The sequence below is a fragment of the Vigna umbellata genome, chromosome 4, assembly GCF_029865625.1.
Source record: "Vigna umbellata cultivar VRB3 chromosome 4, Vumbellata_1.0, whole genome shotgun sequence".
NCBI classification, from domain to species: Eukaryota; Viridiplantae; Streptophyta; class Magnoliopsida; order Fabales; family Fabaceae; genus Vigna; species Vigna umbellata.
Window position 1 is genome coordinate 49,087,871 of NC_142168.1, and position 72,089 is coordinate 49,159,959.

The 72,089-nt window shown below is 37.0% G+C and overlaps 2 protein-coding genes and 2 pseudogenes across 2 annotated transcripts; 2 read left to right on the forward strand and 2 right to left on the reverse strand.

Annotated features, from left to right (window-relative positions):
- Nucleotides 1-17,706: 17,706 nt before the first annotated feature.
- Nucleotides 17,707-29,934, reverse strand: LOC124835407 (glucan endo-1,3-beta-glucosidase 3-like). Its single transcript, XM_047310326.2, has 4 exons — nt 29,618-29,934; nt 23,811-25,064; nt 18,205-18,232; nt 17,707-18,039 (listed from the first exon to the last, which is right to left on the reverse strand). Exons 1-4 carry the CDS (start codon nt 29,670-29,672, stop codon nt 17,889-17,891), a joined length of 1,488 nt encoding a protein of 495 aa, XP_047166282.1. The 5' UTR covers nt 29,673-29,934; the 3' UTR covers nt 17,707-17,888.
- Nucleotides 29,935-36,054: 6,120 nt separating this feature from the next.
- On the forward strand, nt 36,055-37,388 carry LOC148200465 (uncharacterized; annotated as a pseudogene).
- On the forward strand, nt 37,388-38,575 carry LOC148200466 (uncharacterized). Its single transcript, XM_088112278.1, has 3 exons — nt 37,388-37,605; nt 37,705-37,962; nt 38,047-38,575. The coding sequence occupies exons 1-3, from the start codon at nt 37,388-37,390 to the stop codon at nt 38,573-38,575; spliced, it is 1,005 nt and encodes a 334-aa protein (XP_087968404.1).
- A 5,279-nt stretch (nt 38,576-43,854) lies between these two features.
- LOC148200467 (uncharacterized) lies at nt 43,855-44,726 on the reverse strand (annotated as a pseudogene).
- Between the last annotated feature and the right edge of the window lie 27,363 nt (nt 44,727-72,089).

Here is a 72,089-nt window from a genome sequence, read left to right on the forward strand (position 1 = left end):
CAAAATGACTTACAATGAGTCCAAAAAAAACAAAAAAAAAAAACAAAAACAAAAACTTTGAAAAAAAAAAAAAAAAAAAAAAAAAAAAAAAAAAAAGAAAAAAGTAATGTCTCAGGAAGAAGGGATCTCTTTGCCAACTAAGCAAAAGCATGCAAAAGAAAATCAGACCAATTGGGGTCATCCTTTTAGCTTATCCTTTTCATGCCCACTACCTCTTCCAGGTAAGAACCCATACCCGAAAAACTGAGGCAGATTTGTGAATGTCACACGAATTCTTCGCCTTGCAACTCATTGACACATAATCCCAGACTGGGGCAGCTTTGCGGATCTTACTTGAATTTTTGACCCGAATTTTCAAAGATCCATACCCCATGCTCATTTCCCCAAACACCAAACTGGGGCAGCTTTTGGGTGTCTCGTTTCCTTTAAGCAATGTATAAGGAATGATGTGCTTATGTGGCTGTCCCAGACTTCTCCAAACCATTCTAAATAGCTCTCATTCTTCACTTGCCAGTAAATTCAAGCAGGTGTGCGTCGATGTCTCGAAAGGAAAAGTCAACATGAAATCATATCAAACATTAGACCTCGAATGTATGACATTCCTCAAATTCACAAAACATTGAAAATAAAGATCAGTTTGATGATGATTGCAAGTAAGATGAAGGTTTAATCCTTTACTACATCCCTATTTATGTACGAATTTCTCAATTGGGTCCTCGTTTTTTAAAGTGTATCAAAATGGTCCTTAATTTTGAAAATTCATATCAATTGAGTCCTTTCCGTTAAGTTCGCTGGACGGCGTTAAAAAAATTGATGAGTGAGATGCTAAGATGACGAACGAACGCTCGTCCAGCAGCGAACGAACGCTCGTCCACCAGAGAACGAACGCTCGTCCACCAGAGAACGAACGCTCGTCCACCAGAGAACGAACGCTCGTCGACCTCTTACTGTTGGACAACCGTTCGTTCCACACTGGACGACCGTTCGTTCTCTGGTGGACGAGCGTTCGTTCGCTGCTGGACGAGCGTTCGTTCGCTGGTGGACGAGCGCTCGTTCGTCATCTCAGCATCCACTCATCAATTTTTTTAACGCCGTCCAGCCAACTTAACGGAAAGGACTCAATTGATATCAATTTTCAAAATTAGGGACCATTATGCTCCGCTTTAAAAAACGAGGACCCAATTGAGACATTCGTACATAAATAGGGATGTAGTAAAGGATTAAACCTAAGATGAATGACTCAAGCAAAAAAGAGAGACAAAACACAAAATAAAGCAAATGTTTTCCTTATGTGTGCATTCATCCATCAAAAGAAAATCTTTCAAATCGAAACCCTCTTCATTCATATGAATGGTTGTCGAATCCTTCTTCGAAAATACAAAAAGAATAACGTTATGGTTTTTTCGTCAGGTCATGTTGTTTCATGGTGATCATGTTTTTTTCTCTCATTTTGGGGTTTTGACATTCACATTCTTATACCCTATTCACCGCCTTTAAGTTAGTGTTTCAACATTCTACCATGGTCTTTATACTTTGTTTCTCCTATCCTCATATTAGGACCTTCTCTTTGGAAATGGTCACTGATACCTTTTCAAAAATCAAAATTTTGTCAAAAATTATAAAAAAAAAAAAAAAAAAACATTTCACAAAACTACAAGTTTCAAGAATTTCCAAATCCTAAAGCCCAGTTTTCACACTGGCCCCCAAGCCTAGTTTCCACACTAGCCCAAAAGCCCAATTTTCACATTGGCCCCCAAGCCCAGTTTCCACACTGGCCCAAAAGCCCAATTTTCATATTGGCTCCCAAGCCTAGTTTCCACACTAGCCCAAAAGCCCAATTTTCATATTGGCCCCCAAGCCTAGTTTCCACACTAGCCCAAAAGCCCAATTTTCATATTGGCCCCAAGCCTAGTTTCCACACTAGCCCAAAAGCCCAATTTTCACATTGGCCCCCAAGCCCAGTTTCCACACTGGCCCAAAAGCCCAATTTTCATATTGGCCCCCAAGTCCAGTTTCCACACTGGCCCCAAAAGCCCAGTTTCCACACTGGCCCCAAAAGCCCAGTTTCCACACTGGCCCCAAAAGCCCAGTTTCCACACTGGTCCCAAAGCCCAGTTTTCACACTGGCCCTCAAAGCCCAGTTTCTACACTGGCCCTCAAAAGCCCAGTTTCCACACTGGCCCAAAAGCCCAATTTTCACATTGGCCCACACAGCCCGGTCCCCATACTGGCCCATAAGCCCAGTTTCGCCTGGCACCCTAAACTCATGTTTTTTCTTTTTGTAACGGCCCTCTGCTTGGCAATGGTCGGATTTAAATTTCTGTTTTGTGAGTTTGGCCCTCTGCGAGGCAATGGTCAAATCCAGGTTTTAGTTTTCTGTTATCGGCCCTCTGCATGGCAATGGTCGGATTTAAATTTCTGTTCTGTGAGTTTGGCCCTCTGCGAGGCAATGGTCAAATCCAGGTTTTAGTTTTCTGTTATCGGCCCTCTGCATGGCAATGGTCGGATTTAAATTTCTGTTCTGTGAGTTTGGCCCTCTGCGAGGCAATGGTCAAATCCAGGTTTTAGTTTTCTGTTATCGGCCCTCTGCATGGCAATGGTCGGATTTAAATTTCTGTTCTGTGAGTTTGGCCCTCTGCGAGGCAATGGTCAAATCCAGGTTTTAGTTTTCTGTTATCGGCCCTCTGCATGGCAATGGTCGGATTTAAATTTCTGTTCTCTGAGTTTGGCCCTCTGCGAGGCAATGGTCAAATCCAGGTTTTAGTTTTCTGTTATCGGCCCTCTGCATGGCAATGGTCGGATTTAAATTTCTGTTCTGTGAGTTTGGCCCTCTGCGAGGCAATGGTCAAATCCAGGTTTTAGTTTTCTGTTATCGGCCCTCTGCATGGCAACGGTCGGTTTTAAATTTCTGTTCTGTGAGTTTGGCCCTCTGCGAGGCAATGGTCAAATCCAGGTTTTAGTTTTCTGTTATCGGCCCTCCGCTTGGCAATGGTCGGTTTTTTTTAAATTTCTATTTTGTGAAGTTTGGCCCTCTGCGAGGCAATGGTCGAACTCTCTGCGTTGCATCAAGACATTTTTCTTTGAATTCCATTATCGTATTTGCTTGGATAAGTTGTTTATTCTTCCATCTTTCTCTTTTGGAAATCCGGACGAAATTAGTGTTTCTTTCTTTACTTAGCTTTTACTCCGATAATACGAAAATATCAACTTTTCATATTATCCAGTAATATCTAAGTAAAGAGGGGCAGCTGTCAACACCCAATTTCGTCCGGGTTGACTAAATAATGAGTCTCTTTTGATTTTGCCTTATTTTATTTTATGTTTTTATGATTTTAATTCTATTTTTATTATTATTTTATTTCGTTTTTTTATTTCATTTGATTTTTCATATAAGTATTTTAAAAAAAAGCAAAAAAAAAGAAAAAAAAAAAGAAAAAAGGAAAAAAACGGTTACTCCCTCACGCATACACACTGGCACTGCCCTTTCGCTCTGGACCACCCCTATGTTCCTCACACACCCAGAACCACCCCAACCACTTTTCCCTTTCCATTCCAAAATCCATTACCTCCAATGGCATCCATGATTCACCTGGGGACCATCCTCCATTGACTGATATACACCCATTATCATTCATCCATATGCCCTCACAGCGAAGATCACCATCTTCATCCCCTTCATCTTTCATTTTCATCTCCAACACTTAATACCCGTAATCATCTCCTATACCTGTCATCATCTCCATCCCCTGCTACAACTCCCATTGACCATCACAGGCACACACAAAAAATTTCTATTCCTCCATTCACTTAACAGAAACCATTTTTCTCCCTGATCACATAACAGACATTTTGCTCGCCACGCCTCATTGCTCCAGTCCATCACGCACTCACCTCCAGCACCATCCAGCACTCACCTACAACAAAACACAACAGAAAAGGGGGGCAAACACCATATGACCACGGCCATCATCTTCATCCATTTTCCTTTTCCGTTTCATCATCATTCATTCATCAGATACCCACTTCACCATCCAGATTCACCCATGGCCATATCATGACACTCACGGTTACTACCAGCCACCCTTCAACTACCGTTTGCTTCCACTCTTTCCGCCAAAAGGCGCCATCAAAATCACAATCCAGAACAACCAAAACTCAAGTCCATAACCCAAACCGGAAACGTTTCCATAGACTACATCATGGCCGAGAAGGGAAGGAGATAATCATCTCCCTCGCGTGCAAAAGGGAGAAGCAGGGAAGAAGAGTTGGAACGGCGGTCGGCGATAATCTCGACGGAGAGCGGCGACCCTGGTTTGGTGGCACTGGCCACGGCTCGCGATGGTTGTGCTCCCTCAGGCGGCGAAGATGCGGCGCGAAGAGAGGAGAGAATCTCTCGCGAAGGCTCCGATGGCTTGCGGCGGCTCACGGCTGCCAGTCGAATGGAGGTTTGGGCGTGCGGCGGTGGCTGGAAGCAGTGACGTCGTGGCCGCTGTTGGTTTCCGGCGATTTCGAGGCTGATGGAAGGCGGTGGCGTGGTGGCCGGTTCTGGCTGGGGCGGCGACGAACCTCCGCGAAGGGAAAGAGACCTCGGGTCTCTGAGGGGCTGAGTATGAGTATTGGGAATGAAGAAGGTGTGAGCAGACCCCTAATGGGATTCTGAATAAAAGACCTTGGGCCTAGGTATTGGGCCACATTCTCTCTGTCTGCCACCACGCGTAACTCCATTCACACCCTCATTCCATTTGGGCTTAAGCCCATTCTGTTTTTGCAAACAAAACAAAGAGAATTGGGCTTGAACATATATTTCGGGATGCACCTCCCATTTCTCATTCTTACACTCCTGACAGCATTGGCCCAAGCAAAGGAGCCTCATTTCTTCGCACCCCTGGTTTTTAATCTCTACACCCCTATTCATGTTGCGCTTTTCTCTTGCTTTATTTTTATGCTTTTGTTTTCTTTTTATTAGTTAGTTTTTTATTGCATGTAACCCCTTTTTGATAGTCCACACGCTTTTGTTTTATTTATATCGGTTAGACTTGTTTGTTTCATTTTCCTTTTCTTTTATAAAAATCAAATAAAAATATTTTGAAAAGGTTTTAAGCACACGTGCGACCGCTCGCGTAGGCCTTGTGCTGAAAATCTTTTCCTTTTCTTCTACAAAAGTTAAAAATCAAATAAAAATATTTTGAAAAGGTTTAAGCACACGTGCGACCGCTCGCGTAGGCCTTGTGCTGAAAATCTTTTCCCTTTCTTTTACAAAAGTTAAAAATCAAATAAAAATATTTTGAAAAGGTTTAAGCACACGTGCGACCGCTCGCGTAGGCCTTGTGCTGAAAATCTTTTCCCTTTCTTTTACAAAAGTTAAAAATCAAACAAAAATATTTTGAAAAGGTTTAAGCACACGTGCGACCGCTCGCGTAGGCCTTGTGCTGAAAATCTTTTCCTTTTCTTTTACAAAAGTTAAAAATCAAATAAAAATATTTTGAAAAGGTTTTAAGCACACGTGCGACCGCTCGCGTAGGCCTTGTGCTAAAAAACCTTTTCCTTTTCTTTTACAAAAGTTAAAAATCAAATAAAAATATTTGAAAAGGTTTAAGCACACGTGCGACCGCTCGCGTAGGCCTTGTGCTAGAAAACCTTTTCCTTCTTTATTAAAAATACTAAAATATTCCCAGCTACAAGTAATCTTTCAGCTAGAACTACGTGATCCTTGATTCTCCATCAAAAATGGAGATACGTAGGAGCAAGGCTAGTCCTTGTCAGGTTCACTTCCCAAAAATCCAAAATCAATTCCAAACAAAATTCTCAAACAATTTCTTAGTCAAAATTTTCAACACAGTTTCTGAAAGAACTACGTAACCCTGATTTCTCATTTTGAATGAGAATACGTAGGAGCAAGGTCAATCCTTGTCGGGCCCAAAAAACTAAAAAAAATGTATTTTGTTTATTTAGAATTTTATTTTATGGGATAGTTAAACATTTTCGAAAACCACATCATATTCGTGTATTTAGTTAAAGGTACTGCCTTAGGGCAGGCGTTGTAGGGTGCTAACACCTTTCCTACGCGTAACCGACTCCCGAACCCAGAATCTGGTTTTCGCGGACCGTGTCTTATCATTTTATGGTTTTTCCGTAGTTTTCCAGAATAAACTATGGTGGCGACTCCAATCTCTTTTTAAAACCCGTTTCTTTTTTGGATCGTCGTCCCGTCGCGATTCCAGTTGCGACAATATCATATACTGTTGATTGTTTCATTTTCAATATATCTTTGTTCTTATAATTGTTTGAAATTACTTGAGATAATATTGAGATTGTGGATTGATATTGTATCTGTGCTACATTGTTGTGTTTACACAATTTCTGTTTTGAGACAACATTGTCACATGCTTATATATGCTATGAAATGTTGTGTGAAAACTACATTGTGCATTTGGATTTTGATTATAAAACATGCATAATGGCAGGGGGAGCATTGCATAGGATCTTAGATAATTTCACATGTCTACACTTTAGGGGGAGATTATATCTTTATCATGTGATTATTTATGACAGGGAGAGCATAATTGTTTGATTAATATGATTTACTGATTCACCTCTAAATAACTATTTGTCAGCATATCATTATCATAAGGCATACCTTTTTTTGCTAATGCACAAAGGGGGAGAATGTTGGGAGAATACTCTGATAATGCTGGGAGAATACTCTGATATTCATTTTAAGCTCTGATATATTTTGTTTGCTCTGATACGCTCTGATTTGTTCTTATATGAATTGAAATATTTGTTTTGAGCTTAATCAAATGAGAATATCTCAAAATGTTTGCTTTGATACATTTTGATCATTTGATAATCATTTGCACTGATACATATTGACATGATATGATTTGACTTGTACAACATGGTTGTTTATTAATCATGGTTGTGCATCATCAAAAAAGGGGCAGATTGTTGAGATTGTTGATAGGGGAGCACTGCTTTAGCTGAACCTACAATCTCAGAGCTTTTGGTTTTTTATGATGACAACATAATTAATAACACATGTGTTTTTTGTGTTACATGCTCTATTGCTTACATCCTATATGTTTTAAACAATGTGTACATTTGTTTAAAGCATTGAGAACATGATTGTGTGGCAAAACGACAATTTTAAGTCGACTTCATTATGGGGTGAGTTGATTAAAACTCGTGGCTTTGCACAAACAATTTTCAAAGTATGCTGTGAGAATTTTCAAAGTGAAAGTTTTTCAAAACTTTGTTTAACTGTGTTATATAGTCGTTTATATGCAACCTGCATTCGACTAAGTCGGTTACAGTTTTGAAATTCTTTTAATGCTTGAGTTAAATGTTACAATGACTATATTTTTAAATATGTTGACCAAGCACTAAATGAGATTCAACTGCATTAATTGTACATTCAATTAACTGCATTGATTATTGCTAACTGCTATAACAGAATTGCTATATTCGACTGCATTAGTACCTAAGTCGATTAAAATGCGTCTGAATTGTGAAAATCTATAAATTGACACAAATTTGATTTATGTAAGAACTTTTGTGAATCTAATAGTTTGTGATATCTTTTGCAGAAAGTGCATTCTTACAGAAAGAGAGAAAGAGCTCCAAGAAACAAGAAGTGACTGTGGTAATCATCTACTTGTATATTCTTGAAGAGCAAGTTAACTGCACGTACAAAGGCTGATCATATCTGCACATTTGGTGTAACTAAGAGATCAGAGGCTACAATCTTGTAAAGATTGGATTGAGGTTCCCTGTTGTGATTACAGGAAGAAGAGTGTGTTGCGTTCTTGACTTTGAGGGTGACTCAAAGGGTTTGGACTGCAGGAGAAGGGATTCTTGCTACTAGTCTGTTTGTATTGCCTATATTTTGATTAGAGGGTTAGAGAGGTGTTTTATATTTTTGACGTAAGGTTGCTGTAAAAGCCTTGTTGTAAAACCTTGATCATTATAGTGAATTGGCTTCCTGTGGTTGGAAGGACACTGGATGTAGGTTTGGCCGAACCAGTATAAAAACTCAGTGTTTGATCTTTCTATCCCTACACTCTTTTATTAAGTCGACTTCTTAGTGTATTCAATCGATTTAATTTCCGCTGCATAAACAAATCTTTTTCCTTGCGTATCAAGAAAGCTTTTAAAGGCATCCACTTTGTGAAAAAGATTTAAAGAAAACATTGGTTTTACATTTCACTAATTCACCCCCCTCTTGGTGTGAGAAATTAAGCCATTCTATTTTCAACAAGAAGGCATAACACATTGATCGTTAATATGATTTCCACCACATAACTCACAAAGTTGATATTGAGTTTGAGAAACATTATGCAATTCTTGAGGCAGTTGAGAGATTTTCTTCATAAGAGTCTCCAATTGTTGAGTCATTATTTTGTTTTGAGCCAACAGAGCATCTTAAGATTATAATTGTAGAACTCCTTTCGGTTGAAATTGAGCCCTTTCACTATGCATCTCATTATCAATTGTAGCCATATTTTCAATCAATTCATAAGCTTCCTCTGGAGTTTTGCACTTGATATTCCCTTTAGTTGAGGCATCCAACATCAATTTAGTCTGTGAACTATGTCCTCCAAGGAAAAGAATGACCACTGTGGGTTCATCAAAGCCATGTGTGGGCGTCTTCCACAATAAACCTTTGAATTTATCCCACGTTTGACCTAGACTTTCATCCATGCCCTTTCTAAAAGAAGAAATTTCCTATTTACCTTTGTTTACTTTTGACTGTGGGAAATATTTATTCAGAAATTTTGCAACCACTGCTTCCCACTCAGTAAAGTTGTTTTTTGGAAAAAGTTCAACCACATCTTAGCATTGCCTCCCAAAGAGAAAGGGGACAAACTAAGCCTAAATGTGGTCAGATGCTTATATGGATTTTCATGTGATAATCCATTGAATTGGTTGCTCTTCACCAATTGAATCAAAGCAGACTTCATCTCCATGTTTGCAGCATTAACCCTCGGCCTTGCAATGCTATTAAAATAATGAGGGCCAATAACTATTGCATAATCTACCAGGATACGTCTATCATTCTGCTCTTCAGCCATATTTTCTATTTCCTCGTCGAATCTTTGAGGTGAAGGCTGTTGATGAGTCTCAGGAGAAGGGAAAAATTCTCTGGACGTCCTGTTCCTCGTTTTTCTTCTACTTTTGTCCAGACCTGTAAGAAGAGGTTCAAAAAATTTTGTGCTTCTAGTCTGAATTGTGCCTTGCATACACTAGAGAACAAAACACTAGATCACCCAATTAGCCTAAAAATATAAACAAAAACAAAAATTAAACACAATAAAAATAAAGTCTAATCGGTTAAGAATCACATAAAAGTATAGTTTAAACCACGAGTCCCCGGCAGGCGCCAAAAACTTGTTAACACATTGGCAAGTGTACAAAATCGTATCAAGTAATATAAATTGGTAAGACCAAGTATCATTTCCCAAGAGACTCACGGCACTAGACAATCATGTAATACCTTAACTAATTAAGACTTAAGAGCAATTTATTGGTTTAGAATGCAAAATGCAGAAAAAGTAAATATGAATGCAATTTGATCAATTAGGGCAAAACACAATAGTGAATGGATGATTTTGATAATATGAGATGAGTATTTTGTTGGGGTTTAGATTTCACCTTCCATACTTTCATGCATATAAGAATTCGTCTTCTTCATTCAATTGTTAACGTCACTATCTGAATTACTTAAAGCACGATGTATCGGCGTAAAAAGCCTATCCTTAATTATTAGACCACAATCCCTTGCATCCCTAATAATTAATTTTTCATTACGAACAGAAGCTTAAGACAATCAAACCTCCTATCCCCATCCCTGGACAATATTACTTTTGGGAGAAATTCTCCAGGTTGTGGTTTCTAGGTATTTTCCAATAACAAAGAAGACCATAAAATCATGCCATGAATGATCAAAACATACAAGCATAGAGCAAAGGAGAAAATCCCTAACAATTAATGAAAGAAGCATATAATAATTCAGAACAAATTCAAATACATGAGAGTTTAGAGGTTACATCTTTCACAACAAAAAATGAGTTTAGTTCTCCATAATCATGGAGAAACTAGGTGTACAATAGAATGAAAGTGATAGAAAAACCCTAGAAACTGAAGAGGAGAGCTCTCGTGTCCAATTCTGCCTCTAAATAGTGGAAAAGTGTGTTTCTGTGTCTCTACTGCCCAAAGATACCAACCCTAGGGCGTGCAAGTTCTTAAATAGAGCAAAAATAAAGTCCAAGCCCAATAACACAGGCATTCAGCGCCCCTACTTAGGGCAACTGGACAAGCTTGCGAGAGAACTGGCGCTCAGGGCCCCTCAGAGGGCGCTCAGGCGGTGTGCGACACAAAGAAGCTGGTGCTCAGCGTCCTTAATGGGGTGCCTAGGCGGTGATGCGTGACATCTTGCGCGAAGGGCCCTTAAAGGGGCAACCAGGCGCCCTGCAACCTTCTTCAGCCTTATTCTCTGGTACTTTATTTGTCCCTCTTGAGTTCTAACTCCTTAATACTTTTGCTCTTCTTCCAAATCATACCAATAACCTACAAAATTAAGGGAATTTAGTGATAAAATCATTAATTATACCCTCTACTCACTTAATCACAAAACTAAACTGAAAACATGAGTTCAAGCAAGCTTCTAAGTCAAAAAGGGTTGATTTAATATCAAAATTGCATCACAGATAATGGTATTTTCAACCGTTATCAAATAGCAAGCTTCTTGTAGCTAAATTGGCTACAAGAGGGCTGATCTCCAAGATGATTTTTCTCATAGGTCTAGCAACATTCAAGCATCACCAACAATTAGTTCCAAACTGTTTTGGACCTACCAACATTCCACATCTATAGTATCACCATTGTTCTTGTTTTAAGCATTGTATCAAGTGTTTTTCAGTCATAATATCACGAAACCTTTGAGTTTTAATCTGTTTTTTTTTGTTTAATCCTTTACTACATCCCTATTTATGTACGAATTTCTCAATTGGGTCCTCGTTTTTTAAAGTGTATCAAAATGGTCCCTAATTTTGAAAATTGATATCAATTGAGTCCTTTCCGTTAAGTTGGCTGGACGGCGTTAAAAAAATTGATGAGTGGGATGTTGAGATGACGAACGAGCGCTCGTCCACCAGCGAACGAACGCTCGTCCATCAGCGAACGAACGCTCGTCGACCACCGAACGAACGGTCGTCCAGTGTGGAACGAACGGTTGTCCAGCAGTAAGAGGTCGACGAGCGTTCGTTCTCTGGTGGACGAGCGTTCGTTCGCTGCTGGACGAGCGTTCGTTCGCTGGTGGACGAGCGCTCGTTTGTCATCTCAGCATCTACTCATCAATTTTTTTAACGCCGTCCAGCCAACTTAACGGAAAGGACTCAATTGATATCAATTTTCAAAATTAGGGACCATTTTGATACACTTTAAAAAACGAGGACCCAATTGAGAAATTCGTACATAAATAGGGATGTAGTAAAGGATTAAACCTTTTTTTTTTCATTTGCTACTTAAGTGACTTGGGAAAAGGCTCTTTAAGCAATTCCAAGTGCACAATTAAACATTGTAATAGCATAGTTTCCGCTTCTTAGTGTGAAAGTGTGTCAAGGGGCTCCAAGTGTCACTTGCATTTTCAGTTAGGATCATTTAACATTTTCATTGTCCATATTTCTTGCTTTCTTTCAATTGCTTGAATGCCTTTTATGTTTTAAGTCTCTGTGGTGTGCATTGCACTTAGATAAACCTTCATTTGGTTTATAGGATCATTTCATTTTTCATTTCAAAATCTTTTGAAAGATTTCTACCTAGAAACTAAGGTAAGAGCACCCAAAGAAACTCTAGCTAGGAAGGACTTGGTTCTTAAGCTTGTCCGTTTGTGACTCACCTTTCCTTCCTAAGAGCTATTTGGATCCATTTTACCTTTAGAATCTTCTTAGAAATCCTTCCACAAAATTAAAATGTTTGTGAAAATTGTTTGGTCTCTTTACTTGTGCAAGTTTTTTTTCAAAATCTTATGTAAACGCTTTCCTTTTCACTTCACAAGTATGAGTCATTCAAGTGTTTAAGGGAGTATCAAATATGATTTTGATACTATGCACTCAAGTGAAGAACATTACAGAACCCAAGCCGAGCTTCAACAGGCATGATAAGAAATTAATGAGCCTAGGAAAATGTTTGCTAACATCAACGTTAACCAGAAAGGTAAAGCTCATGCTGAATCTTCACATAGGTACAATAATGATCGTGATTATATTCCTTCACATCATACTGACCAAAATGTTTATGGTGGTCATCATAATAATGACTACTATCAATCCCTTCCTAAGAGACACCACAATCATAGAGAATATCACATAGAACCCAAGCTTGACCTTCCTCCTTTTTATGGAAGAGATCATGTAGAACAATATTTTGAATTGGATATGAAGGTTGAACAAATCTTTGAGTGTTACCATATAGATGGTGAAAGAAGGGTAACCTTGGCAACTTTGACCTTTCAAGGCGCTGCTCTATATTGGTGGACATCTTTGAATAGAGACCAAAGGATGCAACAAGAACATATCATTCGGTATTGGAATGAACTTCGAGCAACCTTGCATAGAAGACATGTTCCAGCCTATTATGAGAGGGAGATCATGGACAAGCTCCATAGACTCCAACAAAGAAACATGAGTGTTGAAGAGTATCGACAAAAAATGGAATGACTCATGTTAAGAGCTGGAATTAAAGAAGAAGAAAGAGTCACAATTGCTAGATTTCAAAGTGGACTCAACTATGATATAAGAGATAAGGTAGAACTTTTACCTTATCTAGATCTTAATGACTTTATCCAACTGTGTGAGAGTGAAAGAACAACTTAGAAGGAAATCTTCCACTAAAAAGACTTACCTTACCACCTTCATGTATAAGAAAAGATTATAAGAGGGAGGGTAGTCAATCGAGGTGTAAGGAACCTCAAGAAAGACAAAAAGAAAAAGAGAAAGAGAGAGTAAGATGAAAAGAAAGAGAAATAAGAAGAGAGAAAGAGAGAGGGAATAAGGAAAAGAAAAAGAAAAGACCCACAAAGAGTCTTCACAGGACAATAAGAGTAGAAGACTAGATGTTTCAAATGTGGGGAAAAGGGACACTATTCTTCTGAGTGTTGTACTAAAAGGTCAACCTACATGCTGGAGCATGAGAGAGATAGTGAGGATTCTTCCTCTAATGAGTATGAGTCCTCTACTTCTGATGAAGAACATGAGACTCCACTTGTGATGGGGACTTACTTATGGTCAAAAGAATCCTTGAAACAAAGCATGTTGAGCTTGAACAACCACAAAGAGAGAATCTATTCCACACACGATGTAAAGTTTTAGAAAAAACTTGTTCAATGATTGTGGATAATGGCTTTTCTTGTAATTGTTATAGCTCAAGGATTGTCGATAAGCTAGGCTTAACTACTACTACTCATCCAAACCCTTATAAACTTTAGTGGATCAAAGAGGATGGCGGGATAGTACTCAATGAACAAGTTAGTGTACCCATTTCCATTCGCAAATATGAAGATCAAATTGTTTGTAATACAGTCCCAATGGAAGTTGGGCACATCCTACTTGGACGACCCTTGCACGATGGAGTCACCAATAGGAAAATCATCCAACACAAAGGAAAGAAAATTGTCTTATGTTCTCTTACACCTTTACAAGTGAGAAAGGACCAAATAATTCTTAAAAAAGAAGTTGGATGCGGAAAAAAGAAAAGAAACTAAAAAAGTGACAAAAGAGAAGACTATCAGTTTGTTAGATCGTGCCTCGACCAAATATGTTGTCCACACAAAAATTTCTAAAAATCTTTTTCTTGGACAACCTCATTTTATTCTCTACTATAAAGAGGCACTTGTTTCAGTAAATTATCAACTTGATTCTCTACCAAAGGGGTTACAAAAAATTTTGAAAGAATTTGCTGATTTATTTCCTACAAAGGTACCATGTGGTTTACCACCTCTAAAGATAATAGAACATCAAATTGATTTAATCCCCAGGGCAAGCCTTCTAAATAGGACATCCTATAGGTCCAACTCCAATGAAACAAAAGAGATAGAGAACCAAGTTAATGACTTATTGAATAAAGGATGGATCCAAAACAACCTTAGTCCTTGTGTTGTGCCAGTGTTATTGGTCCCTAAGAAAGATGGATCTTGGAGAATGTGTACTGATTGCAGGGTCATCAATAACTGTTAAATATAGGCACCCAATTCCTAGGTTGGATGACATGTTAGATGAATTACATGGAGGAAACATGTTTACCAAGATTGATCTTAAGAGCGGATATCACCAAATCAGAATTAAAGCAGGTGATGAATGGAAAACCGCTTTCAAGACCAAATTTGGCCTATATGAATGATTAGTCATGCCTTTTGGCTTGACCAATGCTCCTAGTACATTCATGCGCTTTATGAATCATGTACTTTAGGAATACATAGGACGGTTCGTAGTGATCTACTTTAATGATATTTTAATCTATAGCAAAGGTCTTCAAGTGCACCTTTACCATGTCAAGAAAATCTTGATTCTACTTAGACAACATCATCTCTTTGCCAACTTTGACAAATATACTTTTTGTGAAGAAAGTATAATTTTCCTTGGATTCAAAGTTGGGAAAGAAGGTGTTCATGTTGATCTTAAGAAGATCAAGGCTATCCAGGAATGGCCAACTCTAAAGACAGTAAGGGAAGTAAGAAGTTTCCTTGGTTTAGCAGATTTCTATAGGCGATTTATGGAAAACTTGTCTACTATAGCTACTCCCCTCAATGAACTTGTTAAGAAAAATGTGTCATTCATATGGGGTGAAAAAAAAGTCTTAGCTTTTGAAACCTTAAAACATAAGTTAACACATGCACCCATTCTACGTTTGCCTGATTTTGCCAAAACTTTTGAGCTAGAATGTGATGCATCTAGGGTAGGGATAGGAGTTGTTCTAATTCAAGAAGGTCATCCCATTGCTTATTTTAGTGAGAAACTTTGAGGACCAACTTTACACTATCCTACCTATGAGAAAAAAACTATATGCCCTTATTAGAGCATTAAAGACTTGGGCGCATTATTTGGTATCTTACGAGTTTATTATCAATACTAACCAAGAATCTCTCAGGAAATAGTACAATTGCATGGCTTACCCAAAATTATAATTTCTGATAGAGATGTTAAGTTCGTTAGCCATTTTGGAAAACCTTATGGGCCAAGCTAGGAACTAAACTTTTATTCTCTACCACGTGTCACCCACAAACTGATGGGCAGACCGAAGTAGTAAATAGATCTCTATCTACTTTATTAAAGGTAATGATAAGAGGGAATCATAAAAATTGGGATGATCATCTACCTTACATAGAATTTGCTTACAATAGAGTAATCCACAAGACTACTAATTTTTCTCCTTTTGAGGTTGTTTATGGTTTTAACCCTATCACACCACTTGATCTACTACCTCTTCCAAAATCATCTTTTTTTCTTCATAAAGAAGGTGTCTCTAAAGCGGAGTTTATCAAGAAATTACATGAAAAGGTTAAAACCCATATTGAAAAACAAACTAAAAAATATACTGAATACAGCAACAAAGGGAGAAGAAAATTAATTTTTAAAAAAGGTGACTTAGTTTGGCTTCATCTGAGAAAGGATAGATTTCCCTCTCAACGAAAGTCCAAAATTAGTCCAAGAGGTGATGGTCCTTTCAAGGTGATCCAGAAAATAAATGATAATGCATACATATTAGACCTTCCTGAAAGTTATGGTGTCAGTCCTACTTTTAACATCTGTGACTTAATTCCTTTCACAGGAGATGATCAATAGGACAAAGCAGATTTGAGGACAGATCCTTTTCAAGAGCAAGGGACTGATGGCAGACCATCTAAGATTCGCATAGGCTCTCTTACAAGAGCCATGTCAAGAAAGATACAAGAAGAAGAAGGATCACTCAACACTTTACTCCTATAGAGAATCACTTATTAAAATCCTTCTTCTCTTTGCTAAATACATTTGTACTATTTTGTAGGACCTAAATAAAGGTTGGAGACCATGCATAATCAATATAGGAAGCTTGGCAATCTAAAGGAAGCAAAAGAATCAAAAGAAGGAGGAAAATGAGTGCTTTCCGGAATTGGCAACATAACTTCAAGATTCAAAGTGCAAAGGAAGTTGCCTTCAGAATCAAATGTCATGCCCAGCCAAGACCTCTAGATGCCCAGCCTTTGCGAACCAGAATTTTAAATTGGCACGTTTTGAACATGGCATTGGGTGAAACGTGCGCTCCAAGCTCCATAGCTTCTCCAGCACACTTCATTTTTTATTTTTAGATGCAATGCAAGTCAGAAATGGAGGTCCTTCTTCACCTATAAATAAAAGAACCTCCCCTTTGTAAAATCCAACTTTGAAGTATAAATGAATTGCTGTTGAGATTTCTCTAGACTTTTATACTCTTGGATCACCTATTTGTAACAATTCATCAAACTCTCCTCTAGCTTCCTTCCCTGTTGAAAGGCCTTCTGAGCTTAGAGACCTCAAACACTCACCATACACTCACTGAACCATCCATCAAACACCTGGCGTGCACCAATTCCTCTTGCATCATTAGATTTCGCTACCTCATTCTATGACTTGGAACTGATCTAGCATGAAGTTGGAACTTGCTTCGATCAAGAAGGTTGAACAAAGATTGGTGCAATGGAAATCATTAAGTACAACTAACAACTCATGGAAAGATGTGGGAAGATTTGGAAGAAATACAACAATCCTACCCAAATTTCAACTTTGAGGACAAAGTTGTTGTTAAAGAGTGGAGTATTGTCACACTCATGGGAGAATTGGGTAAAGGTAATAGCCACATGGCAAGTAGTACAAAGAATAATGAATTGTGCAAAAGTTCATGTATGGGGAGAGAGAGCACAAAATTGAGGAGATTCATTTAGTGAAGACGTGTGTGGTATGATTTTTCTCTCTGCAATCTTTTTCTCTTACCATTCTCTCTATCCCCTTTTCTTAACATAACCCTTCTTTTTAAAAATTCTTTTCAAGAATGACTTTCTCCCTAAATTAGCATTTCATAGATTATGATGACCTTTGCTATCACTATTTCATTGCTTTGTCTCCACTATTTCATTCCTCTATTTCTTTTGTTGTTGTCAAATAAATTTTTATTATTGTTTGAGATCTTATTCTCTTCTTATTAATACAAAAGCACCTTACAATTCTTTTGTACTATAGCACTGTTACAATTATACTAACAACAAAAACCAAAAAGGAGTTTGCATTTGAGGATGGGTTGTTCTTAAAGATTCAACAATGCAGACAACATTTAATTAATAATGTTACATTAACCATCCAACCGTACAAACAAATTGGCTAATAGATATTATGGGTCATTTCAAATTTTGGACAAATTAGAGATGTTGCTTATAGGTTAGAATTAACCAAAACACCAAGATTCATAATGCTTTTCATATTTTCTTAGCGAAGAAACACCATGGAAGTAGAGGCAACAAAGTGAGTGAAGAATGATATATAAATAATAAATTTAATATATATAATGTGTATAACTATCTATTTTACCATTATACCAATCCTTATACTTCAACTATTAACTTATTGACCCAGTGTCTTTGTTGAGTTAATAATCGATCCAAGTTTTAAAATATTCATTATAAAAAGATTAGTGCTAACCAGGTCATTACATCAACGGTTTAAATAAATTCTTCTGGTTTGTTTGTACAAAAATTGAATAATAAACTCACGTTACAATTGGAAATGTACATTTTGACCAACCTCGCCACCCTTTAAATACTCTACATGAGGAAAACAAAATTGGGTATGCAAGACTCAAATGCTGAACAGGTAATGTGCCTAGTTTTATAAGACAGCTACACTCAAAATTAAAGTAAGAATCAGAGAGCTTGTTAAAGATCCACCATTGTAATTCTGTGACAAGCACCCTGAATTTGTGGAATTGGTAGATGGAGCCAATGATGTCCCATTTATGCTGCTACCATTTTTTCCATGACTATTAAAATATAGAGACACAAAAAAGTCATAAAATATGAAACATTAAACTTTCAGCTTTTTTTGTGAAGAAATGAGAACTGAAAACTAAAGGAAAAGAGACTATTAATGTGTCAGGCAAAAGAGAAGGCAAGAAATAGAACTATATCTAAGCTTGAATTTATACCTTCCAGGAAATATGCAGGAACCGTGACCTGTAACAATGAAAATAAAATAGATCAGGTATGTTCAAATGATGAACAACATTTATGCATGCAGGGTTTTTTTCTTTTGTTTAGCAGAACAGATGAGTCAAACGGAAATGGTCAACAAAGGGAAAAGCTGCAAAAATAGCAACAATAATTAAAATGGTAAAAATTAATTGACAATTTTAAGAGACTTAATCTTGAGCCAAATGAGGTAAAAGAATGCAATCACGTGTGTTTAAGTAACTAGAATTAAGGAAACAACTATTAGAATTCTTAAAGCTAATCACTATTGGTAGCCAAGCACACCTAATATGTTCTCAAGAGAATAAAAAGGCAGAGAAAACGGCCATATTTTGTCATCTATAATTTCAAAGATGGTTTTGAGACAATCTTATGATATTTGAATTTCACAATTTTATACATTTTCTTAAAATACTCTCCCCCAAATAACTCTACAGAAACTTGGATATTATGTGGTGTGTAGGTCTCAAATCAAGTAGAATGAGATGTTTGGTAGAGTATTTAAGTGTTTGGTTCTCCCCTCTTAATATTAGATTTTGAGGGTGGGTTTCCCAAATACTTGGTACTAATCATAACATAAGTTTTTCATAAAAATCCAAACTGCTTGTATCTCCATCATGACATCTAGTTATGTTGTGTTATATGCGGAAGGGTACCAACTGTAAACATGTATTTCCATCACAAGCCTGTTTTGGATATAATCTATAAGTTCTTTTATTAAGTTAGTTTAGGTTGTTTAGTATATGATAGTTTTTTTAGTTCTTTTTGGGGTTTAGATATCCACGTATTCCCTCTTTTTCCTTTAATGAAAATTTTCCTTTTTTGTATCTTTCTCTATTTTTCTGATCTTTGTTTTCCTTCTCTCTCACTCTTGAAGAAACTCTGATAGCTTTCGGGAGTTTTTCTACTGGAAACTATTGAAGTTTGTTGTAATTCAAACTTACTATTTTGTTCGGTTTCCATACTGTTACTGTTTTATCAGTCACAGTATCTCATGTATATAAACACTGTTTTCTTCTGTTATAAAATAATACAGTCACTTCATTCATTCTGTTTAGTGCATACCTTCCTCTCTACCTTCTATTCTCTGTTCTATTAGTGGTATCCAGGGCCAGGTTGCAGAAACCTGGGGGTGTGCATTTTCAATCTTTCTTCACGGTGTCACTGCGGTGGCTGAAGGGTGTGGTTAAGACGGTTGAAGGTGGTCAAGAAGACAGTTCTTGGACAAGAAAAGAGAAGGCGTCATGGCTGATATTCCTGCCGCAAGCTTCCCAGTTCTCACAGATAAAAATTGGAACAGGTGGAGTGCACAGATGAAGGTATTGTTTCGCTATCAAGGTGTCAGTGCGATTGTGGAAGGATGTGAACCTGATCTTGGTGGCACAAAGGAACAGAAGGAGGAGCTTAGGATGAAAGATGATAAAAGCTCTGTTTATCATCCATCAATGCGTGGACGACGTGCATTTTGAAAAGATTCAGAATGCAGCCACAGCAAGAGAGGCTTGGGGTATACTGGTGAGATGCTATACCGGAGGAGAAAAGGTTAAAAAGGTGAAGCTTCAATCGTTAAGAAGGCAGTACGAGCACTTGTTGATGGATGATGGAGATAAAGTGAGTGCGTTTTTCAATAGAATATTGTCAATCGTTAATCAAATGAAAGGTTGTGGAGAAACGATTACAGACCTTATGTTGATTGAGAAAATCATGAGATCACTACCACAGAAGTTTGATCACATTGTGGTAGCAATCGAAGAGTCAAGAGACCTGGAAAAACTCAAGGTAGAAGAACTCCAAAGCTCATTAGAGGCGCATGAGATGAGAATGAGTGAAAGAAATCCTATTAAACTCAACGAGCAGGCGCTGAAAGTTCAACATTCTAAGAGTAATGAGAAAAATAATTTCAAGAAATGGAAAGGGAAATCAGGAAAAGGATAATGGAAGAAAGAAAGTAGCAGTGCAGAAGAAAGCAGCAGTGCAGAAGAACCAGATGAAAGATCTGATTCTGCAGAAAAGAAGAATCCTGAGAAGAGCTCGAAGAAGAAGGATAGAAGAAACATTGAGTGTTTTAACTGCCATAAATTCGGGCACTTTGCATATGAATGCTTCTCAGGCAAAGGGAAGAAAAAGAATAAGTTTCAAAGCAAAGAGGCTCATCTTGCACAGGAAGAATCAGATTCAGAGCCACTAATCCTGATGGTAATGACAACTACTGAAGGTATGAAGTCATTGGATAAAGGTTGGTATCTTGACTCAGGTTGCTCGAATCACATGACGTGCAATAGAGAGTGGCTAGTTAATTTTGATAATACAAAGAAGAGCAAAGTCAGATTTGCAGACGACAACACACTAATGGTTGAAGGAATGAGTGATGTGATAATCAACAGGAAGAACGGTTTGCAAGCTTTAATCTCCAGCGTGTTGTTCGTGCCTGGTATGAAATGCAATCTTCTCAGCATTGGACAACTGGTTGAAAAGGGATACACGGTGATCATGGGAAATCATGATCAAGTTGAGTTGTTTGACAGTAATAGAAGGCTGATCTTGACGAGCAAAATTTCGAAGAATAGGACGTTTCAAGTAAGGTTAGATGCAGTAGAAAACTTGCAATGTTTGTCTACTGTGAAGATTGAAGAGAGTTGGCTGTGGCATCAGCGTCTCGGTCATTTAAATTTTAGAGACATGCAGAAACTTGAAGAAAAGGATATGGTTTCAAGTATACCCCGCATTTCTTTACCAGTTGATGCATGCAAGTCTTGTTTGGCAGGCAAGCAATCAAGGAAATCTTTCAAGTCAAGATAAAGATGCGTTCAAGAGAGTGTCTAGAAGTAGTACACTCAGATATCTGTGGCCCACTTGAAGTTCCATCATTGGCAAGAAGCAAATATTTCATTGTTTTCGTGGATGAGTTTAGCAGAATGAGTTGGGTGTATACTATCAAGACAAAAGGTGAAGCGCTGGAGGTTTTCAAGAGATATGTGACTTGTGTAGAAAGAGAGAGTGGCAAAAGGTCTTAAGAACTGATGGTGGAGGGGAGTTTACCTCACATGCGTTTGAAGAGATCTGTAAGAGCAAAGGCGTAACACATGAGGTTACTGCACCGTATACGCCCCAGCATAATGCTTTGGTTGAAAGGAGAAACCAAACCATTATGAACATGGCCAGATGTCTCCTCAAAGAGAAGAACTTGCCACGGAACCTGTGGGCTGAGGCTGTGTCGACAGCTGTTTATCTACTTAACAGGTGTCCTACTAAGCGCGTTGAAGGAAGAGTGCCACTTGAAGTTTGGACAGGAACAAAGACATCCGTGAAGCATTTGAAAGTTTTTGGTTCACTGGCGTTTGTTAATATCCCAGATCAGAAGCTGACCAAGTTGGAAGACAAGGGCGAGCCCATGGTGTTCGTAGGGTATCATGCTACTGAGGCATACAAGTTATATGATCCGATGAAACAGAAGATGATCATCAGCTGAGATGCGATTGTTTTGGAGAAGGAATCCTGGGATTGGAATCATATGCATGCAAGCCCGGAGAAGACGCTAGTGCATGGAGTCACTGATGATCAGAAGCAAGAAAGGGCTGAGGTTGTTTCTGACAATAATATTGATTTGAGGGATGCATCTCAAAGACCAAGAAGACAAATAATAAAGCCATCCAGATTCTCTGATTTTGAAACTTATTCTGATGCAGCGATTGATGAAGAAGGGAGTTTGATTCACATAGCGCTCATGGCTGGAGCAGAACCAATAGATGTGGATGATGCATTGAAACAATCGGTGTGGAAAAATGCCATGATAGAGGAACTCCACTCAAGTGAAAAACAACACGTGGAGGCTGGTAGATCTTCCACCTGGGAAACGAAGCATTAGTGTTAAGTGGGTGTTCAAGAAGAAGTTAAACCCAGATGGCACCGTTTCCAAATACAAAGCGCGACTTGTGGCCAGGGGATTCCTGCAGAGGAAAGGAGTCGATTTTGATAAGGTGTTTGCACCTGTAGGGAGACTAGAAACCATACGCCTGGTTGAGGCGATTGCATGTGCAAACAGATGGCTGATTTTCCAGTTGGATGTTAAATCCACGTTTCTGCACGGGACGTTAGAAGAAGAGGTTTATGTTCAACAACCTTCTTGGTTCAGAGAGAAGGATAAGGAGGAGAAGGTATACAAATTACAAAAGGCATTATTCATCTTTGACTCTTCACGGGTTTGAGAAATGCATAGTGGAACATGGAGTCTACGTGAAAAGGAATTCAGAAGGTAACCTGTTGATTGTTTGTCTGTATGTCGACGATCTTTTGGTGACAGGATCGAAGATGGAGGATATAGACAAATTCAAGGAGATAATGAAGAACGACTTTGAGATGACGGACTTAGGAGAACTTAACTATTTCCTGGGAATGGAGTTTACTCGTTCAGCAAGAGGGCTTGTTATGCATCAGCAGAAATATGTAAAGGAGCTGCTGGAAAGGTTTAAGATGCATCAATCCAACGCTGCCCGAAGCCCTTTAGAAGTGAATGAACAGTTGAGAAAGGATGAAGCTGAAGAGGAGGTAAATGAAACGAGATTCAAGCAGATAGTAGGATCCTTGCGATATCTGTGTAACAGCAGACCGGACTTGACATTTTGTGTAGGTCTGATCAGTAGATTTATGTGCAAACCCAAGAAGAGTCATATGAACGCTGCTAAACGCATCCTGAGATACATCAAAGCCACGTCAACTGATGCCATATTGTTTCCTTATGGGAGTCAGGAGAATGAGTTAAAACTCACAGGGTTTTGTGATTCAGACTAAGGAGGTGATACTGTGGAGAGGAAAAGCACCTCCGGTTTTATCTATTTCATTAATGGAGCACCAATCTCGTGGTCATCTAAGAAACAATCAGTTGCACTGTCGAGTTGCGAAGCAGAGTATATCACTGGGTGTTATGCTGCTTGCCAAGGAGTTTGGCTCAAGGAGTTGCTTGATGAGATGAAAATTGAAATGGAGAGTCCAGTAAAGCTGGAAATGGACAATACTTCTGCTATCAATCTAGCCAGAAATCTGGTGAATCATGGGAGGAGTAAACATATAGAAGTGAAATTTCACTTCCTCATAGACATGGTAAGTAAGGGGAAAATTGAAATTTCACATTAAACAATGGGCTGATCTGTTAACCAAAGCACTGGCTGGTGACAGGTTCGAATTTCTGAAAAGAGGAGTTGGTGTGATTTCTCTTAGTTTGAATTAAGGAAGAATATTGAAGTTTGTTGTAATTCAAACTTACTGTTTTGTTCGGTTTCCTGTTATACTGTTACTGTTTTATCAGTCACAGTATCTCATGTATATAAACACTGTTTTCTTCTGTTATAAAATAATACAGTCACTTCATTCATTCTGTTTAGTGCATACCTTCCTCTCTACCTCAAGGAGCTTTTCCACTAGAGAAGCGAGAACAAGTACTTCTAACTTTGTATTCAAATAGATTCTATGTCCACACTTTTGATGTATTTTCAATAGCTGCATTGATACTTTTCTATCCCACAATGTAGATGTGACTCATAAAAAGTTATATGTAAAGACTCCTTACTTGGATTTGTAGTGGTTACAGAGGCAACTCCTTTGAAATCACAGGTCCCAGCAGATTTAGCCATCTGCTGATAATAAGCATTGATAGCATATGTAGCATGTGCAGCCACACTATTTGGATCATAACAGGGTTGACCGTGAAGCAATGGAGAACAATCCACCTTCCCTGGTCCACAAGCCCAATCAAGTGCAGCCTGAAGCATCTTAGTATCTGCATTACTCTTGGCAACACAGAAGGTTTGGTTTGTTGTATCATTTGCAAATACAGTACCAGCATTAGTCAAGTGCAAGGTATACACTGGAGCTCCATTGGCATAAAACAGACCCCAATTATTCTCAGACACTGGACCTGTTCTCAAGTCTTCATTATAAAGCTCATAAATATAAGTGCTAACTGAAATTCCAGGTTTCTTAGGAGTCCCACTATTGTTAAGGACGTGCCTGATCAAGTTACTATTGTAAGTGTTAGCATTATCAATAGTTGCATCTGGCTCGGATGAATCTCCTTTGGAGGGCCAACCTGACTCGGTGACTAAAATAGGAATGTTGGTAAAGTTCAAATATGACATTGCAAAATAAGCAGCATCAACAACAGCATCAAAGACATTAGTATAATGCAGCATGGTGTTGGAATCTATAGCTTCTTTATTAGGAGGCAAGGGCCGGAACAAAGCATAGTCTAGAGGGATTACAGCATTGGGTTGCATGAAATCATAATAAGGGTACACATTGAGCATAAGATAGGAACCTGTTGATTGCAAAAAGTTGAGCAAGGGAACCATGACAGGATCCCAAGTTTTATTAAAAAATGCCTGAGAGGGTGGGAAAGAATCAAGGATGATAAAAGAAGAGTGTGGAGTAGAGACTTTGATTTGTTGATCAAGATTGGCTGCAACTAGAGCAGCTTGAAGGAATTTTAATGCTGAAACTAGAACAGGAGCTGCATTTGGGAGGGATGTCAGCACTTCAGAACCAACTGCTATGGCAGTAATGTTGGTAGAAGGAACATGATCTATGACATTGCGTTCAACCCATTTGGCAGCAGTGGCATTGGACTGACCAATGCCGAGAAGCTGGTCATTGGGAACAGAAACAATTACACGGATTCCTGTGTTGGCTAGTGCACGAAGCATGGCTCTGTCAGCATCATATAGTCTAACATGTTGGATACCTTGAGTCTTGAGAAGGGCCACAACTTCTGTTGGACTTGGCATGTTAGTCACAGCTGTACCAATGTTCACACCGATAAAAGCATCTGCAGAGAACAACAACACATGAAGCCCTTTTGACAAACAGATAATAGGTCTTTCATTTTCAGAAGAGTTAGCCAAAGTTACCACATAATAATGATGAAATAAAACACTGAATTGGATTTATTATAAGTAATGCAATGCAAATGCAGCACCACCCTAAAGAAACACAAAAAGAAAATTGCACTTGTCCATGTTACAGCAAATCTAAATGTGTAAAAGGATTTCTTTTCCCAATCTTCCATGATTTAAAGCAGGTAGCTCTTACATTACCAGTTGGTCATATAATACAGGAGAAAGTGAAAATTATTTAAAATGAAAAATTCAAGTAATAGCCTTGTTAGCAAAGACTAACCGTGAAAGAAATTTACTTTAAAGAACACATTTACATTGAAACAAATTCAAAGAAATGTCAAAAACAAAACAGATCTACTACCTATTGATATGACCAATTTTGGTAATTACTAGTACTATTATACTACTAGCCCCTAATTCTATCCCCTTGGATTGCTAAGGTATTAATTATCTCATATCGGAAGCCTTTTTTTGAGTACATCATTTGGTTCCAAAAGTATCACTCTCTCTCATATTTTACTATCATTGAAGGACTAATTTGGAGAACTTTTCACTACTGAAGGGACTGTGTAGCCTGACTTTAGAGACTGCTATTCCATAATTTCATTTCATGGACCTTTTAGGAGAGAATTGATGGTTTAATCTTATTTTTGCTCCCCCTCATTGGCCTGAACGTCGCTTGGTGCAACAAGAAAAGTTGCTTTCGGGGGGTTTCAAAACACTAAGTCCATCCATTTAAGATTAGTTTTGGCAACAGTTAGATATATCATCATTATCTTATCTTTATCTTTTATTTTAAGTTAGTTTTTTTATTATTTCTTATTTGTATTTTGAGCTTAGTCTATATTTCTTCTATTAAAAATACAATACCCTATGTAAATATCCAAGATAAGGGAGATTAATTCTGCATATAGTTTTTCACTATATTCATATAGAACCAGGTTCTTTTGAGAAAAAAATTTTGTTGCCTCTACCATTACACTCGCCGCTGTCGGCGACAACGCTGTTTACTGCCATCGACGACGTCGTCGCTTACTTCTGCCACTTGTTGGGTTATTGGGCTTCCTTCCTACGTGGAAATAGGCCCAAATAATGTGGATCATTATGTCTCACTTTGCTTTAGTGAAGAGGGGTCAGATTAGTAGGGCACACAAGAGTCATTTGGAGAGAGAGAAAAGTCAAGTGAGAGAGAAAGGAAGAGAGAAAGTTTCTCCCATAACACAAAGTTTGCACTGGTGTTTTTATTGTTGTGCAGTTGTTCAACGTTGGATCGGGTTGATTTTTGGACAGTCGGTTTCAGATATATGGTTCTTCATTTTGACCGTTGGAACGTCAATCGGAGGTCTAGTTTGGAAGAAAACAACCTCGCATCAGCAGCTCTATTTTGGAGAATTTTCATCTTTTGTTCTCATTTGTAAACATTCATGCTTAGTTAGTTTGGCTGATTGAAAACATCATTTGGTGTTTTTTTTAAACCCTTTTGTACCATATTATTGATCATAGTGAATTTTTCTTTAGTCTGAACAACTCGTGGTTTTTACCTTGCATTGAGGAGTTTTCCACGTTAAAATAGTTGTTTCATTGTGTTTTGGATTCTGTTTTTGCTCTATTTGTTTTTTTTGTGTTCCTCGCAGATTCTTACAAGAAAGGAGATTTGTTTTTTCCGGTGCGTTATTACTCTTTATTGAGTTGTTATTGTCTTTGGCCCTTTTTCCCATCATCATTACTGGAGTTCTAGTTTCGATCGACGATCACACAATTTTGATCGTCTCGGCCAGACAACCATTGTGTCGTCCACGACACCTTCATCAAAGTTCTTACGCACTCTCAGCACCTTTTGAAATTATGGATCTACTCCCTTTTCCGCCATGTGTGGTGGCATGTCTCGTCCCTTTTAGGCAAACGTCGAGGTCGCTCTACTTCATCTTTCATATTCGTCGTGCGTGGTTGTATGTCTCGTCTCCTCTCAAGAAGCTATTCAGAGCATGGAGGTTACTCGTTTTCCTCTTTCAGGTGCCTTGATTGGAGAATCTTAGATTTTTAAAGTTTCTCTCTCCTATTCATCAATGGCTTCTTCCGCTGATGTCTCTTTTAAGACCATTGTGTTTAACTCGTCCATATATACTTTTTCTCCCGTGGCAAAAATGGCTTTTATTAATTTATATATAGTCGTAGTAGCTCTTCAACAATGAACTCTTTATCCACTAAATGTCAACTCAACGACAATTTGCAAGAGATTTATATAAAGCAACCTCCCAGATTTGTCGTTCAGGAAAGGTCTTCTGGGTTTGTATTTCATCTTCTATATTGTCTTAGCAAATCATTAACAATTTGGTGTCACTCGAGTGTAGAAGAAGATATTTTCACTGAGTCATTTTTATTATATTATTAACAACCTTGGTACATACAATTTGTATATGCACCATGTTGAGGGATAGTGTTATGTATATTATTTTTATCTTATATTTATCTTTTATCTTTAGTTAGTTTGTTATTATTTCTTATTTGTATTTTGGGTTTAGTCCATATTTCTTTTATTATAAATAAAATTAATTTCATACATAGTTTTCATTATATTCAACAACAACGGATCCATAACTCTTGGTTTTCAATGTGAATTGGCAGTAGATTTCATTTGTTTACTAAATATTCCAACCACAGAGCATAACTTTTCTGGGAAATGGCTTTATACCAAAAAGTAATACAAAGGAAATCCCACACAACCACTTTTAGGCTAGTTTTTGTTCTAGTAATCTGTGACACAATCAGCTGGCCAGAGGTATAATGTGTGTCACAAATATAAAAGGAAAATGTTTTTTTAACAACTTTTCTTGACAACATTTATACAATAGTCTATGTGGTAACTTGTGATTGATCTGTTTCAAATATACAGATCAATAAAATAGTGACACAAAATCTATTGTCAAAAAGTTGTTAAAAATAATTATTCACATATCATAGTCCAATATAAAAATATTACAATCCATGAACGTGAACATCTTCTAAGAATATTATGGTTCATGAAAAGAAGGAGAATTATTCAATAATTTTAGAATCCAGGTCAATTTACCTGTCTACTTGTGAAGACAGCCAGCTATTACATTTAGCTATAATTTTCAGCTCCACAAGTGAGACAGCTAGAAAAAAACAGTGAAGAATTAAATCCTTCCACAGTTTATCTTACAGCCAAAATACTACGAGACCATGAGGCAGAAACTTTAAGAACAAAACAATAATGTAGGGATAGATTGTCTAATTATTCATCTTGTTAATGTGTAAACAGATCACTTTACTTATCAAATTTAAAGTTAAAGATGAGTTAATTTAGATTTTACAGATTAAATGCAGAGGCTAGGATAATCCATGATCTACTTTGATTATCAAGTCTTATGGAAACCAGGCCTAAATGTTATTTCTAGCATGTTTTATTTAGCTTAAGTGTAGAGAAATTTTTACGCATTTTTCAAAAGTAAAAAGTTAAAGCAAATAAGAGGGTCTGTTTGAATAACCCTTTTGTTCTAAAAAATTAAAAAGAAACAGAAGGGGTCTGAAAATCAAACATGCTGAAAATAATTACTGTTTCAAATAAGTTGAAACAAATACTGAGTTCTATTCACGTAATACCACCACCATTCCTCACTAAGGGTATATAAGTCTATGCCACTACTATTTTAACAAGAATGTTGTTAAGTGCAACTACAAAAGAACTGTGTGATGAGTTGGGACGCAATGACATTATTCCCAAAATCCCACTAAAAGACAGGAAGGACAGAGCGTAGATTCTGCACAAAGAAAAAATATATTTCCCAAACTTTCTATTTCAGCTTTGTCATTTTCATGTAATTACAGGTAACAAGGCTAAGCCTTAATAAACAGTTGAGCTAAAAATGATGATTAGAGTAGCCACAAGAGAAGCAAAACTGCTGAAAAACAACACTTTCTTTTTTTAAGACAATCTCTGTCTAATGGTTCTTCCATACATTGAAATCTATGTGATTTCACTAATCTGTAAATTACACCCATCTAAATATAAAGGGACCCACTCATTTAATGTGACTCATGTGAATTTCACAATTAATAGTGTTCATAATGGGCTATGTTACAATGAGTTGCTAATATTTTTCAAAAAGTTGTACATTCACCACATAAAACAGAGGGAAAGAGTTGTAAACCCACATGGAGAATCTTAAGCATGACAATAAAAAACACAACTTTTATAATTAAAATGAGTACACTGCATAATGCTCATATAATGAATAAAAAACAATGTAAATATATATAGAGATATATATATATATATATATATATATATAGAGAGAGAGAGAGAGAAGCTATTGTTTAATAAAAGTCATTAGACATGAAAAACCCATTAGAGAATATTCATGTAGGTTGACTAAGGTCAAGGAATACCCAAAGGAACACAGAAATAGAAAGTGAAAATAGCTTAAAGGAAACAAAGAAGGAAGAAAAGAGAAAAATTTACCTCCCAAAGCAGGGACAAACATTGCAAGCAGGTGAAAAATGATGAGCACAGCCATCAAAGCTTGTTTAGAAAAAGCCACTGTGCTGTAAACAGAAAAAGAATGGTTTTTGTTGCAGTGTGGTGTGATTTCAGAATGGAAAACAATGGAGAAGGGCTAGAGAAGTTGGAAGATGAAGTAGAAGAGGAAAAAACAAATAAATATTGCAGCTTTTGAGGGTTGGAAGAGATGGGAGAGAGAAAGTGGTGAGACAGAAGAAGAAGTGAGGTGGAGGAAGAGGCTTGTCGTGGTCAAAGCTCTGATGAAAATTTTGTATGGATCTTAGCAACCAATGTGCTCTTTAAAAGAGTTGATGAACAAAAAAATATATTAAAAGTTGGCAAACTCTAACAAGTACAGTATAATGTATATAATGTGCCATGATAAAAATTATTTTTCTATTATTATGATAATCTTAATAGCATTTTATGGAATAACTAAATTAAAAATAGAAATACCCTACCCAATCCTCCCCACTCTGTTTATAGGAATGATTCATTCCTTAAAAACATGTGTTTGGGAATCAATTTCTGTACTTGAGGTTTATTTGTTCTTTATTTTATAATTCACTATAGTTTATATAAATTATTATTAATATTTATATTTTTTATATTTTTTATATTTTAATTTAAATTTTTTTTAAAATCAAGATTTGTTTTAAATTACTAGATTACTTTTTAATATTATAACAGTCATTTATTAAATTTAATATTTTTATTAAAATAAATTAAATTTAAAAGAAAAAATGAAGATTAGTTTTAAATTATTACAATACTTTTTAATATTATAATGTTCAGTTTTTAAATTTAATATTTTTATTCAAATAAATTTACCTTAAATATTTTGACAATGGTAAATTTTTATTGCATTGCGAAAAAGGTCAAAAATTAAAAATTAACTTTTAATATTTCAAATATTTTTCTATGTTTTATGATAAAAAAAAATTATTTAAATGAATTATATTGTATAATAATTTTACTAAGATGGATAGGATTTGCATGTCAGTTTACAAATTATCTCTAAGATTAATGAGAATTATATAACATTATTATTAGGGTTAAATATGTTTTTAAGTCCACTAACTATTAAGTAATTTTATTTTTCGTCCCTATTTCAAACTTTGTACGCTTTGATCCCTCTCCTTAATGAAATCAAAATTTTTGGTCCTCCAAAACTAACACCGTTAAATTTAATCTGACGTGGCTAACGGTCTGCCACGTTTCTGTCATGGTAAATATTGAAAATTTGTAAAAATAGTCTGAGCTGGCTAACGACCCTCCTCCCTCTCTCGACCTCCACCCTCGACACCACCACCTCTGCCTCGGCCTTTCACCTCAGCCTTGCCGCCCTCCACCGCCCTTCGACGACCTCCGCTGCCCTCCGCCACCTCTCCGGAAAGCTTCTCATCCTCGTTCTCTCCGTCTACAACAGTCTAGTGGGTCGTTCTTCAACTATTACAGAAGATTGCAGTGAGTCTAGATTGTCAACCAGTGACAACAATTTACACAACCATAACAACAAACGCTTGAAAAAAATTACAGGTTTCATGCTACCATACAATCAGGTTTCAAATCTTCTTTCAGACTTTCAGTTCCTCAGCAACCAATAAATAACAAGAGTATTAAAGTGGACAATAACATGCAATAACAGAAGATCTAACAAACATAGGATTTTTGTGGTATATTAGTTGAACAATTAGTCAAATTAAAAAACCAAAAATTTGACAATAAAGGTTAAGTAGAAAAATGTTGGACCGCAAGAAATATCCTTTCCCCCAAAACACACACAAAAACAAGGGAATCCATAAAGTGTTAAACACACCCATGGCAAAACCACAACTTCCACTTGCAGAAACTCCATTAGCAAAATGCACAGCCAGATAAAGTTACAAACTTTAAGATCCTCACCTTAATGGGTTTCCTCGGTTGAAAGCAAAGCTGGAGTTGGCAATCATGGCAATCCAGAGAGCTATAAATCATGGATTGATATGAACTATGATTATTTTGAGTTCCTTACGCCAAAAATGAGAAACTCTTCACTTTAACTTCAGGGCCCTTGTTATCCTGTCATATTTCCTAGTGTAAACGGTGAGAAAACTTTTTGCATTCCTAATGCATTCATAAATGTCACTCAAACACTCGAGACTCACTGCAACCTTTAAGCGAGAGTCAAATCTTCTGTAAATGGGATTGGTATCACCCAAACACTCACTGCAATCTTCGCTTGATAGATCTGGCGTGCACTGAACCAGAGTATGAATTTCCTAGGACCCAAACACGGTAGCGTTTTTTGTTGTAAATTTCATGGTGCCGGCGGGACAGCGTTCGCTGCCTCATGGTTGGTGACGGCGGCTTGCGCAAGAGGTTGGTGGTGGCGGGCTTGCGTGAGGATGAAGTTGAAGGGGAAGGTGGTGGTGGAGGAGGAGAGAAGGAGAAAAGGGTGGTGAACAGTGGCACACCGTGAACGTGACACAAGATTACTGTGAAAGCTGGTATCATGTGTGGCACACCGTTAGCCACGTCAGATTAAATTTAACAGTGTTAGTTTTGGAGGACCAAAAATTATTATTTCTTTAAGGAGAGGGATCAAAACGTACAAAGTTTGAAATAGGGACGAAAAACAAAATCGCTTGATAGTTGAGGGACTAAAAACATATTTAACCCTTATTATTATACTCTTATTATTATGTATTTAGAATAATATATCAATTATTATTTAACTTGTGTATTAAGTATTGACATTTCTGATATAATAAATATATCATTATTTGATTGGTTATCTAAGTGATGTAAACTAAAATATAATGTTGTTATCAAAAGTAGATGAAGGAGTTATTACACAAAATGATGTAATATATATAAATGTAATAAGTTTACTAAAATTCGTTATACTTTGTATTTTACATGACATACTTAATATAAATATTCGAAAGATATTAATTATTATTTTATTTATTGAATTTATAGGTTAGTTGTAGTTATATAATTGTATGTTTGTTATTAATTGAAATTAAATTATTTATAAATTTGTAATGAAATTGTTCCTTTTATATATTAGAAATTTATTTTTAATAGCTTTTCTAAAGATTAGTTGTTTGATTGATGAACTTTTATGACTATAAGTCAAAATATATGATAATAGAGACTTTTCCTTTAAACTCAATTTTGTAAATGTGTTTTATTTTTATTTTTTTTATAAATGTATGTGTTTGTGTGTGTTTTAATAGTTGTATTTTGAAATATATTATATACTCTACGAAACATTTGTTAGATTTATAGTATGGTGGATAATTAGTTTTTAGAGTGTAATAAAATATAAATTTTTTTTAGAATATTGATTTAGAATTATAGATTTTTTAAAATATAAAATTAAATAAATTAAAGTCATAAATAAAAATTAATCAGAAAACAAATACAATTTAAGCCAAAAGAAAAATATATTTAATATCATATAAAATTTTATATTTTTAAATTGTTGATTAATATATATTAACTATTTAAATAGTGGATTTAGCTTAAATAACCTGAACATTAAAACCAAAACTAGATAAATATAGGTAATTAATTAGTGTTTCATGAATGGTAGGAAAAATTTTCCAAACCATCGAATTTCTCGAAGAAGATTAAAGTATTGAGTCATTGAAGGAAACAGTTTGTCTTGGAATTTAAGACAAAATATATAGCTTCTTAACAAAGTGAAGTTACATCTTTTATTTTTCATCTATCTAAAATTTGTCATATTTTTCAAATGGATAAAATGTTTATATAAATAAGACTTAATTACACTAAATTTTAAATATTTTTAAGGATATTCATATTAATTTTTATTAATAATTAAAATTTAATATTTTTCAATTAAACTTTTATTATTTATTTTTTAATTAAATAACATAATTATTGTTTTATTTAGTATTTTGAGTACTTTTTTAATGTATAAAAAATAACAGGTGTTAAAGATAATATAAAATATTATTATTGTTATTGGTAATGGAAGACCATTAATAATTTTATTAAAAAATGTAATAAAAAAAAGTTTTAATGAAATATTAATAATACATTTTACATTATTTTTAATTGGAGGATTAAATAATATTTGAATGGGTTGTTATTTTATTTTTATCACATTTGTTTTTACATAATTCTATCCTATAAAAATTTGGGTTAAATATGTTTTTAGTCCCTAAACTATTGGTCGTTTCTGGTTTTCGTCCCTCTTCCAAAGTAAGGTACAATTTGGTCCTCATTCTTTAGAAAAAACGTTCGTTTTAGTCCTCAAAATTTTGTTTTTAGTCCTCGTTTTAGTCCTCAAAACATTCGTTTTTTCGACTAAAACGAACGTTTTTTAAAGATTGAGGACTAAATTGTACCTTACTTTGGAAGATGGACGAAAACCAGAAACGGTCAATAATTTAGGAACTAAAAACATATTTAACCCTAAAAATTTCAATTGCAACCAACATTTTCAACCTTTACTTTTTAAGTTATTTCTTATTCTCAAAAACACTTGATACTTAAGACCTTAAATATCAACCAAAAGTTAAATTGCAATTACTGAAGGAGCTTCAACACAATAAGATTTTACATTAATAAGATATTAATAAGATATTATTTATTTTAAGTCAAACTCTTGCTTTTATATCATTTCAAAAGGTCTTTTCTAATAGATATAAATTTATGTTTCTTTTATTTTATTCTATATGCGACTTTATCTGTATTTTAAGAATAGGAGACTTTATCTGTATAAGCAGCATTTCATAGCACCCGGTGGATGATACACCTAAATGTGATTCGCTATCACTAAATATGATAATTAGCACCTGTTCCGACAACTGCCACTTAGGATGTGTTATATCCTAATGTCCTTCTCGAAGGTAATCGTTTTTGCAAAAATATTTTAAATTCGTTACAACATTAATGAGTATATAAACAATATTTTAAGTTTGAAAATATAAAAAAATATAAAATTATTTTGGAGAAAAATAATGATACCTTCGTAATATCATTTTAACAATATTTTAATATCATTCACCTTATTTACGATTAATATTTATAATTGTTATCATAAATTGTAAGATAATTTTGAATTAATATGTAATGACATATAAAATGTTATAAAATATTATTATCCTTGGAAAAATATTTAAAATTGTGTGCGAGGGATGAGGGATCTTGGTTAGTACTGGAGAGAGGACAAGAAAATGGGGCTTTAATTATGGAGAAATGTTTGATTCGGTGTTGGTATGTGGTAAAGTGATGAAGAAAGAGGTAGTCTGTGTGAAATGTGAATTCTGCTGTCTGCTATTGCTGCAGAGTGTGCAGTTGGGAAGAAACGGTAATTGGTGGGCACGATCTACGAGAAAATCTATTAAAGGAAGTTACATAAAAATCCTGACCAATATCCTTATAATTAATCATAACGATGATATATTAATATTAAATTTTTTATAATATTTTGAAATAACACATTTGTTATATTTTTATTATTGGAATTAAAATACGTTAACATAATAATAAATAAGGTTTAATAGGTTCGTAGGTCCCTATATTTGTGGGTTCGTTTCAGTTGGGTCCTCCAATTTTTAAAGTGATCAATTGGGTCCCTAATTTGGGAAATTTGATTCAATAATAGGATTTCCGTTAAATGTAGGTAACGTACGTTAACTTTGTTTTGAAGTGGAAGCTGAGCATCCAGGTGGCATCCTTCGTGGATTTATATCATTTTCAGAAATTATTAACTAATGTTAAATATATTAATAAAAAAAAATATAATTAGAATAATCATTAAACATATCAAGTAATGTTTCGTATTTTGGGTAGCTTCTGTCTGAGAAATTGGGGAAATCTGCGAAGTTAGGGTTCGTTGGAGGTGTGCTGGCATTTGGGGAGCACCGCTTTTGCGTGAGAAATTACTCAGCCATACCCTTTCGTTTTATGAAATTGTAGTGATCTATCGGTGGTTTCGAGTAAAAGGTTGTAATTTTTGGTGGTGAATCACGTGGAGGAGTTTCGCGAAGGTCGTTGGAGGTGTAGCACGTGTCCAGGTTAGTAAATGTTTACTTCTTTGTATAATTTTGACAATGATGCATGGTCAGTCGTGGTCCCCCATGTTCGAACTGGTGTGGTAGTGTGTTATTTATGTTGTTATAGAAATTGGTGTTGAAAGTGGTCCCCCATGTTTGAAGTGCCGTAGTAGACCGTAATTGTTGTTGTGCTTTATATTGGTATTGCAACGTTGCAATGTGGTCCCCCATGTTTGTTCCTTGCGCTTTTTGTTTTGTTTAAGTTATCTTGTAGTTGGTCCTTGTGTTTCCTATTCCTGCTTCTAATTTTATATATTTGTTGTTGTTGTTGTTGTTGTCGTCTTATTATTTTATAGGATATATACTGTTATAGTGTATTACATGGAGGATCATTTTGAAGTTGTTTTCCACCATGGAGGTCACTTCATAAACGATGGGCCTCTTAAGTATGAGGGGGAAAGTACAACTCTTTCTTTTGACCCAGACGTGTGGAGTTACTTCACTTTAGTCAGTGTAGTAAAAGGACTTGGATATGATGGATTTAAGGAGTTGTGGTATTGTGTAGGGGGGGTTCTGTGTTAGATGATAGGTTAGAGGCTTTGTCTGATGATAGGGGAGCCATGCACATGATGAACTTAGCTAGGCTAAATGGAGAAGTTCATTTATTTGTTGTTCACACAGTGTGTGAACCTGAGATCATACACATGTTAGAAAATGTTGGACATAATAAAGGTGAAGAAGAAGTTCAACCTATGATGCATGATAGTGATCATGGTGAGTGTGAACAAGTTCATGATGAGTGTCAGGAGGTAGGTGATGGTGAGTGTGAAGTTCCTGTTTCAGAAGAAAGAGGTGTGGGAGATGATGTTGTAGAAGGTGAAATTGAAGCTGAATGTGATGTGGGTGAGACCGAAAGAGATGATGTTGTGGAAGTTCAAATTGAAGTTGAATCTGATGTGGGTGAGTGTGAAAGAGATGATGTTGTAGGAGGTGAAATTGAAGTTGAATGTGATGTGGGTGGGTCTGAAAGAGATGATGTTGATGTTCGTAGTTGGAGTTGCAGTTTGGATGTTAGTAGTATGGATGACTTAGTTGACTGTGATATCCAAGAAGAGGTAGGGCAGGGAGTTGAGAATTGGTTTGGTGAAATTGAAGTTGGTGTGGAAGATGATGGACCATCACAGAAATCACAGACTCGCATTTCCGATAGTGATGTTGATGGGTGTTTCAAAGAACAATATAAAAGGATCTATGATTACGCGAATGAGCTGTTAGTTCGTAATCCTGGATCCACAGTGAAGGTGGAAGTGGAAGAGAATATCGATGGCCATATTTTCAAGAGGTTCTACGTTTGTCTTAAGGCCTGCAAGGACAGTTTTGTGTTCTGCAGGCCAATTATAGGACTGGATGGTGCTTTTTTAAAAGGTAAATATGGTGGTGAATTGCTAACTGCTATTGCAAGAGACGCAAATGACCAGATGCTACCTCTAGCATATGCCATTGTGGAGGTAGAGAATAAAGAAACATGGAAATGGTTTTTGGAACTTCTGGATGAAGACATTAGGGGGGAGGCAGTACATGCATCATTGACATTCATATCAGATCAACAAAAGGTTATTCACATGCCCTTTTTTCCTAATAACATATTAAACCTTTTCATTATTATTGATATGATACCTTTAACAACATTGTCAATTTCAAATTACAGGGCTTAATGCAAGCTTTTGAAGAGGTGCTCCCTACAGTTGATCATCGGTTTTGTGTTAGGCACCTGTACGCAAATTTCAGGAAAAAATTCCCTTCAAAGCAGCTAAAGCGGATGATGTGGAAGGCAGCTACAACAACTCATCCACAAGCCTGGGAAACCGAAATGAGAAATATAAAGGAAGTGAATCTCGAGGCATTCAAATACCTTATAAAAATTCCTCCCAGGTATGATGATATTTCAAAATCTCTTGAAATGTGATTCAATTCATAGTTGTGGAAGTGGCAGACTGTGATACCCATATTTCGTAATCTCTTGAAATGTAGATACTGGTCACGATCAAGGTTTACCACCAATGCTAAGTGTGATACTTTGGTAAACAACATGTCAGAGGCATTCAACAGTGTATTGCTGCATACAAGGTCAAAGCCAATCATAAGCATGTTGGAGGATATCCGCCTTTACTTGATGAACAGATGGGCAACAAACCGAACAAAAATAGCCTCATTGTCTGGGGTGATTTGTCCAAAAATCAAGAGTAGACTTAATAAGGACTCCCAGCTAACCAAATTTTGGATTGCTAGGTAACCGTAAAATATTTTCATTTATCATGTGTTCAACAATTTAAGTGTATGCGTACTTTCTAAATTTTAATTCTATTTTTTCAGCTGGTCAGCACTGCAGTTGTTTGAAGTTCGTCATGTGTCCCAAGTTGGTGACAAGTTTATAGTTGATATAGACAAAGTTGAATGCACATGCAGGAAATGGGCTATCTCGGGCATTCCATGCTGTCATGCGTTGGCTGTTATGAAGTTTCTGAATTTAGATGCAGATGATTTCATCCCTAATTGTTTTAGGAAGTCAACATACCAAGAAATCTACTCTTCCATTGTGTATCCAGTTAATGGTCAGAATATGTGGGAAATTACCCCATATAATGATGTGCTCCCTCCAAAAAAGAGAATATTGCCAGGGAGGCCTAAGAAGAAAAGAAGGTTACAGGAATGGGAGTTAGTCAAGGACGAAACAAGAATGAGGAAGGGTGGTATGCAAAAAAGATGTGGCATTTGTAAGGAGCTGGGTCACAACAGAACTTCTTGCCAGAAATCAACCCAAGATGGTGAACTCAACCCTGACCAAACACAACAAAGCAACCCAACAAATGAAGAAAACATACCATCATCAAATCATCCTTAAGCAATTCTGATGTTTACTGGTTTTGTAATGATGTAAAAATTTCTGGTGTTATAGAAATTGCAGCAGTTATCCCTAGTTTTGTAATGATGTAAAAAATTCTGATGTCAAAAATTCTGATCTTGAACCTTTTCTGATTAATACCAGTTTGCTGTAATGAGAACTTTGCTTTTATGGAATGTTATCTTTGCTTTTATGGAACGCTCGTCAACCTGTGGACGACAGCGAGCGGACGTTCGCTCAGAGACGGTCGACCAGTGTGTCCAGAATAGGTGGACGCTCGTCCAGAGTGGACGCACGCGCGGACGCTCGCACAGCGAGAGGTGGACGCTCGTCCAGTGCGCACGCATCAAGAGGACGCTCGCCCTGTGGACGCACGAGAGAACGCTCGTCCTGTGGACGATCGTCCAGAAAAAACGCTCAGTGGACGCGCGTCCAGCGAAGACGCGCAGTGGACGCTCGTCCAGCGAGGATCCGCAGTGGACGCTCGTCCAGCGAGCTTAAGAGGGCGCTCGTAATTTAGCTAACAAATGAAACTGCTTATTCAATAGTATCTCAGCAATGTAACAATCAAATTGTGGTCTGATCAGGATAACAATGCTGTAATTTAGCATTTCAACAATGAAACTGCTTATTCTATAAATTGAAACTGCTTATTCTATAAATATGATTTAGCATTATAACAATGGTTTAATAGGGCAGTAATTTTGTACACAGTATATGGACTGAATTTATAACAACTCTTCCATTTCATTCATTTCATTAATTTCATTACAGCAGACCAAACCTACAACAAAGTTACAAGGAATCATCCTTTCGTCATCAACATTGAAACTAAAACTTTTTCTATTACACATAAAACAGACACCAACAACATCACCACCTTCATCAACTTTTCAACAATGAAAACTGATTTTTGTAAATTCAGTATCATTTTCCTAGTACTATCCATGTCTTCACTCTTCACTAGTGTTTCTTTCTTTCCTTCACTGTTGAACAAACTTTCCCTTTCGTCACCACCAATATCATTGCACCATTCGAAGAAGTTGCAACCACTTTCTTCACCACCATTCTGTAAAGACAGCATTCAACTTCATTAGGGAGTACCACCTTCTTCTCACAAACAGTACCAGAACTTAATTAGGTTGAGTTGAATCTAACATACCTTATACTTGGAGCATCCCCAAAATTGCTTGCCCCGATTCTTCGTAGTTTTGGCAGTTCTCACCACACAACTTTGACCACAGTAGCAGATCGGTGAAGGCGTACCATTTTCCTTCCGCCTGGCACTGCAACTCGATGAATACCAAGAGTGCTCCTTCGACATTCTCTTCGAACAACCACAAGCACTACACCCAGCTGCGTCGCAAAACTACAACTTCGACCTCCTATCACACACTTTTAATTTAGGGATTTCACCTTCAAATAAAACCACGAGCTACCTGACCCCAAAATACAACCACGAGCTACCCTAATTTTTCTAATTTCCCCAATTTCGTAGATTTCCCCAACTTTGAAGACACCAGCTACCTGACCCCAAAATTGGAAATAGTTTGAAGACACCAGGTATGCCTGAGTAATTTCTCACGCAAAAGCGGTGCTCCCCAAATGCCAGCACACCTCCAACGAACCCTAACTTCGCAGATTTCCCCAATTTCTCAGACAGAAGCTACCCAAAATACGAAACATTACTTGATATGTTTAATGATTATTCTAATAATTTTTTTTTTATTAATATATTTAACATTAGTTAATAATTTCTGAAAATGATATAAATCCACGAAGGATGCCACCTGGATGCTCAGCTTCCACTTCAAAACAAAGTTAACGTACGTTAACTACATTTAACGGAAATCCTATTATTGAATCAAATTTCCCAAATTAGGGACCCAATTGATCACTTTAAAAATTGGAGGACCCAACTGAAACGAACCCACAAATATAGGGACCTACGAACCTATTAAACCAATAAATAAATAATAAATGGTGAGAAATTATATGTATAATGTATCAAAATATTATTAAATTTTTTGTGTTAAAATATTTTTTAATAAGAATAACACTTTGATACAATGTATATATCAACTTTTTATTAAATTTAAAATAGGTCAACATAATAATAAATAAATAAATAAACTAGTAATATATATATATATATATATATATATATATATATATATATATAAAATATCTTTTTTAATTAATAATTGCGCTTTTATAATAAAAAATATTTAAACACCCTTTGTTATGTACTGTATCGTAACTGTTTCGTTTCTATCATCACAGCTATTGTATGGAAAAAAGAGAGAATACTAAAAACAAAAAAAGAAGGAAAAAAATTTGTTTAGACAAATTCTTTCAAGAACATATTTTATATTTCGAATCTGTTTTTTATATAAAAACGGGTAATCCAGTTCGATCCGTCTTGGTTTATTACGGGTTGGTCACTTAGTGAGTTAACTTAACTCGACTATCTTATTAGCTAACTGAAAAAGTTTGAAATCGACCCAATCTACTATGGGTTGATGCGTTAAATAGGTTGGCTCATTTAATTATAATTTTTTTTTAAATAAAAGAACCACAATTTTTTTTAATTCTAAAAACATGTACAAAAGGCAAACAAATAAATTTTTAATATGGATAATTTTTGTATCACTTATGTAAGACCCATGAAAAATATTTACCTTAATAGTAACAATTTTATTACTAGTAGTAATAAATTTATTTGTGAATGGAAAATATAATTAATAAGTTTATGTAAAAATAAAATGTGGAAAGCTAAATAAGAAATTTTGGTAGCTTAAATGGTAGCAAAATTGTGGTGATTTCAAGAACATGGGTTCAAACTCTTTTCTATCTACCTTTTTGTTTAAAAAAAATTAAAATAGTGATAGTGTATAAGAGTAGAGGTTCTGGAGGATTTTCGGAGAAACAAATTCTGAGCAAGAGATTAAGTCTGGAATAGAGGTAGAGGAGTTAACCTTTCTAAGCTTTTATATTATGATTAAGTATTGTTTTATTACTATTCATGTCTTGAAATTCTGTGTGAATATTGTTAATGAAAAACATATGTGCTTGGTGTATATCTATCTATATTTAATTTCTGTGTTAATTTATATGTTGTTGTTTTGAATCTGTAAATAAGAAATTTGTTAAAAACTAGTTGAGGAACACTTTGTAAGGAAAGACTTGGTACTTAAGTTGTCCATGGTGACACACCTCTTTTTCCTGAAAGTCTACTCGATAGGTTTTTAACTTAAATCCTATTGAACAGATTAAGTACTGTTAAACTATTATGCAATATACTCAATTGATATAAAATATGTGATGGATTCATCTTTCTGGAAGGATAAGAAGATGTATAATCGGCTATGCCAGATTCAACTTCTTAGTTCCCCAGAACGTTTATATTAAGGTTATAATTGTGATGGTAGGATAGAGGAATCTTAAAAACCGGAGTTGGTACATCCCTGATCATAGAGCAGCCCTGGTCAAATCCAGTAAGTTGTGACTAGTCATATGTACTGGCGTTTATGGTGAGTTTGATTCGTCAAACATTCGATTCTTCTCCGGTGACTATTTATAGTGATATTTTAGTATTGTTAATCTATTTTGTGATATATTCATTTTGTATGATTTCTGTGATGATTGTATTTTATTATATTGGATTTGAATTTATGCATCTGAACATGATATGAGTATTATGGGGAGATTTCGTAATGGTATAATATGAGTTGAGGAATATGAGCATGGTATGAGTCTCGTGGAGAGATTCTGTAATGATATGGTATTTGTGTATATGTTGATGTTGAGGGTCCTGTTGTTGGAGGTTATCCTGATACTCTAATAATCATCCAGTCTCAAGTAGAGAAGGATGAATTATGTGGTGAGAGGGGCTGGAGGTCCTGGTCTATGTGTCGGTTTTGGACATAGTGTTGAGGACTAACATTGTGGATGGTATGGAGTATTTTGGAAGTGTATTTGTAAGAAGAAGTAGGAGTCATCACAAGTGCATAACCTCCCGTGACCGCTCATCAACGTATCATCCGAATGAGTGTCTATTGGGTATTGTGGGATGAGTGTCTATTGGGTATTGTGGAATGAGTGTCTATTGAGTATTGTGGGATGAGTGTTTATGGGGTATTGTGGGATGAGTGTCTATTAGGAATTGTGGTATGATGGGATGAGTATCTATGGTACGATTGTTGTATGATGGTATGAGGGTGTCTGACATAATTATTATATGATGTTTGTTGAGTGTATCAAAGTAATTATGCATGTTTTATAAATGATTTGTTGCATGTTAGCTCACCCTACTTGTTTGTGTTTGTGTATGTGCGATGATCGTATAATTCGTTAAACAGGAGTAGATGAAGGAATGTCGTCTGATTCAGTGCCAATGAAAAAAGAGATAGGAGAATAAATTAGAAGAATTCGAGTTATATTTATGAGTTTGTAGTTGAAATCTGAGTTTAAAACATATATATATATATATATATATATATATATATATATATATATATATATATATATATATCAACTATGAATTATCAAGTGTGAGATTATGGAATGTTACCTTAAATGTAATGCTACAATATATCAATTATGAATTATCAAGTGTGAGATTATGGGATGTTGCAACTTATCCATTTATAATATTAGAATCTTGAATAGATAAATCTATAATATATTTCTCTCTTGAAATATCTTCTTCTTTATCACCATCTACATTATAATAATAAAAAAATGCTAACTAATAATATTGAAAAACAAAATAATAAATAATTAAATTAAATTAGTTGGATTGGTGAGCCAACCCGGCTCACCACAGGTTCAATCCGGTGAGCCGGGTTGAAAACTAGTCCACATAAAAAAATTACATGTTTTTCAAACCCAACCCGGCTGAAACTTGTGATGAGCCGGATTGGTTCACGGATTACAACCCATTTTAACAACACTAGTTTCTGTATTACACTTTTTATGGAGCAATATTTCGAAAAACTTATTCTAGAAGGTATTATAAAATCTTTTTTGGAAAAGTTTCTTTTGAAATGCATTTAATGTGTTTTGGAAATTTTATTTCAGAAATCTTATTTCAGAAATTTCGTTCTAAAATTTTTTAAGGCTTAATTGCATATTTGGTCCCTACGTTCAGAGGGTTTTTTCTGTTTAGTACCCGCTTTTAAAAATGCTTCTATTTTATCTCAAAGTAGTATAAATTGTATCAATCAAGTCCGTTCCATTAAATTGACATAAACGGAGTTAACTCCGTGTTGACGTGGCTATGAAATCTTATCTTTCTTTCTCTCTCCTCTACTCTTCCTGCAACGCCTAGCTTTTTCTCCCTCTTCTATTTCTAACACAGGTAACTTATCATCTTCCACAACACTTGAAACTTCACTAACCGATTCATACTTAATTTCCTTATTCCCCTTATCCTTTTTTTTCCTAGGTGCACGAAACTTCTTAGGCAAGAGCTTCTTCACCATCTTCAACCCAAACCTTTTGGAAGCACGATTCCACCACAGAACCCAAAACCACACGCCGCCCCACGTATTCTAGAAGCAGAACCGCAAATGTCGACATGGTGATTCCAACAGTGAGCCTCTTCACGCTCGTTACCATAATTAGCACCATCATAATCTTCACAACTAAAATAACATTCAAAGAGCACTCCGCGACCCGATCTGAAACCGAAGCGACGAAATTCTTTTCAGTCTGAGGGTTTGGGAGACAAGGATTAGGTTGTGACGGCGGTAGTGGTGAAGAGTTGCCCGGAGAGGGAGGTGGGGAAGCCGGTCTCGGCGACGATGGAGTCGCCTCGTTTTGGCGATTGGAGATCCGCGACGATTTAGGAGATTCGAGGGACGCAATTCTTCTTCCTGGAAACGACGTGGTGGGAGTTGAAGACTGACGACTCTAGAATGCGACCTCTTTGGTGAGAGAACACTGTTACCGTGTCTGAACCAATTTTTTTTTGCTCACTATTGGTTTTTATCTTATAGTGAAGGAGAATGTGTGTGTTTGTGGAGTGTTGATTCTTTCTCCTTTTGCAACGTTTCAAAATAGGATTGGATTAAACAACGTCGATCTAAGGGGGAAAAATCATAGATGACTAATTGAGAAAATAAGCAAAGAAAGCACCCCACCCCATGTTTTGTTTATTGATGCTTTTTTTTCTTTTTTTTATTGGATTAGTTTATTCTTTCCTAAAGATGAATAAAAACAAAGAGGGGTAAAAACTAGAACTGAGAAATGGAAAGGGGAAGAAGAAAGAAGAAGAGAAGAAACAATGTTGTTGCTCTTGGTGGAGGATGAAGAAATGATATCAAAAATTTGTGAGGAGAGAAAAAGTTGGGCCTTGTAGGAAGAGCAGAAGAGAGAGAAAAAAAGATCAGATTTCATAACAACGTCAACACAAAGTTAACTCCGTTTATGCCAATTTAACAGAAGGGACTTGATTGATATAATTTATACTACTTTGGAATAAAATAGAAACATTTTTAAAAGTGGGTACTAAACAGAAAAAACCCTCTAAATATAGGGACCAAATAATTAAGCCATTTTTTAAAGATTGTTTCAAAATATTTCCAAAACATAATCCAGAAACACTTTTAGAGAAAATATTGGAGCGTGCGTAAATAAATTGCGGGGTTACGGGAAGTAAAAGCCTATATTTTGTTATTCGTGTATACACACTCTTTTTTTATGAGCATTTGAAGTTTAGGATGTAAAATTTACAATGTGAAACAGGGATTTCAAGATGAAAAACTAGTTGTAAACTGAATTTTATTAAAAATATTCTATTTCTTTATAAGATTAGAAAACAATGGAGGGGGAAAGAAATATAAAAAAATAAGTAAAATGTTTAACTTAATTTTCATTTGGTTTGGGAGAAGGAAAAATAAAAAATAATTTAAAACTAAATAAATTATAGAAACAGTTTAGTATATATAGTCTCAGTTTTTCAATTTAGTTTATAATGAAAATTATTATAATTATTATGAAATTTTAATTAAAGAGGGATGAAAAGTATAAAACTATATTATAATATTGCTATTGTTATTATAAATTTGATATTTTTAAATCTAATAGGGAATATAAAATAAATAAAAAATTAAAGTTTTATATTTTTGTTTTGTATGTCTAATAAAGAAATAAAAAATAAATAAATATTTATAAATATAATAAAATCTCAAATATAATGAATAAAAACATATTTTATTAATATATTATTATGACATATTAATTATTTAACAATTTCATCACGTGAACTGAAATATTTTTAACTTATAATATAAAAAAAGTATAGTGGTGATAATTAATAGGGAAGATTATTTAAAATATGAAAGTTAATGTTAATTTAATTAGTTGAATGCTTTGTATTAGAGAATGTAGAAATTATGTTTTGTTCACTTTGGTTATCGATTTGAAAAAGTAAATGGAACAATTTGAGAGGTTAAAGATAGAACTGCCGTGTTGTTTCCTTTAAAAGATTTGGGAGATGAAAGTGAATATATTTTAAGAAAAATTTTGTAAAAATTTGTCAAAAATTTGATGGATACAATATATAAAAAAATGTTTTAATAAATTAAAATGTAATATTATAATTTTATCTTCATTCATATATCGAACTTTCTCTACTTTTACATCAACATAAGACAATACCAAAGGGTTATTTTCCTAATTTTGCTTCTCATCCCCTTAAATCCTCTCATCTTTTTGAGGATAATTTTTAATCTTTCTCCTTCAAATTTGTACTCACAAATCCATGCAAATTAGTTGAAGTAAACAACATGCATATGTTTTTTTCCTTTCTCATAAATTGTGCACTCTCAAAAGTGAACAAGATCGTAGTTATTCACCGAAATGTAGGATGATAAAATGGGTTGTGGATAGTGGATCAACTCGTCAACTCATTGTTGGTTGCAAAACAAACGGTAAGTGCACTAGTTGCATCATAACAAGTGATAAATTTCATTCTCTCTTAAAAGACTTGTGCAACACTTGACAAATTTTGCACTTGAACTCAATTAGACCACAAAGTTAACAAAAATACCAGAAACGCTTTTTTATATTTTCATCAAATAGTTGGTATGCAAAGAAATGTGACAGATTATTTATAATTTGTTAATACTAGAGTTCATCCACTTCATTCTCATGCATTAACAAATATCTCAATTCCATATTCAAGTCAAAATTAACTCACCAATATACTCAAACATTATCCCTAGTAACTTTGAGCCTATGATAACTCAACAAGCTTCAATTTTTTGAATCCTGAACAAGCAACCATACACTAAATAAGATTCTAAGATTACTAATTAACCAAGTTCTATTCCTACATACAAGCATCCATTAGGCATTCAATTTCAAGTCTAGATTCTATAGATATTTCCCAACACCTCAAGAATCACAAATCAAGCATTGGAACAATCTACATCAAGCATTTAACATGGAAATTAAATACTAACTTGAATTGGAAAAACATGTATATATAAAATAAAAAAACTGGAAAACACTAAAGAGGGGGAGGTGTTGAATAATATTGTGGAAAACATTTTGCCAAAAGACGTTTAACAACTTTAGTTATGATTAGACGGTCTACACAGGTTGTTAAACACTTGATTTGTAAAGCACTGTTTAACCCACATGTTTAAAGATAAATAGTTTTTCAAGCATTTTAGCAAAGCTAATATAGTGTTTTAAGGAAGAACTGAGTATCTGTTATTATTTATTAATAAAATATTGCAAAGATATGTGTCATCACTTGCGGAGGAAGTTGAGATTGGACCGCAAGTCTTTGCCTTAGAGATATTTTCCTACATGCTCGCAGCCAACGTCACTTTTGGTGTGCAACGTTCATGTTTGTTTCCAACGTTGCTTTTCTCTCTCCATAACCACCAATTTTGTGCTTTAATTTTAAGGTTTGGTGCCACTTTTTACGTGAAGTACTCCTCAAGCTAAGGAGGGTTAGTTCCATCAAAGGCTCTATAACTAGAGCTTTTCTTTCATTCAAAAGATATCATCAGAATCATTCTTCTCTCTTTCTCTTTTCTCCTAGTTCCATTCTCTCTCTCTTTTCCTAAAAATATTATGGGTTTATTTATTCTCTTTTTAAGAGATCCTTGTTAGTTCTGAGATCCTCAGAAATTCTGAGAAGTTCCTGTTTTATCCTGGGGGGCTTGCGCAATACATCGCGGATAAGTCCTTAAGCACAGTGATATACACGCCTCAGGAAGTATATTGTTCGTGATCTTTATTCTAATTTTGTCAGCTTTTACAACAATCTTAAGGACTTATGGCTGACAACAACAACAACTCAATCCTGGATAATCAGAATAATGTTTCCGGAACTCAAACGGTCTTCGCGAAACCTTTCCCGGATGTATCAAAAATTGAAGTCTTCTTTGGTCAGAATTTCCGGCGCTGGCAAGAACGCGTGTCAACCCTCTTAGACATGTAGGGAGTCGCTTTTGCTCTTTCATCTTCAAAACCCGACTCCAGTCTCCCTCCAAATTCAAAACAAGTTGAAGACTGGGTTCATGCAAACAAGGTATGCCGTCATACTTTACTTAGTGCACTCTCTAACGATTTGTTCGATGTATACTGTTCCTATAAGGAAGCGAAAGAAATTTGGGATTCGTTGATTCTCAAATACACTGCTGAAGATATAGTCAGACAAAGATTCATCATTGGGAATTACTATCGCTGGGAAATGGTTGAAGATAAGGACATAAAGTCGCAAATTAATGAGTACCACAAGCTACTCGAAGATATCAAAGCGGAGAACGTTCTTCTTCCAGATGAGTTTGTTTCAGAGCTTCTGATCAAGAAACTGCTGCCTTCCTGGACTGATTACAAGCAACAACTAAAACATAGGCACAAGCAAATGTCACTTTCAGAGCTGATCACTCACATAATCATTGAAGATACCAACAGGAAAGAATGTGTTGTTGTGAGGGCCAAAGCATTGTTTGCAAAAGCAAACATGGTAGAAGACAAACCTGCTCCAAAAAGGTACAAACACAAACCTGATCACAATAAGAAAAATAATTTTCGAAAATTTCGCCCCAACACATCTAACCCCACCTTTAAGAAGAAAGGAAATTGCTTCGTATGTGGGAAGCCGGGCCATCATGCACCACAGTGCAGACGTAGAGTAAGAAACGAGAATCCTCCTAAGGCTAATATAGTCGAAGGAGATGACATTATTGCTGCGGTCGTTTCTCAAGTAAATCTGATGACCAATGTGAGCAAGTGGGTGGTAGACTCTGGTGCTACTAGGCATATCTGTGCAAACAGAAGTGCTTTTACCTCTTACACGAGTGTAGGGGATGGAGAAGAACACGTTTACCTCGGTGATTCCAGGACCACTCCTATTATGGGAAAAGGGAAAGTTCTTCTCAAACTCACATATGGAAAGACTCTGGCCTTGAGTGATGTGCTACATGTGCCATCAATCAGAGTTAATTTAATCTATGTAGCACTATTGGGAAAAGTGGGGGTTAAAGTGTCATTCGAGTATGACAAGATTGTAATGACAAAAAATAATGTTTTTGTGGGGAAGGGATATTGTGATCAGGGTCTCTTTGTACTTAACATTTCTGAAAATATTAATGAATCATCTTCTTCTGCTTATATTATTGACTCATATGATATATGGCATGCTAGATTAGGACATCTATGTTATGAAATTAAAACAACTAGGATTAATTAATATGCATGATAAACAGAGTAGTAAATGTGATATATGTGTAGAGTCTAAAATAACTAAGAAAACATGTTTTGCTGTAGAACGCCAAACTGAATTGTTAGGGTTAATTCATACTGATCTAGCTGATTTGAAACAAACAATGTCTAGAGGAGGTAAAAATTATTTTGTGACCTTTATTGATGATTATTCTAGATACACCAAAGTATACTTAATCAAACATAAAGATGAAGCCTTTGATGTCTTTCTTACCTATAAAGCAGAAGTAGAAAATCAATTAAATAAGAAAATTAAGAGGATTAGATCAGATAGAGGTGGTGAGTATGTGTTATTTAATGACTATTGTGTTAAAGAAGGTATCATCCATGAAGTAACCCCACCATATTCACCTGAGTCTAATGGAGTAGCTGAGAGAAAGAATAGAACTCTTAAGGAGATGATGAATGCTATGCTTATTAGTTCTAGTGCACCTGATAACCTTTGGGGAGAAGCCTTGCTTACTGCGTATTTTTTACAAAATAGAATACCTCATAAGAAAACTGGTAAAACTCCGTATGAGCTGTGGAGAGGTTATCAACCTAACCTTAAATATTTAAGAGTGTGGGGGTGCCTAGCTAAGGTGATGTTACCCGATCCTAAAAAAAGAAAAATAGGCTCTAAAACCTCTGATTGTATGTTCTTAGGTTATGCTAAACATAGTGCTGCCTATAGGTTTCTAGTTCTTAAAAGTGATACACTTGAAAGAAATTCTATAATGGAGACGAAAAATGCTGAGTTTTTTGAACATGTTTTTCCTTTAAAGGTTAGTGAGTCGTCTCAACCTATAGAAAATAATGATAATAGTGATGCCATGTGTGAGGAATTAAGAAGAAGTAAAAGACAGAGGAAGGAAACTTCATTTGGTAATGATTTCTATACCTATCTAGTTGATAATGATCCAAGTAACTTTGTAGAAGCCATTAGTGCTCCTGATGCACAACAGTGGGATAAAACCATCAAGACTGAAATTGAATCAATTCAGAAAAATAATACTTGGACCTCAGTAGATTTGCCTAAAGGAGCAAAACCCATTGGTTGTAAGTGGATCTTTAAGAAAAAGTATCATCCTGATGGATCTATAGAGAAGTATAAGGCAAGATTAGTAGCAAAAGGTTTTACTCAAAAACCCAACATAGATTACTTTGATACTTTTGCCCCTGTGACTAGGATTTCCTCTATTCGAGTGTTGTTAGCTTTAGCAGCAATTCATAAGCTAGTGATACACCAGATGGATGTTAAAACTGTCTTTCTAAATGGTGATTTAGAAGAGGAAATTTATATGACTCAACCTGAAGGGTGTGTTGTACCTGGTCAAGAGAATAAGGTATGTAAACTTTCAAAAGTCTTTGTATGGATTGAAACAAGCACCAAAACAGTGGCATGAAAAACTAGATAATGTATTGTTATGTGATGGTTTTTCACCTAATGATGCTGATAAATGTGTGTACTCTAAATTTGAAAATGGTGATTGTGTCATTATATGTTTGTATGTGGATGACATGTTAATTTTTGGTACATGCAATAAGATTGTTACTAGAACTAAATTATTTCTAGGATCGAACTTTGAAATGAAAGACATGGGTGAAGCCAACGTAATTTTAGGTGTTAGAATCATAAGGAAGGGAGATAGTATATTACTATCCCAAAAAAAATACATTGAGAAACTTCTTAAGAAGTTTGGGTATTATGATTTCAAACCCGTGAGTACCCCTTATGATGCTAACTCTAAATTAATGAAAAATAGAGGAGAATCATTATCTCAGCCTCAGTATGCCCAGATAATTGGGAGCTTACTACACTTGATGAGCTTTTCTAGACCTGATATTGCTTATGCAGTAGGTAGACTAAGTAGGTACACTCAATGTCCAAATCAAGAAACATTGGGATGCACTTGCTCAGGCTTATGAGATACTTAAGAGGTTCAATGGATTATGCCATTGAATACTAGTGGATTTCCCGCTGTACTAGAAGGGTACTAGTGATGCTCACTAGATCTCTAATTCAGATGAGACAAAATTCACTAGTGGTTACTGTATTCACACTTGGGGGTGGTGCGATTACATAGGAGATCATTCCAGACAAACATATATTGCAAGATCAACAATGGAATCTGAGTTTGTCGCTCTTGAGATGACTGGTAAGTGAGGCTGAGTGGTTGAAAAACTTCTTAGCAAAGCATTTCACTAGGAATGAAACCAACCCCATCGGTGTCAATACACTGTGATTGCCAATCGGTAATAGCTATAGCTAAAAACAAGAATTACAACGAAAAGAATAGACATATATAATTGAGACACAATTTGGTGAAGCAACTGCTAAAGAGTGGAAGTTATTTCCATTGATTATGTGAAATCAAAACGAAATCTAGCAGATCCTCTGACAAAAGCCCTAGGAAGAAAACTGATATTAGAAACATCGAGGGGAATGGGACTTAAGCCACTTGCAAACAAACAAGTAATGGTAACCCAACCTTTGTGATTGGAGATCCCATGAATAAGGCTCATATGGGTAAAAACAAGTCACTTGTTAGTTCTGATAGAACTAAATTGATTTTAATCAATTATGTCCATTCCTATGTTGTTTGTGAAAGTGCTAGAGACTACATTATTGAGAGGCTAAACTTTGTTATTAAAATTCTATGTGGAGAAAGAATTTTAGTTTAAACAAAATACTTAATGATTTTCATATCTCTTATGGGTGGTGTATGATTTACAGCGTAGACTTGATGAAATCACCTATATGAGTGTCAAGTGGGAACGCTTGCATGAGATCTTGGCATGATCACTAGAACACTCATGAATACCAGGCACGCGCATGGCCTAGTAAGCGCAACACAATGATAACAACAAGGATTGTGGGAGTGTGTTGTGATTGATAAACCTCTAACACACGTCAAGTGTTTTTTGGTTCATATAGCTTGCTATACCAACTATACTGTGTGTTAAGTTTTTCTTTCTATGACTGGTTCATATAGCTTGCTATACCAGCTCTGATGCATTACATCGTATAAAACCCAAGATTTTTCTTCTTTCTTTCTTTCAATCATTGTTTCCTATCTTTTGCAATATGTGGGGGATTGTTATTATTTATTAATAAAATATTGCAAAGATATGTGCCATCACTTGCGGAGGAAGTTGAGATTGGACCGCAAATCTTTGCCTTAGAGATATTTTCCTATATGCTCGCAGCCAACTCACTTTTGGTGTGCAACGTTCATGTTTGTTTCCAACATTGCTTTTCTCTCTCCACAACCACCAATTTTGTGCTTTAATTTTAAGGTTTGGTGCCACTTTTTACGTGAAGTACTCCTCAAGCTAAGGAGGGTTAGTTCCATCATAGGCTCTATAAATAGAGCTTTTCTTTCATTCAGAAGATATCATCAGAATCATTCTTCTCTCTTTCTCTTTTCTCCTAGTTCCATTCTCTCTCTCTTTTCCTAAAAATATTATGTGTTTATTTATTCTCTTTTTAAGAGATCCTTTCTAGTTCTGAGATCCTCAGAAATTCTGAGAAGTTCTTGTTGTATCCTGGGGGCTTGCGCAATACATCGCGGATAAGTCCTTAAGGACAGTGATCTACACGCCTCAGGAAGTATATTGTTCGTGATCTTTATTCTACTTTTGTCAGCTTTTACAACAGTATCAACATCACTCTTGGTTACACGTAATCAATATTGGTAAGATTTGTTTTGTTGACTAGTTAAGTTTCATCCACTCCTGATTTCTACTAGACAATCATAATATCAACCTGATACGCTACTTGTTAAGACAAGATCGTCTATTAGACTAAATTATTTAAACATTCTCATATGTTTCGAAGTTAACAAACAACATCAAACGAAATGAGCATATGATAAAGTGTTAACATGTCCTATTTTAACAACTTTTTACAACTTTTGGATACATGGAAAAAATAAATATTACATCGACTATAAGAAAAATTAATTGTAGTATCTACTTTTTATGTACTATATTTGTTTCCTCAGCAATTAATATAATGATCTTTTTTGTATTGATTCAAATATCAATCAATATAAAAAATATATTACAAAATTGGCTTAAGTTAAGTTTGTTGAGTTCTCTTAAATTAATATTAGTCTCAAATAATATTCAAACCCATTAGAGTTTTTTCATTGCTGATTATGGTTTAGGGTTTATCTCATGATTCGTAAGTGCTACATGTTATTTGTCTTTCACACTTAAAACTAGTATAATCTGTTTTCTAATCGGAAGTGAACAGTTTCTAATCTGCATTATCCACATTTTGTGGCCTCATATTGCATGCTGATAATAAAATTCGATTTGCATTTAAAAATTTTGTTGTGAACGAATTGAATTTACTAGTGATAGAACAACCTATACTGACTTATTACATTATCAAGAATAAGTTTGACTATTTTTTTGTTGATTATTTTTAATCTCTCTGGTTTATATAAGTGCAAAACGTGGGATTAGTTAGTAATAACAAATTATATGCAATTATTTCGTTAGACTATTGATGACATAATATGGACTAAAAACTTAATTATTATAAGTTATACTATTACTTGAACACGATATTTAAGATTTGAAAAAATTCAAAAATTTGAAGAGGCCAAAAATAGATCAGAAATGAAAAGCATAAATCTAAAAAACTGAAGAAAAATAGTGTTTTCTAATGCATGCACTTAGTCATGTTGGATTTTTTATTTATTATTATTATACAGTGTTATCCAATTTCATAACTACAGTACTCATATTCCTTTTGACAAAACACAATATGATTTTGAGGCTTGATCTTCGACTTAACTTTTTTAAAAAAAACACAATATATGATTATGACCATTAAATAATTAACATTATATAGAAGTGTTTAAATATTTAATAGTTTCGCATAGAATTTAAATATATTTTTCTCTTTTTATTTTCAAAATTGTTAGTCAATTTACAGTAGGTAGTAATGTGTGAGAACAGAGAGAATTTGAAATGAAGAAAACTGTATTGTATTGTATTAGGAAAAAACTCTGATAACTAGAAAACAGTACAGACAAGTATATAAAAGGTAAAACAGGCTTGGTCAAAATACATGACCGTTATTACAGTTACAATTTTAAACTACTCAACACACCCCTCCTAAAGTGAAACTGTTGAAAGATCTAATTCCAAGGTGTTCTCTCAATTTCTGAAATCTGTTTTGGCGAAGTGCTTTGGTAAAAATATCAGCAGTTTGATCCTCAGTTGGACAATGTAGAAGATCAAGTTTCTTCTTATCAACTTGCTCTCTCAAGTAGTGATACCGTGTTTCTATGTGTTTGCTGCGTCCATGTGCCACAGGATTTCTGGCAAGGCTGATTGCAGATTTGTTATCTACCATGAGCTTCACTGGTTTGCAATAGTTGATCACAAGTTCATCAAGCATCGCTTCAATCCACGCACACTGACATGCAGTTTCTGAAGCAGCCACATATTCGGCCTCGCATGAAGACAGTGCAACAATGTTCTGCTTCTTCGAGCACCAACTGAATGTAGCCTCCATGAACTTGAACACATATCCGTAAGTGCTTTTTCTGTCAAGCTGATCTCCAGACCAATCAGAGTCACTCCATGCTTCCAGAACTTCATTCGTTTCACTGTGTTTCTTTGGATAAAACAGACCATAATCTGCTGTTCCCTTTAGGTATCTCAATATGTGTTTGGCAGCACTCAGATGTGATTGTCTTGGATCTCCCATATACCTGCTGATCAATCCAACACTGTAAGAAATATCAGGTCTACTGTTGCATACATACCTGAGTGAGCCCACGATCTGCTTATATAAGGTTGCGTCAACTCTTTTATCCTCTGCTTGCAGTGATAGTTTTGTGTTGGCCATTATGGGTGTACATGTGCTGTTGCAATTTTCCATGCCAAACCGCTTCAAAATATCACTTACATACTTCTTTTGATGCACCAGGATTCCACCATCTACACGTGAGAATTCCAGCCCAAGAAAATAACCTAGACTTCCGAGATCAGTCATCTCAAAGTCTTCTTTCATCCTTGCTTTGAACTCATTGATTTCTTCTTCATTAGTACCTGTTATTAATAGATCATCTACATACAAACAGATTAATACAATGCCATTGTTACTAACCTGTTTTGAGTAGACTCCAAACTCAACCCTGCATTTCTTGAATCCATTCTTTATCAGCCAGGCATTAATGTGTGTGTTCCAGGCTCGTGGTGCTTGTCTTAGCCCGTATAACGCCTTGTTGAGTTTGAACACTTTAGCTTCTTCACCCTTTTTGACAAATCCAGGAGGCTGTGTCACATATACTTCTTCTTCCAAAGGGCCATTCAAGAAGGCTGACTTCACGTCCATCTGACTGATTTCCCAGTCTTTTGCATTTGCTATGGCAACCACAAGCCTTACGGTCTCTAACCTTGCTACTGGTGCAAATACGTCTGTAAAATCCACTCCAGGCTTTTGGAGAAAACCTTTTGCAACCAATCTTGCTTTTAGCTTGGATATACTTCCATCTGGTTTTAGTTTAGTTTTGAATACCCATTTAACTTCTATCGGATGTTTGTGTCTAGGCAGTTCTGTCATTGTCCAAGTGCCATTCTTCTCAATTGCCTTTAATTCTTCTACCATAGCTTCCTTCCATTTCTCTTCTCTGATAGCTTGTTCCCAAGAAAGTATCTCTGTATCAACAAGAAAGGCATCATGATAAATCTCACCTGTTTCTGTAATCTCTCTATCAGTATAGACCTCATGATTCATTAGTCTTGTGGAAGGAAATCTGGTACGTTGTGATTTCCTAATGTTGTTAACTCCTTCATTTGTATCCATCTGATCACCAGTCTCAGGTCTCCTATCTTCTAACCAGCTGGGAACTATTCTGTTAGCACTTTGAGTTGATTCCAATTCCTGCCAATCATAGATTGCTGATTCATCAACAATAACATCTCTACTGATTACAATCACCTTTTTTCTCGGGTTGTACATCCTGTAGGCACCTGTGCTGTGATATCCAACCAGTATTAAAGCTTCACTCTTGTCTTCTAACTTTCTTCTCTTCTCATCTGGAATGTGCTTATGACAGACTGAACCAAATATCCTCAGGTGTTTAATTGATGGCTTGACTCCAGTCCATGCCTCTTCAGGAGTAGAGTCTATCAAGGCCGTGGTTGGGCACCTATTCAACAAGTAGGCTGCTGTAACGACAGCTTCTCCCCAGAGATTGTGTGGTAGATTCTTTCCTTTCAGCAAGCATCTTGTCATCTCAACTAGAGTTCTGTTTCTCCTTTCGGCTAAGCCATTGTGCTGTGGGGTGTAGGGTGCTATGACTTCATGATTAATTCCCTTTTCTTCACAAAACCTGTTCATCTCGCCTGAGTTGAATTCTCCACCTCCATCAGTCCGAAGTATCTTGACTTGTAAGGCAGATTGTCGCTCAACAAATGCACAGAATTTAACAAAATATGAGTAAACTTCTTTTTTTTCTTTTAACAAATATACCCATAATTTTCTTGTCCATTCATCAACAAAAAGGAGAAAATATTTATTACCTCCAAATGTAGTTGTCTCGAATGGACCACAAACATCTGCATGCACGATTTCAAGCGACTGTTTGGCACGTTTTGGAGCAGATTTCCCGAACCTTGACTTGGTTTGTTTGCCCAGAATGCACTCTTCACATAGTTTTTCTGGAACAGTAATCAGGGGAATTCCTTTTACTAAATCTTTGTTGTTTAACAGACTTAAACTTCGAAAGTTTAAGTGCCCTAGTCTGTAGTGCCATTTCCAACTTTCATCTTCAATACTCGTAGATGATAAGCATTGTATGGTAGAAGCATTTAGATTGACCTTGAAGGTTCTGTTCTTAGCAATTGGAGCCTTGATTATTAGACGATCTTTTTTATCAAGTACTTCTATTGAATTGTCACGCATGATCATTGAGTAACCTTTCTCAAGAAGCTGTTGTCAACACCCAATTTCGTCCGGGTTGACTAAATAATGAGTCTCTTTTGATTTTGCCTTATTTTATTTTATGTTTTTATGATTTTAATTCTATTTTTATTATTATTTTATTTCGTTTTTTTATTTCATTTGATTTTTCATATAAGTATTTTAAAAAAAAGCAAAAAAAAAAAAAAAAAAAGAAAAAAGGAAAAAAACGGTTACTCCCTCACGCATACACACTGGCACTGCCCTTTCGCTCTGGACCACCCCTATGCTCCTCACACACCCAGAACCACCCCAACCACTTTTCCCTTTCCATTCCAAAATCCATTACCTCCAACGGCATCCATGATTCACCTGGGGACCATCCTCCATTGACTGATATACACCCATTATCATTCATCCATATGCCCTCACAGAACAGACATTTTGCTCGCCACGCCTCATTGCTCCAGTCCATCACGCACTCACCTCCAGCACCATCCAGCACTCACCTACAACAAAACACAACAGAAAAGGGGGGCAAACACCATATGACCACGGCCATCATCTTCATCCATTTTCCTTTTCCGTTTCATCATCATTCATTCATCAGATACCCACTTCACCATCCAGATTCACCCATGGCCATATCATGACACTCACGGTTACTACCAGCCCCCCTTCAACTACCGTTTGCTTCCACTCTTTCCGCCAAAAGGCGCCATCAAAATCACAATCCAGAACAACCAAAACTCAAGTCCATAACCCAAACCGGAAACGTTTCCATAGACTACATCATGGCCGAGAAGGGAAGGAGATAATCATCTCCCTCGCGTGCAAAAGGGAGAAGCAGGGAAGAAGAGTTGGAACGGCGGTCGGCGATAATCTCGACGGAGAGCGGCGACCCTGGTTTGGTGGCACTGGCCACGGCTCGCGATGGTTGTGCTCCCTCAGGCGGCGAAGATGCGGCGCGAAGAGAGGAGAGAATCTCTCGCGAAGGCTCCGATGGCTTGCGGCGGCTCACGGCTGCCAGTCGAATGGAGGTTTGGGCGTGCGGCGGTGGCTGGAAGCAGTGACGTCGTGGCCGCTGTTGGTTTCCGGCGATTTCGAGGCTGATGGAAGGCGGTGGCGTGGTGGCCGGTTCTGGCTGGGGCGGCGACGAACCTCCGCGAAGGGAAAGAGACCTCGGGTCTCTGAGGGGCTGAGTATGAGTATTGGGAATGAAGAAGGTGTGAGCAGACCCCTAATGGGATTCTGAATAAAAGACCTTGGGCCTAGGTATTGGGCCACATTCTCTCTGTCTGCCACCACGCGTAACTCCATTCACACCCTCATTCCATTTGGGCTTAAGCCCATTCTGTTTTTGCAAACAAAACAAAGAGAATTGGGCTTGAACATATATTTCGGGATGCACCTCCCATTTCTCATTCTTACACTCCTGACAGCATTGGCCCAAGCAAAGGAGCCTCATTTCTTCGCACCCCTGGTTTTTAATCTCTACACCCCTATTCATGTTGGGCTTTTCTCTTGCTTTATTTTTATGCTTTTGTTTTCTTTTTATTAGTTAGTTTTTTATTGCATGTAACCCCTTTTTGATAGTCCACACGCTTTTGTTTTATTTATATCGGTTAGACTTGTTTGTTTCATTTTCCTTTTCTTTTATAAAAATCAAATAAAAATATTTTGAAAAGGTTTTAAGCACACGTGCGACCGCTCGCGTAGGCCTTGTGCTGAAAATCTTTTCCTTTTCTTCTACAAAAGTTAAAAATCAAATAAAAATATTTTGAAAAGGTTTAAGCACACGTGCGACCGCTCGCGTAGGCCTTGTGCTGAAAATCTTTTCCCTCTCTTTTACAAAAGTTAAAAATCAAATAAAAATATTTTGAAAAGGTTTAAGCACACGTGCGACCGCTCGCGTAGGCCTTGTGCTGAAAATCTTTTCCCTTTCTTTTTCAAAAGTTAAAAATCAAACAAAAATATTTTGAAAAGGTTTAAGCACACGTGCGACCGCTCGCGTAGGCCTTGTGCTGAAAATCTTTTCCTTTTCTTTTACAAAAGTTAAAAATCAAATAAAAATATTTTGAAAAGGTTTTAAGCACACGTGCGACCGCTCGCGTAGGCCTTGTGCTAAAAAACCTTTTCCTTTTCTTTTACAAAAGTTAAAAATCAAATAAAAATATTTGAAAAGGTTTAAGCACACGTGCGACCGCTCGCGTAGGCCTTGTGCTAGAAAATCTTTTCCTTCTTTATTAAAAATACTAAAATATTCCCAGCTACAAGTAATCTTTCAGCTAGAACTACGTGATCCTTGATTCTCCATCAAAAATGGAGATACGTAGGAGCAAGGCTAGTCCTTGTCAGGTTCACTTCCCAAAAATCCAAAATCAATTCCAAACAAAATTCTCAAACAATTTCTTAGTCAAAATTTTCAACACAGTTTCTGAAAGAACTACGTAACCCTGATTTCTCATTTTGAATGAGAATACGTAGGAGCAAGGTCAATCCTTGTCGGGCCCAAAAAACTAAAAAAAATGTATTTTGTTTATTTAGAATTTTATTTTATGGGATAGTTAAACATTTTCGAAAACCACATCATATTCGTGTATTTAGTTAAAGGTACTGCCTTAGGGCAGGCGTTGTAGGGTGCTAACACCTTTCCTACGCGTAACCGACTCCCGAACCCAGAATCTGGTTTCGCGGACCGTGTCTTATCATTTTATGGTTTTTCCGTAGTTTTCCAGAATAAACTATGGTGGCGACTCCAATCTCTTTTTAAAACCCGTTTCTTTTTTGGATCGTCGTCCCGTCGCGATTCCGGTTGCGACAGATGGCGACTCCACTGGGGACTAGCCAGAGAGTCAAGCCATTTAATTAGATATGCGAATTCGATGTGGTTTCTTTATGTTTTCCTCTCCTTTTTCTTTATCTATGTTTGACATTTTAATAATTGCGTGTGAGTTGTTTTGATTATTCTTTGAAAAAAATTGTTGTATGGTAGGAAACATGTTTATATCTGCCTGGAATCTTTCTGGTTGTTTCGCAGGTGAGGGTTTGGGGTGTACAATTGCATTCTCCCTTCACACACACACAATATGCATATCATGAGTGAGGCCCTATACCCGGGTCTGAGCGCAACTTAGAAATAGAGGGGTTGTGTAGCGGTGTCACTCTGGGATGTACTTCCTGTTTGGCTATCGTGAGAACCCCAGCCAGAGTCTGTTCTCTTCATTTGTGTCTCCACATCTAGTTGATTACTCTGACTGTTGTGGATGAACAGTGAAAAGAGCTATAGCTCTGGTGGCCTGATTTAAGTATTAGGAAGCTATCCTTGTGAGTGCATATATTTGGTCTTAGAACTTTACTCATTCAACCTTTGATAAGGCACAAAAGGGAGAAATGTGTATTCTTATAACCCTCATGTTTGCTTAATAAAAATCACGCACCTTGTGGATTCTAGTCAAAAATTATAAATTTGTGATTAAGCCTTTGAGATAAAATGGAAATTAACATGAGATCTGAAGTCAAGGGGGGTTCAAGTTCAGACATTTTAAAGGAAAGGATAGCCATTGAAGTAAAGGAGGGTAATATGGATGGCCTGAGAGAACCGCTGAAGAAAATGGAGACAACCCAAAAGGATGCATTCAGGAAGGAGTATGGGAATTTGTTGAGCCTGTTAGAGGTGGAAGTTCAAACACCGGCCATTACTCTTTTAGCCCAGTCTTATGAACCACCATTGAGGTGCTTCACTTTCCAAGATTTCCAACTAGTGCCATCAGTGGAAGAATTCGAGCAAGTCTTAAATTTGGAAAAAACTCCATACAACTACTTTGAGCAGTATATCCTTGTCTTGCAGTGAGCGAGGATCAGGAAAATACACCTAATGAAGTTGGAAAGCGAGTTCAATCAAGGGCAAAGTGAGGGGCCTTCCTCAAAGATACTTATAGGAATACCTACATCATTTGGCTTAAGAGGAAAATTGGGAAATGTTTACGAATGTATTAGCTCTTCTCCTCTATGGTGTCACGCTTTCTCCTAAATGTCAAGAACCTCGTCGACTATGCCGCTATGAATGCATTCGTGGGATACGAAGAGCGCTGTGAGAATCCAGTCGCTACCATCTTGGCTGAAGTTCATGGGACCCTTAATCATTGTTATGAGTTGAAGGGAGGGAAAGTGTTATGTTGTGTTCATCTCCCGTGTGACTGAGGACGCCTTAAAGGCCACCTGTCCCATGTTTGAGCTATGGCAGTATAAACCAAATGTGAAAGGGGCAAATGAATGGGCGCAACTTTGTACAAGTTTAAACAAAGAACAATTTAAATGGTGTGTCCCTTGGCAGCATAGATCGCAAATTATATATCATTTGCAGGAGTTAAAAATGAGCTTGGAAGAGTCTCCAACAAAATTATAGAGATGAATCAACAAGGCACGCAGAAACGCTCGTCACACATGCAGAAACGATTGGCGCAAGGGTGACGCCAAGTGAACGTTCGTCCAGCTCTCAAAAGACAACGCTCGTCCTGAAGCAGAAGAGGACGCTCGTTTTGAAGGAGACGTTCGTCCAGATGACGTGAGAAGAGGACGTTCGTCCAGGACTCTTAGAGAGGACGATCGTCGAGGTAGAAATGGACGCTCGTCACATAGCGAGCGCACACAAGTATCGCGGACGCTCGTTGATAGAGAACGAACGGCAGAAGAAGCACAGGACGCTCGTCGCAAGAGTGGCCGCTCGACCAGACATCTCGCACAAGTGGACGCTCGTCCTAGACGCTCGTCCAGACATGTTAACGCTCGTTCAGAAAGGGAGCTCGTGCAGGACGCTCGTCACTTAGCGAGCGCACGCTCGTTTCATGGCGAGCGGACGCTCGTTGACAATGAAAGTGGACGCTCGTGTAGCAGAAAACGTTCGATCAGATAGTGGACGCTCGTCCAGACATCCAACGCTCGCACACGGACGCTCGCCGAACACAGCGCTCGTCCAGAAGAGGACGTTCGTCCACATTCGTCTGCACGTTCGTCCAGAAATGGGACGCTCGTCCAGGAACGCTCGTCCAGAATCCAACGCTCGTCCAAGGACGCTCGTCCAGAATTGGGTCGCTCGTCCAAAAAATTGGACGCTCGTCCAGAATTGTATCGCTCGTCCAGAAAATTGGACGCTCGTCCAGAATTGGGCCGCTTGTCCAGAATTTGGACGCTCGTCCAGAGATGACCCGTGACTCAATTCTTGTACCCTTCTTTATATCAGAATCCAGAGGCAGTTGGAAAGGGGGATCTAGAACGGGGAGGAGACCAGGGACGCTGCTGCAGCTGCTCCAAGGGGCTTCCATGGTGGAAAAAATCCAATTTCCACCACCCAATCCATCATTTCTCTCTTCTATGTTGTATATGTGTAGCTAAAACACCATTTCACTGGGGTTAATAAAGATTCCCTTGGCCAATGAATCGTAGAGAGGGTTAGGACAATCAAGTTACCATTCAAGTCGATCCCTCCTTACCGAAGCAAAAAAAAAAAAAAACTTCGTAGTGCTGAGCAGCGGATGGAATCAGCGGTTGAGAAGTTGGAAAAATGTAGCATCAAGTTAAAAAGGAGACATCTGTAAATAATGATCTATATAAGAGTATTTCGTGGAACAAGGACAACTTACAAAGAAGTGGAAGAGAAGTCTCTCATAGCTAGCTTCCCTTGCCAATGGAGCTATTGAAAATGTCCCTAAGTTCTTAGCTGATGCTGAGTCTGTAATGTCAATCATCAACCCGCCTAAGGGGATTGAAACATTTCTCAATTGCTGCAAGAAACTGATAAGAGAAATGAAGAATGTGATGGCTAAAGCCTGAGGTGGTTGACCAAGACTTCCTGTGTCTCACGTTTTGGGAACTTCTGAATGATGAACCGCCTTATGGACTCCGTTTCGTGTTAATTTCCAAATTATACCAAGGCAAAATTTTCACAGCTTTATAATTTCCGACTAGAGTATTTAAACTACATTGTCTCTTCTTTTTCTTTTCATTTCATTTTCATTTTCTTAAATTGTTTCATCTAAAAAAAATAATATACCTAAACATCCAAGATACCCTAAAGGACTTGAACCAGTTAATAAATCTTGGAGAACCAAGGAGAAATTCAAGATGGGATGAAAGTCGATATCCAACAACTGAAGGGATAAGTGAGCCAAATCCTAGAGGCTCTGAATGCCTTACAAAGCCCTGAAGATTCGTGTGCACCACGACTACAATACAGAGTTCGAGAGGCCTAAATTTTCTCCTCATATGGTCTTCCCCTACATTACACTTCACCCTTGGGAGAGGAATTGAGGCATGTTCACACTTAAAAGGCAGAAAATACCGTAGTTGAAGGAAGAAACAAGCTTGGGGCAACCACTTTCATGGTCCCCTAGGAGATGATTCAGCCACGCCTTGTGAGCAAGATAATGACGAAGCAACCCGAGTTGAAATCTTTCCCTCATTGTTGTTGCACCAGTGGATGTTGATGCTGACAAGCTTAAATTTGAAATACTGGAAAAAGGATAAGAGTCATGGAAGGGGAGGAAGCTCTAAGTTTGCAAATGTTGCAGGGTTATGCTTAGTCTCAGATGATATGCTGATACCTCCCAAATTTTAAATTACCCGGAGGCACCACTTGTCCAAGAGCCATCTCATGATGTACAGAAAGAAAATGGTTGTGCGTTCCTATGATGAAAAGTGGTCAATTCGTTTTTCTAAGGTAGATTAGCTGGCATGACACCAAACTGGGGCACTCATCTTGAATCTTCGTGCATCCGGTCTTGGGGAGATTTGGTGGATGCTCTCTTGAGGTAGTACAAATACCACATGGACGGGACATCTCATTGATTACAACCACGAAGCATGGTGAAGAAGGAGTATGAATTATACAAAGGATACGCCCAAAGGTGGAAAGAGATTGTTGCTCAAGGAAAGTCTCTTATGAGTGATAACGAGATGGTTGACACATTCCTAAATACTCTGCAATCACCCTTCTGTGAGACCATGATGAGCAGTGTTTCCCTAAACTTCTCAAACTTGGTGATAATTCAAGAAAGAATTGAAATTGGTGTGAAGACTGAAAAGATCGCACAAGGTTCTACTATGACAACAAATGTGAACAAGTTTGGTCTAAGCCTGGGATAAGGAGAGAAGAAAGAGCTCAATCACATCCCACTGCTCAAATACCATTGGCCTACCCTTTGAAACTGCTCTGAGCCAAAAATGGACTCGACCCAAACTCAATTTCCCACCAAACTGTTAGGCAAACATGCTGATCAAGACAAAGGGCTTATGAGTTTCACTCCTAACCTTCTGACTTATGCAACATTTCTTCCAAGTCTTCTGCATAAAAAGCTTGGTCTTTACTTGTTACATGAAGCCTGTAAAGCCTCATTTCCACAAGACTCGTGATGCATCATATACAAAAGGTGATTATCATGAAGGGGCTATCGGTCATTCCACCAAAAGTGCTGGTGGTTCAAGCGCAAAGGCAAACTTTGATTCATTCAAGATGATTAAAGTATGAAGAAAGTCAACTAGACACTAAGGCAAGGCTTGTGAATGCTTCTACAAATGCCATGAAGAAATGAAGTGGGCTTTAAGACCACATAAGAAAGCATAAGTCATTGTACAAGTAAATTTGATGTTGTGAAGTGTCTTGCTACCAGGGAAGTATGCGTTTTGATATCGCACTGTCATCCATGACTTGCAATGCAAACACTCACTACAGGGTTTCTCCAAGTAGTGCTGGAAATCGAGTCCTGAAAGGGTATCGTGAAAAAAAAAAGAAAACAAAATTGAAAAGAAAATGAAATAAAGTCAATCTTGAGTCACTTATCTTTCTTGCAAATCGTCAAACTTTTGTTTTTCGAAAATAGAAAAGAGCAAAAAAAAGGAAAAATGATGAATAATCAAAAGGAAAATTGGGATGTCAAGTTTTTCTAAGGTCAAGTGTTTAATCAAAAATAACAATTTGACGCTTTCTCCCGAGACGTTTGTGCGCATTTTGCTTGAAAACCTTCACCCTTCACTGTTCCAAAATAAAGGATGTTCCCCAACAAACACTGTCACTGCCCTTAGTAATGATGTAAGCCTTTACACTGGGGCAGATTGGCCTGGCCAAAATTTTCCTTGCTTGCGCTAGTAGGGTTATCCCTGAACCCATTGAGACAAATAAAAGAATTTTCAAAAGGAGAATAAGTCCACTAGATTGAAAACCCAAAAGGACGGTCTAGAAAGAAAAGGAAAGGGAAAAATCACTCATGTTGAGGTCATCTAGTCGTAGAATTAATCTTTTGAAAAGAAAGCAATCAGAATTTGAAATGATGTGTGGCCATTTTTTCTTTACCAAAAAAAAAACAAAATATATCCATTGTCACCCTGTTTTGAGCCAAAAATAAATCCTTTTTCAAAATTATTCCCAAGCAAGGATTGTCATCAGGCAGGAGTCAACTTAGGAAGCAGTTGAAGAGCACTCAATGATCAAACGGAGGAATCCTTCAAAATGGTAAACAAAAACGAAAAAAGAACAAAAAATCACAAAGTGATGAGGAAAAAATAAAAAAAAATGGAGTTCAAGGAAAGCAAAGTGCTCAGAAGGTCAAATAGTTGACACAATGCCAGATGACAACCCTTGCTTCAAAAAAATGTATCCGACAAACATTTATTTGGGCCTTTATACCCCTTCCTTTCAATACCTTCTAGCCCTAGCCACATTACAAGCCTAATAAAGTCCACGCAAATTGAATAATGTTTGCTCAAATTTTCATAAAGCTTAATTTTGCGATAAGACAAAATGACTTACAATGAGTCCAAAAAAAAAAACAAAAAAAAAAAAAAAAAAACAAAAACTTTGAAAAAAAAAAAAAAAAAAAAAAAAAAAAAGAAAAAAGTAATGTCTCAGGAAGAAGGGATCTCTTTGCCAACTAAGCAAAAGCATGCAAAAGAAAATCAGACCAATTGGGGTCATCCTTTTAGCTTATCCTTTTCATGCCCACTACCTCTTCCAGGTAAGAACCCATACCCGAAAAACTGAGGCAGATTTGTGAATCTCACACGAATTCTTCGCCTTGCAACTCATTGACACATAATCCCAGACTGGGGCAGCTTTGCAGGATCTTACTCGAATTTTTGACCCGAATTTTCAAAGATCCATACCCCATGCTCATTTCCCCAAACACCAAACTGGGGCAGCTTTTGGGTGTCTCGTTTCCTTTAAGCAATGTATAAGGAATGATGTGCTTATGTGGCTGTCCCAGACTTCTTCAAGCCATTCTAAATAGCTCTCATTCTTCACTTGCCAGTAAATTCAAGCAGGTGTGCGTCGATGTCTCGAAAGGAAAAGTCAACATGAAATCATATCAAACATTAGACCTCGAATGTATGACATTCCTCAAATTCACAAAACATTGAAAATAAAGATCAGTTTGATGATGATTGCAAGTAAGATGAATGACTCAAGCAAAAAAGAGAGACAAAACACAAAATAAAGCAAATGTTTTCCATATGTGTGCATTCATCCATCAAAAGAAAATCTTTCAAATCGAAACCCTCTTCATTCATATGAATGGTTGTCGAATCCTTCTTCGAAAATACAAAAAGAATAACGTTATGGTTTTTTCGTCAGGTCATGTTGTTTCATAGTGATCATGTTTTTTCTCTCATTTTGGGGTTTTGACATTCACATTCTTATACCCTATTCACCGCCTTTAAGTTAGTGTTTCAACATTCTACCATGGTCTTTATACTTTGTTTCTCCTATCCTCATATTAGGACCTTCTCTTTGGAAATGGTCACTGATACCTCTTCAAAAATCAAAATTTTGTCAAAAATTATAAAAAAAAAAAAAAAAAAAAACATTTCACAAAACTACAAGTTTCAAGAATTTCCAAATCCTAAAGCCCAGTTTTCACACCGGCCCCCAAGCCTAGTTTCCACACTAGCCCAAAAGCCCAATTTTCACATTGGCCCCCAAGCCCAGTTTCCACACTGGCCCAAAAGCCCAATTTTCATATTGGCTCCCAAGCCTAGTTTCCACACTAGCCCAAAAGCCCAATTTTCATATTGGCCCCCAAGCCTAGTTTCCACACTAGCCCAAAAGCCCAATTTTCATATTGGCCCCAAGCCTAGTTTCCACACTAGCCCAAAAGCCCAATTTTCACATTGGCCCCCAAGCCCAGTTTCCACACTGGCCCAAAAGCCCAATTTTCATATTGGCCCCCAAGTCCAGTTTCCACACTGGCCCCAAAAGCCCAGTTTCCACACTGGCCCATAAGCCCAGTTTCGCCTGGCACCCTAAACTCATGTTTTTTCTTTTTGTAACGGCCCTCTGCTTGGCAATGGTCGGATTTAAATTTCTGTTCTGTGAGTTTGGCCCTCTGCGAGGCAATGGTCAAATCCAGGTTTTAGTTTTCTGTTATCGGCCCTCTGCATGGCAATGGTCGGATTTAAATTTCTGTTCTGTGAGTTTGGCCCTCTGCGAGGCAATGGTCAAATCCAGGTTTTAGTTTTCTGTTATCGGCCCTCTGCATGGCAATGGTCGGATTTAAATTTCTGTTCTGTGAGTTTGGCCCTCTGCGAGGCAATGGTCAAATCCAGGTTTTAGTTTTCTGTTATCGGCCCTCTGCATGGCAATGGTCGGATTTAAATTTCTGTTCTGTGAGTTTGGCCCTCTGCGAGGCAATGGTCAAATCCAGGTTTTAGTTTTCTGTTATCGGCCCTCTGCATGGCAATGGTCGGATTTAAATTTCTGTTCTGTGAGTTTGGCCCTCTGCGAGGCAATGGTCAAATCCAGGTTTTAGTTTTCTGTTATCGGCCCTCTGCATGGCAATGGTCGGATTTAAATTTCTGTTCTGTGAGTTTGGCCCTCTGCGAGGCAATGGTCAAATCCAGGTTTTAGTTTTCTGTTATCGGCCCTCTGCATGGCAATGGTCGGATTTAAATTTCTGTTCTGTGAGTTTGGCCCTCTGCGAGGCAATGGTCAAATCCAGGTTTTAGTTTTCTGTTATCGGCCCTCTGCATGGCAATGGTCGGATTTAAATTTCTGTTCTGTGAGTTTGGCCCTCTGCGAGGCAATGGTCAAATCCAGGTTTTAGTTTTCTGTTATCGGCCCTCTGCATGGCAATGGTCGGATTTAAATTTCGGTTCTGTGAGTTTGGCCCTCTGCGAGGCAATGGTCAAATCCAGGTTTTAGTTTTCTGTTATCGGCCCTCTGCATGGCAACGGTCGGTTTTAAATTTCTGTTCTGTGAGTTTGGCCCTCTGCGAGGCAATGGTCAAATCCAGGTTTTAGTTTTCTGTTATCGGCCCTCCGCTTGGCAATGGTCGGTTTTTTTTAAATTTCTATTTTGTGAAGTTTGGCCCTCTGCGAGGCAATGGTCGAACTCTCTGCGTTGCATCAAGACATTTTTCTTTGAATTCCATTATCGTATTTGCTTGGATAAGTTGTTTATTCTTCCATCTTTCTCTTTTGGAAATCCGGACGAAATTAGTGTTTCTTTCTTTACTTAGCTTTTACTCCGATAATACGAAAATATCAACTTTTCATATTATCCAGTAATATCTAAGTAAAGAGGGGCAGCTGTCAACACCCAATTTCGTCCGGGTTGACTAAATAATGAGTCTCTTTTGATTTTGCCTTATTTTATTTTATGTTTTTATGATTTTAATTCTATTTTTATTATTATTTTATTTCGTTTTTTTATTTCATTTGATTTTTCATATAAGTATTTTAAAAAAAAGCAAAAAAAGAAAAAAAAAAGAAAAAAGGAAAAAAACGGTTACTCCCTCACGCATACACACTGGCACTGCCCTTTCGCTCTGGACCACCCCTATGCTCCTCACACACCCAGAACCACCCCAACCACTTTTCCCTTTCCATTCCAAAATCCATTACCTCCAACGGCATCCATGATTCACCTGGGGACCATCCTCCATTGACTGATATACACCCATTATCATTCATCCATATGCCCTCACAGAACAGACATTTTGCTCGCCACGCCTCATTGCTCCAGTCCATCACGCACTCACCTCCAGCACCATCCAGCACTCACCTACAACAAAACACAACAGAAAAGGGGGGCAAACACCATATGACCACGGCCATCATCTTCATCCATTTTCCTTTTCCGTTTCATCATCATTCATTCATCAGATACCCACTTCACCATCCAGATTCACCCATGGCCATATCATGACACTCACGGTTACTACCAGCCCCCCTTCAACTACCGTTTGCTTCCACTCTTTCCGCCAAAAGGCGCCATCAAAATCACAATCCAGAACAACCAAAACTCAAGTCCATAACCCAAACCGGAAACGTTTCCATAGACTACATCATGGCCGAGAAGGGAAGGAGATAATCATCTCCCTCGCGTGCAAAAGGGAGAAGCAGGGAAGAAGAGTTGGAACGGCGGTCGGCGATAATCTCGACGGAGAGCGGCGACCCTGGTTTGGTGGCACTGGCCACGGCTCGCGATGGTTGTGCTCCCTCAGGCGGCGAAGATGCGGCGCGAAGAGAGGAGAGAATCTCTCGCGAAGGCTCCGATGGCTTGCGGCGGCTCACGGCTGCCAGTCGAATGGAGGTTTGGGCGTGCGGCGGTGGCTGGAAGCAGTGACGTCGTGGCCGCTGTTGGTTTCCGGCGATTTCGAGGCTGATGGAAGGCGGTGGCGTGGTGGCCGGTTCTGGCTGGGGCGGCGACGAACCTCCGCGAAGGGAAAGAGACCTCGGGTCTCTGAGGGGCTGAGTATGAGTATTGGGAATGAAGAAGGTGTGAGCAGACCCCTAATGGGATTCTGAATAAAAGACCTTGGGCCTAGGTATTGGGCCACATTCTCTCTGTCTGCCACCACGCGTAACTCCATTCACACCCTCATTCCATTTGGGCTTAAGCCCATTCTGTTTTTGCAAACAAAACAAAGAGAATTGGGCTTGAACATATATTTCGGGATGCACCTCCCATTTCTCATTCTTACACTCCTGACAGCATTGGCCCAAGCAAAGGAGCCTCATTTCTTCGCACCCCTGGTTTTTAATCTCTACACCCCTATTCATGTTGGGCTTTTCTCTTGCTTTATTTTTATGCTTTTGTTTTCTTTTTATTAGTTAGTTTTTTATTGCATGTAACCCCTTTTTGATAGTCCACACGCTTTTGTTTTATTTATATCGGTTAGACTTGTTTGTTTCATTTTCCTTTTCTTTTATAAAAATCAAATAAAAATATTTTGAAAAGGTTTTAAGCACACGTGCGACCGCTCGCGTAGGCCTTGTGCTGAAAATCTTTTCCTTTTCTTCTACAAAAGTTAAAAATCAAATAAAAATATTTTGAAAAGGTTTAAGCACACGTGCGACCGCTCGCGTAGGCCTTGTGCTGAAAATCTTTTCCCTCTCTTTTACAAAAGTTAAAAATCAAATAAAAATATTTTGAAAAGGTTTAAGCACACGTGCGACCGCTCGCGTAGGCCTTGTGCTGAAAATCTTTTCCCTTTCTTTTACAAAAGTTAAAAATCAAACAAAAATATTTTGAAAAGGTTTAAGCACACGTGCGACCGCTCGCGTAGGCCTTGTGCTGAAAATCTTTTCCTTTTCTTTTACAAAAGTTAAAAATCAAATAAAAATATTTTGAAAAGGTTTTAAGCACACGTGCGACCGCTCGCGTAGGCCTTGTGCTAAAAAACCTTTTCCTTTTCTTTTACAAAAGTTAAAAATCAAATAAAAATATTTGAAAAGGTTTAAGCACACGTGCGACCGCTCGCGTAGGCCTTGTGCTAGAAAATCTTTTCCTTCTTTATTAAAAATACTAAAATATTCCCAGCTACAAGTAATCTTTCAGCTAGAACTACGTGATCCTTGATTCTCCATCAAAAATGGAGATACGTAGGAGCAAGGCTAGTCCTTGTCAGGTTCACTTCCCAAAAATCCAAAATCAATTCCAAACAAAATTCTCAAACAATTTCTTAGTCAAAATTTTCAACACAGTTTCTGAAAGAACTACGTAACCCTGATTTCTCATTTTGAATGAGAATACGTAGGAGCAAGGTCAATCCTTGTCGGGCCCAAAAAACTAAAAAAAATGTATTTTGTTTATTTAGAATTTTATTTTATGGGATAGTTAAACATTTTCGAAAACCACATCATATTCGTGTATTTAGTTAAAGGTACTGCCTTAGGGCAGGCGTTGTAGGGTGCTAACACCTTTCCTACGCGTAACCGACTCCCGAACCCAGAATCTGGTTTTCGCGGACCGTGTCTTATCATTTTATGGTTTTTCCGTAGTTTTCCAGAATAAACTATGGTGGCGACTCCAATCTCTTTTTAAAACCCGTTTCTTTTTTGGATCGTCGTCCCGTCGCGATTCCGGTTGCGACAGCTGTCCAAGGCTCAATAAATTGCTCTTCATACTGGGAACAAATAGCACTTCATCCATATAGGCAGTTTCTCCGTTCTTGCATGTGAGCAAGACTTTTCCCACTCCTTCTGCCATTACCATGCTGTCGTCTGCAAACCTTATCTTGCTTTTCTTACTTGAATCTAGTTCAACCAGCCAATCTCTTCTTCCAGTCATATGGTTAGAGCATCCTGTGTCAAGATACCAACTCTGATCATTCTCCACATGTTCTTGGTTGTAGTCTGTCAACATAACGCATCTTTCTTTTATCTTTGTATCTGCATGTTGTCTCTCACTTATTTGACAACAGCTGCCCTTTATTTCTCCACTGAACATGTAATCCACATTCTTCCATAGGAAACGTGTCATGTTGTCCATAGGTAACGTGTAATCCACATTCTTCCAGCACATGTTCTTTGTCGACAAATCTTTGTCTATTTTCCTAATTTCACTTGCAACACCCATTAATA

Excerpts from the sequence above, each read along its gene's own strand:
- LOC124835407 (XM_047310326.2), bottom strand. The coding sequence starts at position 29,672 with ATGGCTGTGCTCATCATTTTTCACCTGCTTGCAATGTTTGTCCCTGCT. Across the intron at positions 18,233-23,810 it reads TGTAACCACTACAAATCCAA|GTCACGGTTCCTGCATATTT; the intron begins GTAAGGAGTCTT and ends TCATTGTTACAG. Across the intron at positions 18,040-18,204 it reads TCCTGCATATTTCCTGGAAG|TCATGGAAAAAATGGTAGCA; the intron begins GTATAAATTCAA and ends ATATTTTAATAG.
- LOC148200466 (XM_088112278.1), top strand. The coding sequence starts at position 37,388 with ATGCAAGCTTTTGAAGAGGTGCTCCCTACAGTTGATCATCGGTTTTGT. Across the intron at positions 37,606-37,704 it reads CTTATAAAAATTCCTCCCAG|ATACTGGTCACGATCAAGGT; the intron begins GTATGATGATAT and ends CTTGAAATGTAG. Across the intron at positions 37,963-38,046 it reads ACCAAATTTTGGATTGCTAG|CTGGTCAGCACTGCAGTTGT; the intron begins GTAACCGTAAAA and ends CTATTTTTTCAG.